This window comes from Rutidosis leptorrhynchoides, chromosome 3, assembly GCF_046630445.1.
Source record: "Rutidosis leptorrhynchoides isolate AG116_Rl617_1_P2 chromosome 3, CSIRO_AGI_Rlap_v1, whole genome shotgun sequence".
Classification (NCBI taxonomy): Eukaryota; Viridiplantae; Streptophyta; class Magnoliopsida; order Asterales; family Asteraceae; genus Rutidosis; species Rutidosis leptorrhynchoides.
The window spans coordinates 173,558,006-173,630,094 of record NC_092335.1 but is presented as its reverse complement, the minus strand read 5'-3'; the positions used below and the strand labels follow the sequence as shown (position 1 = coordinate 173,630,094).

At 32.8% G+C, this 72,089-nt stretch overlaps 2 protein-coding genes and 1 non-coding gene across 3 annotated transcripts; all 3 read right to left on the bottom strand.

The window, feature by feature from the left end:
- Positions 1–33,264: 33,264 nt before the first annotated feature.
- LOC139897018 (SNF1-related protein kinase regulatory subunit beta-3-like) lies at positions 33,265–35,359 on the bottom strand. The gene is made up of 3 exons (XM_071879660.1): positions 35,210–35,359; positions 33,858–33,951; positions 33,265–33,766 (listed from the first exon to the last, which is right to left on the bottom strand). Exons 2-3 carry the CDS (start codon positions 33,882–33,884, stop codon positions 33,440–33,442), a joined length of 354 nt encoding a protein of 117 aa, XP_071735761.1. The 5' UTR covers positions 33,885–33,951; positions 35,210–35,359; the 3' UTR covers positions 33,265–33,439.
- A 4,215-nt stretch (positions 35,360–39,574) lies between these two features.
- Positions 39,575–39,664, bottom strand: LOC139903659 (small nucleolar RNA Z159/U59). The gene has a single exon (XR_011778467.1). It is a non-coding gene; the product is annotated as a small nucleolar RNA Z159/U59 (small nucleolar RNA).
- Positions 39,665–42,901: 3,237 nt separating this feature from the next.
- Positions 42,902–45,970, bottom strand: LOC139897017 (vacuolar iron transporter). The gene is made up of 4 exons (XM_071879659.1): positions 45,635–45,970; positions 45,277–45,362; positions 45,053–45,167; positions 42,902–43,335 (listed from the first exon to the last, which is right to left on the bottom strand). The coding sequence occupies exons 1-4, from the start codon at positions 45,859–45,861 to the stop codon at positions 43,035–43,037; spliced, it is 729 nt and encodes a 242-aa protein (XP_071735760.1). The 5' UTR covers positions 45,862–45,970; the 3' UTR covers positions 42,902–43,034.
- Positions 45,971–72,089: the final 26,119 nt, after the last annotated feature.

Genomic DNA, 72,089 nt, shown 5'->3' with positions numbered 1-72,089 from the left:
ATGAAATACCCAAAGGATCGGAGAAGCATCTTAATATTCGGGAAGACGGAACCCGTTATAGGGCTGAAAGAATTTGGGTACCAAAATTTGGAGATATGAGAGAAATGGTACTTATAGAAGCTCATAAAACCAGATACTCAATACATCCTGGAACGGGGAAGATGTACAAGGATCTTAAGACACAGTTTTGGTGGCCAGGTATGAAATCCGATATTGCTAAATATGTAGGAGAATGTTTGACGTGTTCTAAGGTCAAAGCTGAACATCAGAAACCATCAGGTCTACTACAACAACCTGAAATCCCAGAATGGAAATGGGAAAACATTACCATGGATTTCATTACTAAATTGCCAAGGACTGCAAGTGGTTATGATACTATTTGGGTAATAGTTGATCGTCTCACCAAGTCAGCACACTTCCTGCCAATAAGAGAAGATGACAAGATGGAGAAGTTAGCACGACTGTATTTGAAGGAAGTCGTCTCCAAACATGGAATACCAATCTCAATTATCTCTGATAGGGATGGCAGATTTATTTCAAGATTCTGGCAGACATTACAGCAAGCATTGGGAACTCGTCTAGACATGAGTACTGCATATCATCCACAAACTGATGGGCAGAGTGAAAGGATGATACAAACGCTTGAAGACATGCTACGAGCTTGTGTTATTGATTTCGGAAACAGTTGGGATCGACATCTACCGTTAGCAGAATTTTCCTACAACAACAGCTACCATTCAAGCATTGAGATGGCGTCGTTTGAAGCACTTTATGGTAGAAAGCGTAGGTCTCCGATTTGTTGGAGTGAAGTGGGGGATAGACAGATTACGGGTTCGGAGATAATACAAGAAACTACCGAGAAGATCATCCAAATTCAACAACGGTTGAAAACCGCCCAAAGTCGACAAAAGAGCTACGCTGACATTAAAAGAAAAGATATAGAATTTGAAATTGGAGAGATGGTCATGCTTAAAGTTGCACCTTGGAAAGGCGTTGTTCGATTTGGTAAACGAGGGAAATTAAATCCAAGGTATATTGGACCATTCAAGATTATTGATCGTGTCGGACTAGTAGCTTACCGACTTGAATTACCTCAACAACTCGCGGCTGTACATAACACTTTCCACGTCTCGAATTTGAAGAAATGTTTTGCTAAAGAAGATCTCACTATTCCATTAGATGAAATCCAAATCAATGAAAAACTTCAATTCATTGAAGAACCCGTCGAAATAATGGATCGTGAGGTTAAGAGACTTAAACAAAACAAGATACCGATTGTTAAGGTTCAATGAAATGCTCGTAGAGGACCCGAGTTCACCTGGGAGCATGAAGATCAGATGAAGAAGAAATACCCGCATTTATTTCCAGAAGATACGTCAACACCTCCAACTGTTTAAAATTTCGGGACGAAATTTATTTAACGGGTAGGTACTGTAGTGACCCGAACTTTTCCATGTTTATATATATATTAAATGAAATTTTTATTTACATGATTAAGTGTTTCCAACATGTTAAGCAATCAAACTTGTTAAGACTTGATTAATTGAAATAGGTTTCATATAGACAATTGACCACCCAAGTTGACCGATGATTCACGAACGTTAAAACTTGTAAAAACTATACGATGACATATATATGGTTATATATATAGTTAACATGATACTATGATAAGTAAACATATCATTAAGTATATTAACAATGAACTACATATGTAAAAACAAGACTACTAACTTAATGATTTTGAAACGAGACATATATGTAACGATTATCGTTGTAACGACATTTAATGTATATATATCATATTAAGAGATATTTATACATCATAATATCATGATAATATAATAATTTAAAATCTCATTTGATATTATAAACATTGGGTTAACAACACTTAACGAGATCGTTAACCTAAAGGTTTCAAAACAACACTTACATGTAACGACTAACGATGACTTAACGACTCAGTTAAAATGTATATGCATGTAGTGTTTTAATATGTATTCATACACTTTTGAAAGACTTCAAGACACTTATCAAAATACTTCTACTTAACAAAAATTCTTACAATTACATCCTCTTTCAGTTTCATCTACAATTCTACTCGTATGCACCCGTATTCGTACTCGTACAATACACAGCTTTTAGATGTATGTACTATTGGTATATACACTCCAATGATCAGCTCTTAGCAGCCCATGTGAGTCACCTAACACATGTGGGAACCATCATTTGGCAACTAGCATGAAATATCTCATAAAATTACAAAAATATGAGTAATCATTCATGACTTATTTACATGAAAACAAAATAACATATCCTTTATATCTAATCCATACACCAACGACCAAAAACACCTACAAACACTTTCATTCTTCAATTTTCTTCATCTAATTGATCTCTCTCAAGTTCTATCTTCAAGTTCTAAGTGTTCTTCATAAATTCCAAATAAAATCAAGAATACTTCCAAGATTGCAAGTTTACTTCCAAGTTTTCTAAATCCATTCCAAGTAATCATCCAAGATCAAGAAACCTTTGTTACTTACAGTAGGTTATCTTTCTAATACAAGGTAATAATCATATTCAAACTTTAATTCAATTTCTATAACTATAACAATCTTATTTCGAGTGGAAATCTTACTTGAAATTGTTTTCGTGTCATGATTCTGCTTCAAGAACTTTCAAGCCATCCAAGGATCCTTTGAAGCTAGATCAATTTTTCTCATTTCTAGTAGGTTTATCCAAGAAACTTGAGGTAGTAATGATGTTCATAACATCATTCGATTCATACATATAAAGCTATCTTATTCGAAGGTTTAAACTTGTAATCACTAGAACATAGTTTAGTTAATTCTAAACTTGTTCGCAAATAAAAGTTAATCCTTCTAACTTGACTTTTAAAATCAACTAAACACATGTTCTATATCTATATGATATGCTAACTTAATGATTTAAAACCTGAAAACACGAAAAACACCGTAAAACCGAATTTACGCCGTCGTAGTAACACCGCGGGCTGTTTTGGGTTAGTTAATTAAAAACTATGATAAACTTTGATTTAAAATTTGTTATTCTGGGAAAATGATTTTTATTATGAACATGAAACTATATCCAAAAATTATGGTTAAACTCAAAGTGGAAGTATGTTTTCTAAAATGGTCATCTAGACGTCGTTCTTTCGACTGAAATGACTACCTTTACAAAAATGACTTGTAACTTATTTTCCGACTATAAACCTATACTTTTTCTATTTAGATTCATAAAATAGAGTTCAATATGAAACCATAGCAATTTGATTAACTCAAAACGGATTTAAAATGAAGAAGTTATGGGTAAAACAAGATTGGATAATTTTTCTCATTTTAGCTACGTGAAAATTGGTAACAAATCTATTCCAACCATAACTTAATCAACTTGTATTGTATATTATGTAATCTTGAGATACCATAGACACGTATACAATGTTTCGACCTATCATGTCGACACATCTATATATATTTCGGAACAACCATAGACACTCTTATGTGAATGTTGGAGTTAGCTATACAGGGTTGAGGTTGATTCCAAAATATATATAGTTTGAGTTGTGATCAATACTGAGATACGTATACACTGGGTCGTGGATTGATTCAAGATAATATTTATCGATTTATTTCTGTACATCTAACTGTGAACAACTAGTTGTAGGTTACTAACGAGGACAGCTGACTTAATAAACTTAAAACATCAAAATATATTAAAAGTGTTGTAAATATATTTTGAACATACTTTGATATATATGTATATATTGTTATAGGTTCGTGAATCAACCAGTGGCCAAGTCTTACTTCCCGACGAAGTAAAAATCTGTGAAAGTGAGTTATAGTCCCACTTTTAAAATCTAATATTTTTGGGATGAGAATACATGCAGGTTTTATAAATGATTTACAAAATAGACACAAGTACGTGAAACTACATTCTATGGTTAAATTATCGAAATCGAATATGCCCCTTTTTATTAAGTCTGGTAATCTAAGAATTAGGGAACAGACATCCTAATTGAGGCGAATCCTAAAGATAGATCTATTGGGCCTAACAAACCCCATCCAAAGTACCGGATGCTTTAGTACTTCGAAATTTATATCATATCCGAAGGGTGTCCCGGAATGATGAGGATATTCTTATATATGCATCTTGTTAATGTCGGTTACCAGGTGTTCACCATATGAATGATTTTTATCTCTATGTATGGGATGTGTATTGAAATATGAAATCTTGTGGTCTATTGTTACGATTTGATATATATAGGTTAAACCTATAACTCACCAACATTTTTGTTGACGTTTAAAGCATGTTTATTCTCAGGTGAATACTAAGAGCTTCCGCTGTTGCATACTAAAATAAGGACAAGATTTGGAGTCCATGTTTGTATGATATTGTGTAAAAATTGCATTCAAGAAACTGATTTCGATGTAACATATTTGTATTGTAAACCATTATGTAATGGTCGTGTGTAAACAGGATATTTTAGATTATCATTATTTGATAATCTACGTAAAGCTTTTTAAACCTTTATTTATGAAATAAAGGTTATGGTTTGTTTAAAAAATGAATGCAGTCTTTGAAAAACGTCTCATATAGAGGTCAAAACCTCGCAACGAAATCAATTAATATGGAACGTTTTTAATCAATAAGAACGGGACATTTCAGAGTGGATCCGACAGCCTGACTGTGCCTATGTTGAAGTTGTTCTACTCTTTCATAAGAGTAGAAGTTCCTGACTATGCAGAACTAATATGGGATTTGGTTCAAGCTCAAGTTGATAAGCCAAGGGGTTCATACATCCCTTGCGAAAGGTTTTTCTGTATCTTTATCCATGATGCTATAATTGCTTGCAGAAATGCAAATATATTTGTACCAGGTACACATGGATTACAGATGAAACGATTTGGGGAGCTGAAGATGAATACCCCGATGATATCTGATAATCAATTCACTGCGCCAATTCTAAATTGGCTAGTGAGGCTAGCTGAACCCCAAGACGCTCGTATGCATTCTTATTTTGAGGCTGTAGGAATACCTCTTCCGAACCCAGTACAACAAGAACAAGTTGAACCCGCCGCGGTTCCAGCCCCAGAGGTTGTAGAGGAACCTGTAGTACAACCACCTGGACCAGCTAATCCTCCACTTAGGGTGAACCTTAAATGATCTAGGGCAGCACACCAAGCTCAACCCGTGAGGATCAGGGAACCTAGTCCAACTAGGATTGAACCAACCCTTTCCACAACACCCGAAGTGAGCAGTGACACCGACACTTCAGCAACAGCATCTGAATCGTCTCTCGAACATTCTCCTAAGAGAACTCGATATATCCCTGATGAGATGATTCAGACTCCGCCAACCCAACGAGTAACTAGATCTAGGACTTCGACACCTATCGTCCGTCAAACAGTTACTACAACTGTTGGTGATACGGACCAAGACCTAGAACCAATTAGGTCACCCTCACCCATTTTCGTATCACATCTAATAATAACAGTAAGCCCTACGCTAAATGAAGCGCAAGCTTTGGTAGGCAAGAGATTTAAACGCACGGATGGTACAAAGACCACTAAACCCATCCAATCTAAACAGGACTTAAGAATAAATCCTACAAAGCAAGGTGTTTCGGCATCTAAGGAAGTAAAGTCTTCCTCTGCAGTAAAGTCTGCGTTGACTCAATCGATTGAGGAAACTCAATCATTGAAGTCCAGAACAGTCGAAGGGGAGCCGAAAAATCTTGAAAAGGCACCCTGCGTATCGGCTGGAAATCCTCCTGTGCCTCAACGTACAACAGGGTCTGGAGGTCCGGCTTATCTTAATGAGGGAGATCTGCCGCGTCCCATGGAAATGAGTCAACATAACAATCCTTCGGGATATTTATCAGACTTCCAGCAGACTGATCCCTTGGTTTATGAAAGTGATCCATTGGATCAAACCACTTCTCTTCTAGATTCTGAAACTCAGAGTTTGGAGGAAGAGTCTTTAACTGAAAGAGATTTGCCACCTCATGGTATATCAATGATTTCAGGAGTCGGAGATAGCAAAATCTCTGCGAGAGCTAAACCGATGGGTAGTTTTGCTACTCTGTCAGAGTCCCATGAGACTAAAGTCATGGAGGCAGATGCTTCGAAAGAAACTTCACCGGTGACAACTCCGGTTGTTACCCAACCTCCATCAGAAGGGGATATCACGAATCTGACTAGTAGTATGTACAGACCTACATATAAGAATAATACCGCACAATCATCCTTACCTACACTCATGGCAACTCAAACACTTCCATCGACATCGCCTTCATTCGATACTGCTGATGCTGCTATTGGTCATGGTTGCACCGTTGTTTCACCAACTTTGTCACCTTCTCGAATTTCAAATAGATATGGATTACAGTATCTCTCTGACAATGAGGTGGAGGAGCTCTATCTTGCTGAGTTTGCTAAACGGACTGATCTTGATGAAGTTCGCGAGACTATGATGATTTATCTTGAGCAAGCAAGGATAGTGTATCCTTTCTCTCCATGCAAGTCACCTGGACCAATTCACATGCCTGATCATGATAATTTCGATCCCGACAATCTTCATGAGGGGGAGAATAGACAAAGTGGTCATCGGTCCAGTGGTTATGAAGCTGGTACATCTAGTCAACAAAAGGATAAAGATGTTGTTGATATATCTGATTCCGGTAGTGATGAAATTGAGGAAATCCAGTGTGAAAGTTTTCTAGATGAATCAAAAAGTCAGAGAGAGGGTGACTCAGGGATGTTAATGATTATGGATACAGCTGATCAATCAGAGAATAAGTCATCTCAAGAGAACAATCAAAATTTTGACAACATTGAAGATATTTTGAAGGGGTCATCGAGTGTCGCCAATGAATTCAATAATCATCAATTTGTTAACTTGACATCTCCAACTGATGAATTTAGAATACACTTCGAAAAGGAGATTTTCTCTAATGGTAAAGAAGATACTTCGACTCCTCCTGATTTGAATGTTCCATTTCAAACTACAGAGATTGTTCTTGAGCGTGATGCTGATTACCAACTAAGTGAGGATGAAGAGAAAACGATTCTTCGTTCACCATTCATTGAACAACAAAGGTATAGAATCTATGGTGATTCTGATCTTGTCCTTTCTGCATCAATGAGTGTTCTGGGTGCATGGAAATATCATAAGAAGCCAGAATATCTCAAAGCTTATCTGAGTGTTCGCAATAAATTCAAATTGAAGAATGAAGAGAAACTCAAATTCAGCAGAATTCAGAGATCAAAAGCATAAATAAGATTTTGATGATTAATAAGGATGAAGTGAAGATGCCATTGTTTCAAGTTACAAGAATGGATGATGAGGATTATCAGTTTTCAGGAGCGGATTTTGATAAACTGAAGATGGACGACATTATTTTCATTTACAATTATTTGATTAACTTGAATGAATCTGCAACAACTTATCATGCTACTGCAATGAAGGCAGTCTACAGGTTTATTCTTGATTCGATGAGATGGATGTATGTTCATGATTTTCAAATGGGATTGGAATTTGGACACAAAAAGCTCAGAATCAAACCGCCAAATCAAGTGATTGAAGAGCTAAGATACATGTCCTTACTTGAAGTGAGCGACTGTCCATATGGGTTTGTATTTGTTAATTCTCACTATATAAAGATCTTCATCAGAGTCTCAGATTTCAGAAGATACTCAGACGGAACGTTGATGTATGCTTTCAAATACATGAGATGGAGACTGATCAATAACTGCTATTCAACTGAAGATAATGAGATTGTCAAGTACATTCTCACAAGATTGAAAAGTCGTCTCAAAACAAGAGTGAATATACGAAGATATGAGAATCTCAAGGGATTCAAATCTAAAGTTCACTTCAGAGGAACAAAGTTCCTTTAGATGTTTTCAATAGGATTATATTGTAAAGTTCACATTTAACACTAAGGGAGAGATTGTTAGGACCCCGAAGTTGTATAGTGTTAATGTGAATTAAGCTTAAATGAAAGTTCCTTAGAAGAGGGCTATATAAGGAACCTAAGTAGTCCTAATTAGATAGCCATTGTATTGTAACTGAGTTCTAGAAGCTGTGGAATGTAATTTTACCGATTCTCTCTCATACCGAGTCTTCTTCCTACATACCGAATCTCACTCTATCTTATCATTTCTTTCAATCTCATCATGATCTGACCTATCAATAACATAGGTTTAATTTTGAGTAAGTTTGTTAGACCACAAGATTTAAATAAAGTCGATATATCATGTATATCAAAAGTATGCCATGAGCGTATAATATCAAAACTAAACAATTTTACCCCGTAACAATACATATGTAATTGTCGAGATCATTATTGATAGTGCTCCAAATGAACATATATTTTGTAGCAATATCCTCCTAATATGTAAATTATTTAGTTGTAATTATTCTATTTTAAGTTGTAATCGTTTATATTAAATAAGTGCGAAGACAAAAGGCGAAAACGACGATTTGAAGACAAAAACGTCCAAAAAGCTCAAATGTATAAGATACAATCCAAGTGGTTCAACTTATTGATAAGAAACGTATAAAAATGACAAAAGTACAAGTTGCGGAACGCAAAGTACAAGATATTAAATTATACGAAAAGGCGTTCGAAAATCCGGAACCTGTACCCGAGCCAACTATCAACGCCCGACGCGATGGACCAAAAATTACAAGTCTACTATGCACAAGAATATAATATAATATATAAATAATTATATTAATTATTTATATTTTATATTTATATATAAATTATATCGACAAGCAAGGTTCCAAAATTGTGTGAGCTGGATTTTCAAACTCCGCGACTCGCGGAGTTTGCAGGCTTAAAATGCCGCAACTCGCGGAGCTGCAAAAATCAGAAATGCCTATAAAAGGCCATGCATTCTGCCGAGTTTAAAAATATAAATAATAATAATAATACTCCGTAATATATAATAAATATATATATATATATATATATATATATATATATATATATATATATATATATATATATAGTATAGGTTAGTTTTATATTAGATTAGTTTGGGTTATGTAAAAGTTATTTTTACGAGTTTTAAAGTCGGAGCTCTGTCCGTGTACCACTACGCGATAAATAATCAATGTAAGCTATGTTATCCTTTTTAAATTAATGTCTCGTACTTAAGTTATTATTATGCTTATTTAAGACGAAGTAATCATGATGTTAGGGCTAAAATACTAAAATTGGGTAATTGGGCTTTGTACCATAATTGGGGTTTCGACAAAAGGACGATACTTGTGGAAATTAGACTATGGGCTATTAATGGGCTTTATATTTGTTTAACTAAATGATAGTTTGTTAATTTTAATATAAAGATTTACAATTGGACGTCCCTATAAATAACCATATACACTCGATCGGACACGATGGGCGGGGAATTTATATGTACGAACAATAGTTCATTTAACCGGACACAGGAATGGATTAATAGTCTATGGAATTATTAAAACAGGGGTGAAATTATGTACAAGGACACTTGGCATAATTGATAACAAAGTATTAAAACCTTGGGTTACACACAGTCGATATCCTGGTGTAATTATTAAACAAAGTATTAAAACCTTGTTACAGTTTAAGTCGCCAATTAATTGGAATATTTGACTTCGGGTATAAGGATAATTTGACGAGGATACTCGCACTTTATATTTATGACTGATGGACTGTTATGGACAAAAACCAGACGGACATATTAAATAATCCAGGACAAAGGACAATTAACCCATGGGCATAAAACTAAAATCAACACGTCAAACATCATGATTACGGAAGTTTAAATAAGCATAATTATTTTATTTTATATTTCATCGCACCTTTAATTATTCGTCATTTATATTTTTTGTTATTTATTTTATTTTGTTAATTAAATTTACTTTACGCTTCGCTTAAAATATAAAATCGACAAACCGGTCATTAAACGGTAAACCCCCCCTTTTATATATTATTATATATATATATTTATATATTTTTGTACAAATGTAATTATATAAAAAATATAGTGTAACCGTCTCCCAGTGGAACGAACCGGACTTACTAAAAACTATACTACTCTACGATTAGGTACACTGCCTATAGTGTTGTAGCAAGGTTTAGGTATATCCATTTTGTAAATAAATAATTAAAACTTGTGTAATATTTCGTCGTATTTCGTATTTAAATTAATACTATTTCGTACACCCCTTCGCTTTAACATCAAGTTTTTGGCGCCGCTGCCAGGGAAATCGGCGAAACGCTATATTTTTAATTTATTTTTGTATAAATATATTTATATATATATTTAGAAAAACAATATAAAATTTAAAAAAAAAAACGTTTTTCAACCTCCGCGACTCGCGGAGATTTTCTGGAACGGGACATCGCGACTCGCGGAGCCACCCTGTCAGGCCACAAAGAAACCCTAAAAAGCATTAATTACGGGGTATTATTAATTATTATTATTATTTAACCCTAATTACTTTATTATTATTATTATTATTTAGTTTAAGTCTTTAAATTAATTAGTTATAATTAATTAAATTTAGTTTTAATATATAAAAAATTAATACTTTTATAAAATATAAAAATAATATTTTTTTATAAAAATAAGTAATTTTATCACTTTTTATAATTTGTATCCTTTTATTTAGTGTAATCGTAATATTTTGTATATTTTTCGTTCGCAATTAGTTTTAAAATTAGTTTTTCCGTAGTTATTTTATATGTATAGATTCTTAGGCTTTGCCGTAAAATCCCTTAAGTGTTTTTTCTTTTGATTAAGATTTAGGCGCTTTGGAATTTTGCGACGCCGTTTTTCGCTTTAGTTTTAAATAGATTTTAGTGCCTTTAAGTAATTGCCGTTTTCTGAATAAAATTGCATTTACCTTTAGACCTTTAGGCGCAACTTTTTAGATATAATTTTTAGACTTTTAAGTTTCGACGTTTTTCTTTCTTATTTTTATTTTTCGACGCGTATTCTTTTTCTTTCTTATTTCTCGACGATCTAGTTTTTAGAACTTAGAATTTTCTCTATTTCTTCTCTATAATTTCTTTAAAATTTCAACGAAAAATTATTTTAAGCGGTTAAATTGATAGACATCCAAATTTTCTGCTTCGTAGTAATAGTTGGATTTGTTAGTGGCTGAGTTGTGAGCTTCCGATTTAAAGGGTTCTGGCTCCCTGCTGCATCTATTGGCTATTCGAAACATGGGCAAAAGCAGAAAAGTCTATTTATTTGATAACTTATATAATTTTTATTTTTTTATAACTAATAGGATAATTAAGTAAATGCACCACATTGTAGCTAAAATTTGGTAATAAGCGCATTATGGAAAATCTCGAGAATATTTTGGAAACTCTTTATGACATCCGAAATCAATTTAATCAATACTCTCAAACGGGTGTTGATGACAATTCGTTCAGTCAATCTTGGATCACGAATGACGAAACAATAACTGGTTGTGAAATCTGTGGAGATTATCATTCAACATAGGAATGTTATTATTACGTTCCTATGGAAAATTATGCACCCATGGAACCTGAATGGAATGATTATGAGGAATACAATTCTAATTGGGATTATTACCAAGAATATATACAAACTCAACAACCAGTAGACGAGGAAAATTATGTGCCCGAAAATTCTTTAGATTATATGAAAATCAAACTCGAAGAACTTGATGCTCAAAATGAACAAATGAGAGAGTTTGTAAATCGGCAAGCTGAAACTCTATCAGATTACACACCTGTTGATCTGAGGAGTCGTGTGCAAGAAAATCTCATATCATCGAATTTTGATGAATTCGAGAGCTCCGAAATCACCAACTATCCCGATGATACTTTTTATTCAGCTTTACCAATTTCACAACATATCGACACATTAGCCTCTACCGACGAAATCATCGACCAATCAATGAATGAAGAAGAAGTAAGGGTGAAAAATTGGTACTCTTGGAAAAACGATAACGTTGAAAATTTTACCCCCGAGACCAAAATAGTGGGACCGATAAGTACCGTTAATGAAGAAGAATCTACTTCGATCCCGAAATTCACTATTCCACAACTTTCCAACCCAATATTCTCAATAGACGAGTCATCTACCAAAGATGAACTACGATCTGTAATAGATAATGACACCTCGGATTTCACCCAATTGGGTAATAGAGGTGAAACCTTTAATCCCGAGAATAAAAGGAAGGAAATGTTAGGAATTGTCCACCCTATAATATATATGTCGGTGTATATCGATCCATTTGACCAAGAACCAGAAAAGAGACATATCCATTTACTAAAAGCTACACTTAAAAAAGAATTAAGTAGTGACGATCGGGTGGTTCTAAACTTTAAACCCATTTATATATTTTATACCACCCGAGATGTAAATAACTGGCTCACTATTCTAATTCGTGGAACTTATTCTACCGACTTCACATGTCGTCAGCTAAGTGTGGGGAAGTCTAACCCCACTTAACGTTAAATTAGGAGTTCGGGTTAGTGCATAACTCGTTAATAAAAATGCATGATTAGGGTAAAAGACGCTTTTTCAAATATTAGTAAACAGTTCAGAAAAGCAGCCGTTTTTGAAGAAAAAAAACATGTGTGATAAAACAAGAAGGAATGAACGATGAGGCGCGCCATCTATCATTCGACGAGCTTTGTAATTACAAACTGGGTATTTTCAATCACTTTTCTACACTAATCACCCTCATGAATTTATAATTAGAGTCTGATTTCATGCAAATGAGGGCATTGCATGATCTCAAGTGTGGGGAAGGGTTATAAATTCTCTCGGGTTTATACTTGGTTTATTTGCCAAATTTTATGAAAATTTCAAAATTTTCAACTAAATGAATTTAAAATCATGTTTATACATATTTATGAACGATGAAAACTAGGTGTTAATACCGAAATTATCGTTACCTCGAAAAGGACATAAATTGAGAAACAACTAAAACGCTTGAATTTATTTATTTAAGATATAAAAAGACGCATGAAAAAAGCAAAGTGTGGGGAGAATGTACCAAGTTATTCAATTAAAAACTATTTATCACATATTTCTGTAAAGTTATTGCAGGTGCTTTTTGGACTAAATTAACTGTCTTACCCGATTTACTGTAAAGAGAGATGGATCTACAAGATGAATCAATTCCATCATTAAAAGAAAGTAAAGTCTTCCGAAAAAGACACGCGCTTCTTGATTTAGGTCAAGAAGTTGTCGTCCAGACCAGCTGTAGGTTGACGAAAAATCTAGAAAAGTCATCTCTAAAATCAGCAGGAAATCCACGGACCTCAACATCAAATAGGGTCGTCAAGTGGTCAGATTTATCCTAACCATGAGAAGGATTTATCTCGTACAATGGGGAGGTGAAATGTCCCGTTCTTATTGATTAAAAACGTTCCATATTAATTGATTTCGTTGCGAGGTTTTGACCTCTATATGAGACGTTTTTCAAAGACTGCATTCATTTTAAAACAAACCATAACCTTTATTTCATCAATAAAGGTTTAAAAAGCTTTACGTAGATTATCAAATAATGATAATCTAAAATATCATGTTTACACACGACCATTACATAATGGTTTACAATACAAATATGTTACAACAAAATAAGTTTCTTGAATGCAGTTTTTACACAATATCATACAAGCATGGACTCCAAATCTCGTCCTTATTTAAGTATGCGACTGCGGAAGCTCTTAATAATCACCTGAGAATAAACATGCTTAAAACGTCAACAAAAATGTTGGTGAGTTATAGGTTTAACCTATATATATCAAATCATAATAATAGACCACAAGATTTCATATTTCAGTACACATCCCATACATAGAGATAAAAATCATTCATATGGTGAACACCTGGTAACCGACATTAACAAGATGCATATATAAGAATATCCCCATCATTCCGGGACACCCTTCGGATATGATATAAATTTCGAAGTACTAAAGCATCCGGTACTTTGGATGGGGTTTGTTAGGCCCAATAGATCTATCTTTAGGATTCGCGTCAATTAGGGTGTCTGTTCCCTAATTCTTAGATTACCAGACTTAATAAAAAGGGGCATATTCGATTTCGATAATTCAACCATAGAATGTAGTTTCACGTACTTGTGTCTATTTTGTAAATCATTTATAAAACCTGCATGTATTCTCATCCCAAAAATATTAGATTTTAAAAGTGGGACTATAACTCACTTTCACAGATTTTTACTTCGTCGAGAAGTAAGACTTGGCCACTGGTTGATTCACGAATCTATAACAATATATACATATATATCAAAGTATGTTCAAAATATATTTACAACACTTTTAATATATTTTGATGTTTTAAGTTTATTAAGTCAGCTGTCCTCGTTAGTAACCTACAACTAGTTGTCCACAGTTAGATGTACAGAAATAAATCGATAAATATTATCTTGAATCAATCCACGACCCAGTGTATACGTATCTCAGTATTGATCACAACTCAAACTATATATATTTTGGAATCAACCTCAACCCTGTATAGCTAACTCCAACATTCACATATAGAGTGTCTATGGTTGTTCCGAAATATATATAGATGTGTCGACATGATAGGTCGAAACATTGTATACGTGTCTATGGTATCTCAAGATTACATAATATACAATACAAGTTGATTAAGTTATGGTTGGAATAGATTTGTTACCAATTTTCACGTAGCTAAAATGAGAAAAATTATCCAATCTTGTTTTACCCATAACTTCTTCATTTTAAATCCGTTTTGAGTGAATCAAATTGCTATGGTTTCATATTGAACTCTATTTTATGAATCTAAACAGAAAAATTATAGTTTTATAGACGGAAAAATAAGTTACAAGTCATTTTTGTAAAGGTAGTCATTTCAGTCGAAAGAACGACGTCTAGATGACCATTTTAGAAAACATACTTCCACTTTGAGTTTAACCATAATTTTTGGATATAGTTTCATGTTCATAATAAAAATCATTTTCTCAGAATAACAATTTTTAAATCAAAGTTTATCATAGTTTTTAATTAACTAACCCAAAACAGCCCGCGGTGTTACTACGACGGCGTAAATCCGGTTTTACGGTGTTTTTCGTGTTTCCAGGTTTTAAATCATTAAGTTAGCATATCATATAGATATAGAACATGTGTTTAGTTGATTTTAAAAGTCAAGTTAGAAGGATTAACTTTTATTTGCGAATAAGTTTAGAATTAACTAAACTATGTTCTAGCGATTACAAGTTTAAACCTTCGAATAAGATAGCTTTATATGTATGAATTGAATGATGCTATGAACATCATTACTACCTTAAGTTCCTTGGATAAACCTACTGGAAAAGAAAAAAATGGATCTAGCTTCAACGGATCCTTGGATGGCTCGAAGTTCTTGAAGCAGAATCATGACACGAAAACAAGTTCAAGTAAGATCATCACTTGAAATAAGATTGTTATAGTTATAGAAATTGAACCAAAGTTTGAATATGATTATTACCTTGTATTAGAATGATAACCTAATGTAAGAAACAAAGATTTCTTGAGGTTGGATGATCACCTTACAAGATTGGAAGTGAGCTAGCAAACTTGAAAGTATTCTTGATTTTATGAAACTAGAACTTTTGGAATTTATGAAGAACACTTAGAACTTGAAGATAGAACTTGAAAGAGATCAATTAGATGAAGAAAATTGAAGAATGAAAGTGTTTGTAGGTGTTTTTGGTCGTTGGTGTATGGATTAGATATAAAGGATATGAAATTTTGTTTTCATGTAAATAAGTCATGAATGATTACTCATATTTTTGTAATTTTATGAGATATTTCATGCTAGTTACCAAATGATGGTTCCCACATGTGTTAGGTGACTCACATGGGCTGCTAAGAGCTGATCATTGGAGTGTATATAACAATAGTACATACATCTAAAAGCTGTGTATTGTATGAGTACGAATACGGGTGCATACGAGTAGAATTGTTGATGAAACTGAATGAGGATGTAATTATAAGCATTTTTGTTAAGTAGAAGTATTTTGATAAGTGTCTTGAAGTCTTTCAAAAGTGTATGAATACATATTAAAACACTACATGTATATACATTTTAACTGAGTCGTTAAGTCATCGTTAGTCGTTACATGTAAATGTTGTTTTGAAACCTTTAGGTTAACGATCTTGTTAAATGTTGTTAACCCAATGTTTATAATATCAAAAGAGATTTTAAATTATTATATTATCATGATATTATGATGTACGAATATCTCTTAATATGATATATATACATTAAATGTCGTTACAACGATAATCGTTACATATATGTCTCGTTTCAAAATCAATAAGTTAGTAGTCTTGTTTTTACATATGTAGTTCATTGTTAATATACTTAATGATATGTTTACTTATCATAATATCATGTTAACTATATATATAACCATATATATGTCATCATATAGTTTTTACAAGTTTTAACGTTCGTGAATCACCGGTCAACTTGGGTGGTCAATTATCTATATGAAACCTATTTCAATTAATCAAGTCTTAACAAGTTTGATTGCTTAACATGTTGGAAACATTTAATCATGTAAATATCAATCTCAATTAATATATATAAACATGGAAAAGTTCGGGTCACTACAGTACCTACCCGTTAAATAAATTTCGTCCCGAAATTTTAAGCTGTTGAAGGTGTTGACGAATCTTCTGGAAATAGATGCGGGTACTTCTTCTTCATCTGATCTTCATGCTCCCAGGTGAACTCGGGTCCTCTACGAGCATTCCATCGAACCTTAACAATTGGTATCTTGTTTTGCTTAAGTCTTTTAACCTCACGATCCATTATTTCGACGGGTTCTTCGATGAATTGAAGTTTTTCGTTGATTTGGATTTCATCTAATGGAATAGTGAGATCTTCTTTAGCAAAACATTTCTTCAAATTCGAGACGTGGAAAGTGTTATGTACAGCCGCGAGTTGTTGAGGTAACTCAAGTCGGTAAGCTACTGGTCCGACACGATCAATAATCTTGAATGGTCCAATATACCTTGGAGTTAATTTCCCTCGTTTACCAAATCGAACAACGCCTTTCCAAGGTGCAACTTTAAGCATGACCATCTCTCCAATTTCAAATTCTATATCTTTTCTTTTAATGTCAGCGTAGCTCTTTTGTCGACTTTGGGCAGTTTTCAACCGTTGTTGAATTTGGATGATCTTCTCGGTAGTTTCTTGTATAATCTCCGGACACGTAATCTGTCTATCCCCCACTTCACTCCAACAAATCGGAGACCTGCACTTTCTACCATAAAGTGCTTCAAACGGCGCCATCTCAATGCTTGAATGGTAGCTGTTGTTGTAGGAAAATTCTGCTAACGGTAGATGTCGATCCCAACTGTTTCCGAAATCAATAACACATGCTCGTAGAATGTCTTCAAGCGTTTGTATCGTCCTTTCGCTCTGCCCATCAGTTTGTGGATGATAGGCAGTACTCATGTCTAGACGAGTTCCTAATGCTTGCTGTAATGTCTGCCAGAATCTTGAAATAAATCTGCCATCCCTATCAGAGATAATAGAGATTGGTATTCCATGTCTGGAGATGACTTCCTTCAAATACAGTCGTGCTAACTTCTCCATCTTGTCATCTTCTCTTATTGGCAGGAAGTGTGCTGATTTGGTGAGACGATCAACTATTACCCAAATAGTATCAAAACCACTTGCAGTCCTTGGCAATTTAGTGATGAAATCCATGGTAATGTTTTCCCATTTCCATTCTGGGATTTCGGGTTGTTGAAGTAGACCTGATGGTTTCTGATGCTCAGCTTTGACCTTAGAACACGTCAAACATTCTCCTACATATTTAGCAACATCGGCTTTCATACCCGGCCACCAAAAATGTTTCTTGAGATCCTTGTACATCTTCCCTGTTCCAGGATGTATTGAGTATCTGGTTTTATGAGCTTCTCTAAGTACCATTTCTCTCATATCTCCAAATTTTGGTACCCAAATCCTTTCAGCCCTATACCGGGTTCCGTCTTCCGGAATATTAAGATGCTTCTCCGATCCTTTGGGTATTTCATCCTTTAAATTTCCCTCTTTTAAAACTCCTTGTTGCGCCTCCTTTATTTGAGTAGTAAGGTTATTATGAATCATTATATTCATAGATTTTACTCGAATAGGTTCTCTGTCCTTCCTACTCAAGGCATCGGCTACCACATTTGCCTTCCTCGGGTGGTAACGAATCTCAAAGTCGTAATCATTCAATAATTCAATCCACCTACGCTGCCTCATATTCAGTTGTTTCTGATTAAATATGTGTTGAAGACTTTTGTGGTCGGTATATATAATACTTTTGACCCCATATAAGTAGTGCCTCCAAGTCTTTAATGCAAAAACAACCGCGCCTAATTCCAAATCATGCGTCGTATAATTTTGTTCGTGAATCTTCAAATGTCTAGACGCATAAGCAATCACCTTCATTCGTTGCATTAATACACAACCGAGACCTTGCTTTGATGCGTCACAATAAATCACAAAATCATCATTCCCTTCAGGCAATGACAATATAGGTGCCGTAGTTAGCTTTTTCTTCAATAACTGAAACGCTTTCTCTTGTTCATCATTCCATTCAAATTTCTCCCCTTTATGCGTTATTGCAGTCAAGGGTTTTGCTATTCTGGAAAAGTCTTGGATGAACCTTCTGTAGTAACCAGCTAGTCCTAAAAACTGGCGTATGTGTTTCAGAGTTTTCGAGGTTTCCCACTTTTCAACAGTTTCTATCTTTACCGGATCTACCTTAATACCTTCTTTGTTCACTATGTGACTGAGGAATTGAACTTCTTCCAACCAAAATGCACACTTTGAAAACTTAGCGTACAATTTTTCCTTCCTCAATACTTCTAACACCTTTCTCAAATGTTCACCGTGTTCTTGGTCATTCTTTGAGTAAATAAGTATGTCATCAATGAAAACAATGACAAACTTGTCAAGGTATGGTCCACACACTCGGTTCATAAGGTCCATGAACACAGCTGGTGCATTAGTTAAACCAAACGGCATGACCATAAACTCGTAATGACCGTAACGTGTTCTGAAAGCAGTCTTTGGAATATCATCTTCTTTCACCCGCATTTGATGATACCCGGAACGTAAGTCAATCTTTGAATAAACAGACGAGCCTTGTAGTTGATCAAATAAGTCATCGATTCTCGGTAGTGGGTAGCGATTCTTGATGGTAAGTTTGTTCAACTCTCGGTAGTCGATACACAACCTGAATGTACCATCTTTCTTCTTGACAAACAAAACAGGAGCTCCCCACGGTGATGTGCTTGGTCGAATGAAACCACGCTCTAAAAGTTCTTGTAATTGGCTTTGCAGTTCTTTCATCTCGCTGGGTGCGAGTCTGTAAGGAGCACGAGCTATTGGTGCAGCTCCTTATACAAGATCTATTTGAAATTCAACGGATCGATGTGGGGGTAATCCCGGTAATTCTTTCGGAAATACATCGGGAAATTCTTTTGCGACGGGAACATCATTGATGCTCTTTTCTTCAGTTTGTACTTTCTCGACGTGTGCTAGAACAGCATAGCAACCTTTTCTTATTAGTTTTTGTGCCTTCAAATTACTAATAATATGTAGCTTCGTGTTGCCCTTTTCTCCGTACACCATTAAGGGTTTTCCTTTTTCTCGTATAATGCGAATTGCATTTTTGTAACAAACGATCTCTGCTTTCACTTCTTTCAACCAGTCCATACCGATTATCACATCAAAACTCCCTAACTCTACTGGTATCAAATCAATCTTAAATGTTTCGCTAACCAGTTTAATTTCTCGATTCCGACATATATTATCTGCTGAAATTAATTTACCATTTGCTAATTCGAGTAAAAATTTACTATCCAAAGGCGTCAATGGACAACTTAATTTAGCACAAAAATCTCTACTCATATAGCTTCTATCCGCACCCGAATCAAATAAAACGTAAGCAGATTTATTGTCAATAAGAAACGTACCCGTAACAAGCTCCGGATCTTCCTGTGCCTCTGCCGCATTAATATTGAAAACTCTTCCGTGGCCTTGTCCATTCGTGTTCTCCTGGTTCGGGCAATTTCTAATAATGTGGCCTGGTTTTCCACATTTATAACAAACTACATTGGCGTAACTTGCTCCGACACTACTTGCTCCGCCATTACTCGTTCCGACACCATTTGTTTCTTTCGTTCTATTAATCCCTGGTCCGTAAACCTCACACTTCACCGCGCTATGACCATTTCTTTTACACTTGTTGCAAAATTTGGTGCAGAACCCCGAGTGATACTTTTCACACCTTTGGCATATCTGCTTCTGATTGTTGTTGTTGTTGCGGTTATTATTGTTGTTGGGATGATTGTTGTAGTTGCTGTTGTTGTTGTTGTTGTTGTTGTTGTTGGGCCGCTTGTTGTAGTTGCGATTGATGTTGCGATTGTTGGGATAATTGTTGCGATTATTGTTGTAATTGCTGTTGTTGTTGTATTGGTGATTCTTATCACCGTTTTCCTCCCACTTTCTTTTGACTTGCTTCACATTGGCCTCTTCAGCAGTCTGTTCTTTAATTCTTTCTTCAATCTGGTTCACTAGTTTGTGAGCCATTCTACATGCCTGTTGTATGGAGGCGGGCTCGTGTGAACTTATATCTTCTTGGATTCTTTCCGGTAATCCTTTCACAAACGCGTCGATCTTCTCTTCCTCATCTTCGAACGCTCCCGGACACAATAGGCATAATTCTGTGAATCGTCTTTCGTACGTGGTAATATCAAATCCTTGGGTTCGTAACCCTCTAAGTTCTGTCTTGAGCTTATTGACCTCAGTTCTGGGACGGTACTTCTCGTTCATTAAGTGTTTGAATGCTGACCACGGTAGTGCGTAAGCATCATCTTGTCCCACTTGCTCTAGATAGGTATTCCACCATGTTAATGCAGAACCTGTGAAGGTATGCGTAGCGTACTTCACTTTGTCCTCTTCAGTACACTTACTTATGGCAAACACCGATTCGACCTTCTCGGTCCACCGTTTCAATCCGATCGGTCCTTCGGTTCCATCAAATTCCAAAGGTTTGCAGGCAGTGAATTCTTTGTAGGTGCATCCTACACGATTTCCTGTACTGCTAGATCCAAGATTATTGTTGGTATGTAGTGCAGCCTGTACTGCGGCTATGTTTGAAGCTAGAAAAGTACGGAATTCCTCTTCATTCATATTCACGGTGTGTCGAGTAGTCGGTGCCATTTCCTTCAAAATAGTCAAATGGAACAAGTTAATCATACAGAATATTAAGAGTAGTTAATAGTATTTCGTAGCATAATATGAACTCATTTATAAAAGCTTTTTCTTCATATTAGCATTTTATAAGTTTAAATTCGGGTAGTACCTACCCGTTAAGTTCATACTTAGTAGCTAATATACAATTCAACTACTACAATTCTATATGAAAAACTGATTATAATAATATTTCGCGTTCAAACTTTTACACAATATTTTACAAACTTACAATACCGCTTATTTTACATATAGCATGAAATATAGCACACAATAAATTTGATACAAGATGGTTGTGAAGATAATTCTAGCTAGTACACAAGTCGTTCAGCAAAGGCAATAAAGACACGTAATTCATACGTCCAGAAACAAGTCATGCATTCTGGTTTTACTAGGATTACTTCCCATCCTTGGTCTTGTGGAACATAACCGTTATGGCCGTTGATAAGACAGCGTGTTGTAACGTCGTCAAAGGGACGAGGGTTATGTAATGTCCAACAGTCCCGTAACAATCTAAAAACCTCATTTCTTACCCCAATTACCGACTCCGTCACTTGTAGGAACGTTTTGTTTAATAGTTGTAGCCCGATGTTCTTGTTCTCACTTTGGTGAGAAGTGAACATTACTAATCCGTAAGCATAACATGCTTCTTTATGTTGCATGTTAGCTGCTTTTTCTAAATCACGAAGTCCAATATTCGGATATATTGAGTCAAAATAATTTCTTAACCCATTGCGTAAAATAGCATTTGGGTTCCCCGCAATATATGCGTCAAAGTAAACACATCGTAACTTATGGATTTCCCAATGTGATATCCCCCATCTTTCGAACGAAAGCCTTTTATAAACCAAGGCATTCTTGGAACGTTCTTCGAATGTCTTACAAACTGATCTCGCCTTAAATAGTTGTGCCGAAGAATTCTGACCGACTCTAGACAAGATTTCATCAATCATGTCTCCGGGTAGGTCTCTTAAAATATTGGGTTGTCTATCCATTTTGTGTTTTTATACTGTAAAATAGACAAGAGTTAGATTCAAAAAAATACTTATTAATACAAGCAATTTTTACATATATCATAAAGCATAAGTACACTATATTACATATATTACACCACACGAATACAACTATCTTATTCTGACTCGCTTGTTTCTTCTTCTTCGGTTTTGGTTCGTTTTGCCAAGTTTCTAGGGATATATGATGTTCCCCTAATACGAGCCGTCGTTATCCACATTGGTTTAGAAAAACCTGGTGGTTTAGAGGTTCCCGGGTCATTGTTACAACTTAAGGACTTCGGGGGTTGACGATACATATAAAGTTCATCGAGGTTGGAATTAGATTTCTCTATTTTTATGCCCTTTCCCTTATTATTTTCTTTTGCCTTTTTAAATTCAGTTGGGGTAATTTCTATAACATCATCGGAATTCTCGTCAGAATCCGATTCATCGGAGAATTGGTAATCCTTCCAATATTTTGCTTCCTTAGCGGAAACACCATTGACCATAATTAACATTGGTCGGTTGGTTGAGGATTTTCTTTTACTTAACCGTTTTATTATTTCCCCCACCGGTTCTATTTCTTCATCCGGTTCCGATTCTTCTTCCGGTTCCGATTCTTCTTCTGGTTCCGACTCTTCTTCCGGTTCCTCTTCGGGAACTTGTGAATCAGTCCACGAATCATTCCAATTTACATTTGACTCTTCATTATTATTAGGTGAGTCAATGGGACTTGTTCTAGAGGTAGACATCTATCACATAATATCAAACGCGTTAAGAGATTAATATATCACATAATATTCACATGTTAAAAATATATAGTTTCCAACAAAATTTGTTAAGCAATCATTTTTCAAGTAAACACGGTCGAAGTCCAGACTCACTAATGCATCCTAACAAACTCGATAAGACACACTAATGCAAAATTCTGGTTCTCTAAGACCAACGCTCGGATACCAACTGTGAATACAGTGGGGACAACCACCGTCCCACCCAGTGCCTTCCCAGCTAACCGCCTGGTGACCACTGAGTGTACCTCAGATACTGATTTTAGGGCCTGCCTCTCGGCTACTGCCAACCCCCGTAAGGGATCGCAAGGAGTAAGAGCCAATGCATTGTCACAGGTAACACTACGAGAACCTCCTTTACGACTAACCCGCCACACATGGACGGCGTTATACCAGCTCTGATACCAACTGAAATGTCCCGTTCTTATTGATTAAAAACGTTCCATATTAATTGATTTCGTTGCGAGGTTTTGACCTCTATATGAGACGTTTTTCAAAGACTGCATTCATTTTAAAACAGACCATAACCTTTATTTCATCAATAAAGGTTTAAAAAGCTTTACGTAGATTATCAAATAATGATAATCTAAAATATCCTGTTTACACACGACCATTACATAATGGTTTACAATACAAATATGTTACAACAAAATAAGTTTCTTGAATGCAGTTTTTACACAATATCATACAAGCATGGACTCCAAATCTCGTCCTTATTTAAGTATGCGACAGCGGAAGCTCTTAATAATCACCTGAGAATAAACATGCTTAAAACGTCAACAAAAATGTTGGTGAGTTATAGGTTTAACCTATATATATCAAATCATAATAATAGACCACAAGATTTCATATTTCAATACACATCCCATACATAGAGATAAAAATCATTTATATGGTGAACACCTGGTAACCGACATTAACAAGATGCATATATAAGAATATCCCCATCATTCCGGGACACCCTTCGGATATGATATAAATTTCGAAGTACTAAAGCATCCGGTACTTTGGATGGGGTTTCTTAGGCCCAATAGATCTATCTTTAGGATTCGCGTCAATTAGGGTGTCTGTTCCCTAATTCTTAGATTACCAGACTTAATAAAAAGGGGCATATTCGATTTCCATAATTCAACCATAGAATGTAGTTTCACGTACTTGTGTCTATTTTGTAAATCATTTATAAAACCTGCATGTATTCTCATCCCAAAAATATTAGATTTTAAAAGTGGGACTATAACTCACTTTCACAGATTTTTACTTCATCGAGAAGTAAGACTTGGCCACTGATTGATTCACGAACCTATAACAATATATACATATATATCAAAGTATGTTCAAAATATATTTACAACACTTTTAATATATTTTGATGTTTTAAGTTTATTAAGTCAGCTGTCCTCGTTAGTAACCTACAACTAGTTGTCCACAGTTAGATGCACAGAAATAAATCGATAAATATTATCTTGAATCAATCCACGACCCAGTGTATACGTATCTCAGTATTGATCACAACTCAAACTATATATATTTTGGAATCAACCTCAACCCTGTATAGCTAACTCCAACATTCACATATAGAGTGTCTATGGTTGTTCCGAAATATATATAGATGTGTCGACATGATAGGTCGAAATATTGTATACATGTCTATGGTATCTCAAGATTACATAATATACAATACAAGTTGATTAAGTTATGGTTGGAATAGATTTGTTACCAATTTTCACGTAGCTAAAATGAGAAAAATTATCCAATCTTGTTTTACCCATAACTTCTTCATTTTAAATCCGTTTTGAGTGAATCAAATTGCTATGGTTTCATATTGAACTCTATTTTATGAATCTAAACAGAAAACGTATAGGTTTATAGTCGAAAAAATAAGTTACAAGTCATTTTTGTAAAGGTAGTCATTTCAGTCGAAAGAACGACGTCTAGATGACCATTTTAGAAAACATACTTCCACTATGAGTTTAACCATAATTTTTGGATATAGTTTCATGTTCATAATAAAAATCATTTTCCAGGATAACAACTTTTAAATCAAAGTTTATCATAGTTTTTAATTAACTAACCCAAAACAGCCCGCGGTGTTACTACAACGGCGTAAATCCGGTTTTACGGTATTTTTCGTGTTTCCAGGTTTTAAATCATTAAGTTAGCATATCATATAGATATAGAACATGTGTTTAGTTGATTTTAAAAGTCAAGTTAGAAGGATTAACTTTTGTTTGCGAATAAGTTTAGAATTAACTAAACTATGTTCTAGTGATTACAAGTTTAAACCTTCGAATAAGATAGCTTTATATGTATGAATTGAATGATGCTATGAACATCATTACTACCTTAAGTTCCTTGGATAAACCTACTGGAAAAGAGAAAAATGGATCTAGCTTCAACGGATCCTTGGATGGCTCGAAGTTCTTGAAGCAGAATCATGACACGAAAACAAGTTCAAGTAAGATCATCACTTGAAATAAGATTGTTATAGTTATAGAAATTGAACCAAAGTTTGAATATGATTATTACCTTGTATTAGAATGATAACCTGCTGTAAGAAACAAAGATTTCTTGAGGTTGGATGATCACCTTACAAGATTGGAAGTGAGCTAGCAAACTTGAAAGTATTCTTGATTTTATGAAACTAGAACTTTTGGAATTTATGAAGAACACTTAGAACTTGAAGATAGAACTTGAGAGAGATCAATTAGATGAAGAAAATTGAAGAATGAAAGTGTTTGTAGGTGTTTTTGGTCGTTGGTGTATGGATTAGATATAAAGGATATGAAATTTTGTTTTCATGTAAATAAGTCATGAATGATTACTCATATTTTTGTAATTTTATGAGATATTTCATGCTAGTTGCCAAATGATGGTTCCCACATGTGTTAGGTGACTCACATGGGCTACTAAGAGCTGATCATTAGAGTGTATATACCAATAGTACATACATCTAAAAGCTGTGTATTGTACGAGTACGAATACGGGTGCATACGAGTAGAATTGTTGATGAAACTGAACGAGGATGTAATTATAAGCATTTTTGTTAAGTAGAAGTATTTTGATAAGTGTCTTGAAGTCTTTCAAAAGTGTATGAATACATATTAAAGCACTACATGTATATACATTTTAACTGAGTCGTTAAGTCATCGTTAGTCGTTACATGTAAATGTTGTTTTGAAACCTTTAGGTTAACGATCTTGTTAAATGTTGTTAACCCAATGTTTATAATATCAAAAGAGATTTTAAATTATTATATTATCATGATATTATGATGTACGAATATCTCTTAATATGATATATATACATTAAATGTCGTTACAACGATAATCGTTACATATATGTCTCGTTTCAAAATCATTAAGTTAGTAGTCTTGTTTTTACATATGTAGTTCATTGTTAATATACTTAATGATATGTTTACTTATCATAATATCATGTTAACTATATATATAACCATATATATGTCATCATATAGTTTTTACAAGTTTTAACGTTCGTGAATCACCGGTCAACTTGGGTGGTCAATTGTCTATATGAAACCTATTTCAATTAATCAAGTCTTAACAAGTTTGATTGCTTAACATGTTGGAAACATTTAATCATGTAAATATCAATCTCAATTAATATATATAAACATGGAAAAGTTCGGGTCACTACAGGAGGCACCGTGCAAATTAGCTTGATAAGACTAATGAATCAGATCCCCAGAAAGGATAATCTCCTTAAAGATTAAAAATCAGCTTTTAAGCCTGATATTACTCAATCCTTGAGATTGACCTTAAAGATTGAGAATTACAAACTCATGGAATTCAATGATATCTAAACTCGAGCTTGAACGAGAAAATATTTTGATCAAAATTAAAACCGATTTGTTTTCTGAAAACCTATTTGTTTTCTGAAAACCTATTTTCAATGCGTTCATTACCATTGAACGTAAAATCCTATGAATTCACCTGGAATTCATTAGGTCACCTGAACCAAATCAGGTGTCAACCGTAAGAACGGTGGTTGCATAGCATGGTCAAAGACAGGACCTTGTGCCAGACCGAAAAATTATAAGGGTGAGCTTTACTATTGCTCCTACCAAGGATAGTAATTGCATCCGATACGTTATAGACCATAATTAAAAGAATGTCAGGGGACATTGCCTTAACAGTTGCTTGTTCAACGCTTTCCTTTACAACCGGACGGTAGTTTACCGAAAGGTAATATACGGGATAAGTAAACTGGACGTGTTGCTTTCCTAATACAAGGTTAGCAAGTGGGTAACACAAAACCATAAGTTTTGAGCTAAAATTTTCAAATCTGAAACCCACAAAACCCACAAAAAAAAAATCATTTTGCAAACACCGGTGAAGGGTTATTCCAGAAAACTAATCTAGGGTAAAAGCTAGATTGAATTTTCAAAAGATCAAATATTTTCATAAAGATCCAATTTCCTTAAGGATCTACATTTTCATAGTCATGTGGGACTGTAAACCGCCTTTCAAATGTGAACTTTACTTTGGAAACCGAAAGTAAATCGGCTATTTGATTGCAAGTGTCATTGACCTAAAATCGAGGCAACTGTGGATGACACACCCACCTTTAACCATGGTTCTATCGTTACTATCATTATTTATACTGCCATATCAAAATCACTGATGTACAAAGTGTGAAGAATAAAGAAGTGATTCGTGTGATGTATTATATTATTTCAAGGTATGTATTGCTTGAGGACAAGCAACGTTCAAGTGTGGGGATATTTGATAGTGCTCCAAATGAACATATATTTTGTAGCAATATCCTCCCAATATGTAAATTATTTAGTTGTAATTGTTCTATTTTAAGTTGTAATCGTTTATATAAAATAAGTGCGAAGACAAAAGGCGAAAACGACGATTTGAAGACAAAAACGTCCAAAAAGCTCAAATGTATAAGATACAATCCAAGTGGTTCAACTTATTGATAAGAAACGTATAAAAATGACAAAAGTACAAGTTGCGGAACGTAAAGTACAAGACATTAAATTATACGAAAAGGCGTTCGAAAATCCGGAACCGGTACCCGAGCCAACTATCAACGCCCGACGCGATGGACCAAAAATTACAAGTCTACTATGCACAAGAATATAATATAATATATAAATAATTATATTAATTATTTATATTTTATATTTATATATAAATTATGTCGACAAGCAAGGTTCCAAAATTGTGTGAGCTGGATTTTCAAACTCCGCGACTCGCGGAGTTTGCAGGCTTAAAATGCCGCAACTCGCGGAGCTGCAAAAATCAGAAATGCCTATAAAAGGCCATGCATTCTGCCGAGTTTAAAAATATAAATAATAATAATAATAATAATACTCCGTAATATATAATAAATATATATATATATATATATATATATATATATATATATATATATATATATAGTATAGGTTAGTTTTATATTAGATTAGTTTGGGTTATGTAAAAGTTATTTTTACGAGTTTTAAAGTCGGAGCTCTGTCCGTGTACCACTACGCGATAAATAATCAATGTAAGCTATGTTCTCCTTTTTAAATTAATGTCTCGTACTTAAGTTATTATTATGCTTATTTAAGACGAAGTAATCATGATGTTAGGGCTAAAATACTAAAATTGGGTAATTGGGCTTTGTACCATAATTGGGGTTTGGACAAAAGGACGATACTTGTGGAAATTAGACTATGGGCTATTAATGGGCTTTATATTTGTTTAACTAAATGATAGTTTGTTAATTTTAATATAAAGATTTACAATTGGACGTCCCTATAAATAATCATATACACTCGATCGGACACGATGGGCGGGGAATTTATATGTACGAACAATAGTTCATTTAACCGGACACGGAAATGGATTAATAGTCTATGGAATTATTAAAACAGGGGTGAAATTATGTACAAGGACACTTGGCATAATTGATAACAAAGTATTAAAACCTTGGGTTACACACAGTCGATATCTTGGTGTAATTATTAAACAAAGTATTAAAACCTTGTTACAGTTTAAGTCCCCAATTAATTGGAATATTTGACTTCGGGTATAAGGATAATTTGACGAGGATACTCGCACTTTATATTTATGACTGATGGACTGTTATGGACAAAAACCAGACGGACATATTAAATAATCCAGGACAAAGGACAATTAACCCATGGGCATAAAACTAAAATCAACACGTCAAACATCATGATTACGGAAGTTTAAATAAGCATAATTATTTTATTTTATATTTCATCACACCTTTAATTATTTGTCATTTATATTTTTTTTTTTATTTTGTTAATTAAATTTACTTTAAGCTTCGCTTAAAATATAAAATCGACAAACCGGTCATTAAACGGTAAACCCCCCCTTTTATATATATTTTATATATATATATATATATATATATATATATATATATATATATATATATATATATATATATATATATATATATATATATATATATATATATATATATATATTTATATTTATATATTTATATATTTTTGTACAAATGTAATTATATAAAAAATATAGTGTAACCGTCTCCCTGTGGAACGAACCGGACTTACTAAAAACTATACTACTATAAGATTAAGTACACTGCCTATAGTGTTGTAGCAAGGTTTAGGTATATCCATTTTGTAAATAAATAATTAAAACTTGTGTAATATTTCGTCGTATTTCGTATTTAAATTAATACTATTTCGTACACCCCTTCGCTTTAACATCAATTATTATACCACCAATTGACCTGAGGTCAACAGTGCGGGACATTACTCTCAATAGCTCTATCTATAATAATTCCGTTTGCCACTTTAATTCATCTAGCAATTAATGATATTACAAAGCAGGGATTTGTATGTTTCAAGTGAACATAATAAAATACTCATGTTGGTCGCATAATAAGTTTGTACTTGTGTCTAGCATGTCAAAGCATTTAAAATAAAGTATGTGTCTCACCCCAATGTAAAAACATAAAAATGTAAAAACGGGGCTATGAAATTCACCTTAAATAGCAGTTGAAGTATTCCACACAAGAAGGAAAGTAAAGAAAGTAAGTGATCTGGATATCAACCTAGAGGTATAACGTTTGATTAGTTAATGTCTAACTTGACATAAAGTATGTTTATTAATATAGCAACTATATTGACGGTGACGATTTTCGAGAAAAGTTTCTATTTTTGGAAACCTACTATTTATGGAAAGCTTCCACTTATAGTAAGCTTCTAGTTTAAGAATGTTCAGGTTATAATTCTTAACAAAGATGTTGTACAATATCGCCCAAACTTCGTCGCTAACATGCAAGTCACTCGAATGATCTATTGTTACCGAGCGGTCCAGGATCTCTTGACCAGAATCTAAGTCTTGACATTCGAGATCCACAAGCGTCCCATAATGGTAACAAGGATCACCCTAGGCCAAAAGTAGCGGTGATGCTTGTAGTCTTTGTACGTTATCTTTAATTATAAGCTTCACGTTAGGTGCGTATATACATATATATTCATTAATTCGATTTTAATTATAATTCCTATATATTAATTCATAAAAATACTTTTATAATTTTTAGTAACATATATTACTAATTATAACATGTTATTTATTTTAATTTTAATTGCATATAATTTATAACATTATTTACATGTTTCAGTAAAAAAAATAAACCGAAGTAAATAATAAAAAGTAAAAAGTAAAAAGTAAAAAGTAAAAAAGTAAAAAGTAAGAAAAAAATACTTACTAGTAGTAATTTTTCAAAGAGACAATGAGAGAAATTTTGGTGTAAGTTTAAATGAAAAATGAGGGGTATTTATACTTAAAAAAATTAGGTAAAAAGAATAAAATAATTAAAAGAAAAAGAAATATTTTAATTTTTAATGGGATTTTAAAATTCAAAAGTATTAAATGTTAGGTCATGGGATAATGCACAAAATAAAATAATAAAAGTAGTTTTCCATTATAATTTTTAATTAAAAAGTAATTTATTTATTTGTTTATTTTTTTTTTAAATTCGTTTATTTTAAGGATTTATATATATATATATATATATATATATATATATATATATATATATATATATATATATATATATATATATATATATATATATATATATATATATATATATATATATATATATATATTAAATAAACAAATTGATTTAGTACATTTTTCCAAGAATATTTGTCAATATTTTTTTTTTTTTATTTAATTAATAAATACGGATTTTGTATAAAAATAATAAATAATTCGGTATTTTGTATTTTTAATAATAATTATGATTTTAATTATTAAACTATAGTTTTAGTAAGTTTGTAAATATTATTACATTTATATATAATTGGATTTATTATATAGTTAAATATATAATATATTAACTAAATAATAAAAGTGATACATAGTTTATATACTTAGTTAAATTATGTCAAATTATATAAATTAATAATATATTATTTATTTAAGCGTACGTTGTTGACTAAAAATTACTATTCGGTCAATATTTAATTGTATATAACAACCCTTAATACATATAATCAGGCAGATAACCCTAGGGTTAATTCAGTAAATTTAGAAGTCGAAAAGTCAGGGTTGTTATAATGTCATTGTTCTAAACGATTTCCGTTGCGACGTTCGTTTCGGTGTTTTGGTGACTACTTCGTCTCGACCCCGTCTTGCCGTCTTATAAGTCGGTTGACGGTCAAAAATCAGGTCAAAGACGGATATTATCAAGAATGTGCGTTGGTGTTGGTGTAGAAAATGATTCGCTTCATATTTTTATAATTAAATTAACACATGAGTTATTGATAAAAAGCTCTAAATAAATTATAAGTAAAAGATATAAATATATACTCTAATAAAGGTTATAAAAAAAACTGAAACAATTATTTGAGTTAAAATGACTGAAAGCGTGTTTTTCAGTAAAATAAAATTAGAAAAACTTTAGTTTTCTTGTTTTTTTTAATTTATCATATTTTTTACCTTTAATATATGTGTAAATGTGGATCCTAAAATAATTAAGTGAAAAACGTGAAAACTATTCAGGTTGAATATATATAAAAAAGAAAAATAAATGAAATATAGAAAATAAATTGGGTTGGGTCGAGGCATAACAAAACGGGTGCATTCGTCGGTAAACTGCAAAATATTTTAATATATTATATTTATAATGATTATGATTATGTATGACAATAAAATGATAAATAGGTAAAATACGACCCGTAACCGAGAATTATGGTAAGAAAAAAATATTTTACATATACGATTGATATTTTTTGTTACGAAAAATAATAATTGTTAAAAATGGTGTAACGTAACTTTTACATATACGGTATGTTTCATTGTCCAATATTCATTTTTTGGGTTGTATCGAATTGATTAAGTCGTTCTAATTCTATAGTATAGTATTCCTTTTTTCTGGTGTAACGAATTGGTTATTATAAATAGTTAGCATAACTCGTTGTCGCGTGAGAATAAAAAAAATATAGTTACCAAATTGTAAAAATGATAAATAAAAACGTAGACACCCCAAAAAAAAAAAAAAAAATAGAAGTTACAGTCAAGTCTTCATTAACGAATCCTTAGACTCGGTCGTTTAAAACCATCTGTCAGAGGTTGTAACAATCCAAACGATCCAACTACATCAGGACCCTTTCGAGATTGGGTTAGTGTTCAGTGTACCGCTCTGTGGGTACAAGATCGAAAAGGAGTCGACTCGACATCAACACCTTCGTGGTGAACTGGAGTGATCCAATATGTGGTTCCACACGTTCCACCACTTCTGCGTTCATTTCCAATACATATAGTGAAACACCATGAGCAGCAACATGTAATATGTAGTAACATAGATATTACCATCTCTTGTATAATAAATATATATAGCAAGACACTTAAGTGCCTTTTGTTTTCTGAACTTTATTTGTCTGAAACCTTGCGAATGTAGAGAAGATGTGACATGAATATCTCTGTGTGTATGCTAAATAACAAAGATTGTTTGTTTTAATGTCTGTAAAATAACTTAATCTAATCCACCAATTTAAGAAACATTTTTCAAAGTATGTGAGAGTTTGCAGAAAGAATAATACATTATTTTATCTTATGTTTTCAGAAAAATAAACATTTTGTAGTAAAAATATTTGCAAGCGCGCAAACATAAAAGATAATAAATCTGCGATAACAAAATCTGCAGACTGAAAAACATGACACCTTAGAAACAAGAAACTTAAGCAATCATGAATTTACATAAGTACAAAGAGATGTTACAGATATGTAAAATATTCATAAGATTTATGAACATCAGTTAACAATTTCAGTTCACACAAATGAAAACATAGGCCCCTGTGTTCAACAACCAATTTTTGCAATCACACATAAAGGTAAGATCAAGTGCTGCTACTACCCCTTCTTTGAACTGGTTTATACAGTACAACATTCACATATTTGCCCCGAAACCGATGTGAAAACCCAAGTGCCACTACTGATCGTGGAGCCTCTCGATTTTCAATGTACAAATGGTTCAAGACCACATGTTGTGGGTCCGGTAGAGACGTAGACGGACCACCATTGGTAGGGTAACTTAGTACAGTGTGTTGCAGATGTTGGGGAACTATAGGCGGGTCCCGCCCGTCATCTTCGCTTGCAGTGTAGACGTTGTTATAACTTGCATCAGGTGATTTTGGGACTTCAAAACCAGCTACCACGGGTGTTTCCTGCACAATTATATAATTGTATACTGTTACAAATAACTTTCAGTTTTCATTATTTAACCAATCGAAACAAGAAATTGGAATATACATATACCTGATCTTGACCACGAGGAGTGTTCATTTTAAAGAAAAAATGTAGATTAAACTACAATTCCAATCATTAAAAGAGTCCCAATGAATAGCTTAACCTGAAAATGCACACATTAGACACAACCGAGGGTAAAATAGTCATATTTAAAAACTGAGTTTCGGCCAGAAAGGCCGATTTGTGCTGAAAAACACCTAACTGCTACAAATCTCATGTAAGTATGGCCGATTTATGCTGAAAAACACCTAGCTGCTACAAAAAGCTCATGTAAGTACCTCTTCTAAAGTTCGCAAAATGGCGGCCTAACTAAAACATTACCACTAAAACTTTATAAATTTCCACACCAATAACTATGATGATGTTGACATGTTTTACGTCTAATCTCAACTTTCGGTACAACAATTAGCATAAAGTGATATTTTTTTGTAAACAGAACAAGATTTTAATGAATACACTTCGTCATATTCTCCACCATTATGCCACAGTAGACACAAAAAAATTTGATTTATTAGGTATAACTTTCATACGGCATAAAATTTAAAAATAGTATATCTTAGAAGCCTATTTTATAAACATCAAGTTAATTATCTAATCGGGTGCTATTATTCAGTAAAGCTCAATTATCCATTTTACTCATTATAAAATAACAAAGTAACCAACATTGTTAGTTAAGCTACAGCTGCAGATATGTAGCTATCAGATGCATATCTCATATATCATCTAATAACTGATTACCTGCCATTTGTTTCATACGGCACTTCACATACAATCTATCATTTCCGATATACAGGATATCCTTACGGATAACATTTACGCATCGAGAATATTGCTAGTGTTTGCAAGTTTGTATTAACATTTAACACAGGGTTCAAAAGCCTGTTTAGATGTGCCTATTTGATAATGATACGAAACACAACCATCAACCAAATACATTTGATTTTTCCGCTATGATAAAATTCTGCTCTTTTTCCGTTTTTACATAATTGAACCACACTCACTTTTTATGTCAAAAGCAAAACAGATAATACAATATTATAAACTAACACTCCTGAATATGAAAATTAAAACTAAATATATAGCTGTTTTTTTAGTATAAATTGACATAACAAAAATGGAGCCAAACATCAAACAAATAGATTACGAATCACGAAAAAAATAGTTTGAACCAGTAATTCAATCCATATCTGCCTCTACTCCGATCAAAAATCATCAAATTAGAAAAGTTTAACATGATGTACAAAATCTAATAAATTTTAAGAAAAATTATTCATTGCTAATATGAAATTGAGATCGAATTGAAACAGTAGGTGAAACACATAAATTACGGAAAATGAAACAGGGTTGAGATAGTGAAGAACCTGTTGGGGCAGTTAATGATAGATTATGATTCAGGTGTATTTTTAATATCCAAGAGCTTTAATTACGAAATCAAGGAATTTGTCGATGAATTTATGGAACCCTAGAAATCGAAATAAGATAAAAGGGGGGAAATAAGAGAACGGGAGACAGAAGGAACAGAGGGAGAGCAGATTGGGGCGAGGCTTTTAGTGGACCAACTCTTAGCCCAAATTAAATATGGGCGTTTACTGGCAAATGTTTGATAGGCCCATCTGTTTTCAAGTGAAGAAGATATGTATATGTATTTACGTTGGTCGTTGGATGACAAAATTTCACCACAAAAGGATTTCGGAGTGATATCAAATATCACGCAAAATTTACTAAGCCGACCCAACCGATCCGGGTCTCGACCCAACCCGTTTGACCCATTTTAATTCTGACTCATTTCGACCCATGACCTGTTTCGATCCAAACCCATTTAATCTTTGACCCAACCCGAACCATCTCGACCCTTTTGCCAAGTATACCTAGAATTGTGTTTTTATTTTATTTTTTATTTTTTATAAGAAAAGGTCTTTTGAAAAATTATAAAGGAGAACTTAAGTCACTAACCATTACAAAAATAATCACAATCACAATCAACACACCCTGTTAACAACAAGTAAACAACAAGCAAAGACAAAGTAACGTAATTTGGATCCACTTGTTAAAATTAGTAATGTAAAATCACAGTTTGGTCCCGAGGTTCGCGGTTGCGAAACAACCTTGCAGGTTGTGAGCGGCAAAAAATGAAACAAGGGGCCAGAACCTTTTTGCGGTTGCGAGACAACCGCTCGCAGGATGGGAGGCTTTGTCTAGTTATTTTTTATTTATTTTTTTGCTGTTATTTTGTTTCGTATATTTTTAGGTTTATTGAGTCTTTAGTCAATAGGTAGTTTCCATTTTCCAAGTTTAATTTCTCGTTTAATGCTTCTTTATTAGTGTCTACAGTATTAATAAAGTAGGGTACTAGTGCTTACTTTACTGGAAGTAATGGTTAGTGGTAGGCTGTAACCTCCATTGGTAACTTGTCAAATACATACACTTCAAGGTTTCTGCAATTTATTTCACAACACTTTTCATTATAGCACTTTGCTTTTGTCACATGGTATTAGAGCCTTGTTTAGGCGATTTAGCTTCTTGATTTTAGAGGCCCATTCCTAGCCACCATTGCTTTCGAAGAGTCTGTCTTTACTTTATCAGCTTCTCTAAGATATCAATCACTAAATTAAACAAAGTAGCAAAAATCATAAGAGAAGAAAAGTTCACAGAAGGTTGAGAAGTAGTACGCCCGGTTCACCAGTAGGGCCAAATCATAGTCAAAAGAAGAGTTTGATCCTGACTCAGAAGGAAGCTAGCTATATGCTTAACACATGGAGATGGTAGCAACAATTATAAAGAAAGTTGAAGAAAAGTTTTGTTCTTGCTAGCAACAATGGAAATGGTAGAAGCATGCAGTATGGAATGGAGAAACTTGTAAGGAGCACGTACAAGCACTGTTGCAAAACACCCCGTCTCGAGCCGTCTCGACGCCCGTCTCGACGGTTTGGTGACTAGTCCGTCCCGTCTCGTAGAAAACCGTCTAATATGACAGTCAACGATCAAAATTCGGGTTAAAGTTGAAAAAAATCGAGTCAAAGTCGGTCAATATTCAGAAAAGGGAGAAAATCGATAAAATCGGTAAAATATATCGTATTTTAGTTTGAATTTTTTGTATTAAATTAACGATGATAGCAATTATCGGTATAAATTAATTAATTAAAGTTTTTAGCTTTAAAATATGTATACATATAAGCATTTTTATACTTATATATTTAAAAGTCAACTTTGGTCAACGTCCGTCTCGACCCCCGTCTCGACCCCGTCTCGAACTTCTCGACCTTTTTAGGACCCGACCGTCTCGACCCCGTCTCACGTATTTTGCAACCTTGCGTACAAGTATTGGAGTATGTGTATAGACTATGGAGGCATATTTTCAAGGTCAGTATTTACGTTTGCACGGACAGATGCAATAACTCCTATAAATGTTCCGGAGCAAGCTGATTCACAAAGGAAGTGGAAGATCGAATGTGGGAAAGCTCTCTTTTGTTGGGAACTTCAATGAAGAAATAGTATATTGGTCATTTTCGTGATGTAAGTTTGCCAAAGAAGGTGTGAGATTCTTGAGAAACTTTTTACCAAAAAGAAAACCGCAATGTTGCAAATCTTAAAGAATGAGTTAGCAATCTCAAGACAAAAAGGTATGGCAATTTTCGAATACTTTTTGAGGGTTAGAAGTATTTGTGTTGAAACTTCAGAAATTGATGACAACAAGAGGATAGTGAATTTCGGTTGCGTCAGTACTTGATTTGTGGATTAAAGGAGTATGTCTCATTTACTTAACCTTCGATTAAAGAATTTAAAGAATTAGAGGATCTTCTCTCTAATCCAGAAGCATAGGCTAAGCAAATGGCCAAGAGTTTTGAGTTCAATGCGGCGATGTTCTCGAAAGGGAAGAATTATAAGAAAATGTTTATATTCAACAAAGACAAGAAGGAATTTTCATTGAGGAGTTAAGTGAGGATGAAAGTGAAAACAAGGGAAACAAAATTTTCACATGTTTCAAGAGTGGAAAGGTCGGGCATATCAAGAAATTATGTCCATCAAAGGTCACGAAATGCTTGTACAAGGGATGAAATGTTGATGGAAATTAGGAGCATCTATTGAATTTGGTGATTTGGTTGAAAATTTGAAGGTAAAGCCTCTTTAAAATTTCAAAATCAAGCAATAGTGATGCTCATGAAGGAGTTTGAAATATAGAAATGGGTGTACAACTAAAAGTTTGAAAATCAACAAAAAAGAATAGGTGGCTGTGGGATCATTAAGTTGTCAAAATGCATTAGGAATTATTGATCAGGATTTGCATTTAAGGAGAGTTAGCAATGCAAAATTCGGAGTCTAAACCAGAAGAGGTTCACCATTGCAAAGCAGCAACAAATGAAACAAGTAGATCTGTTTTGTATCATTCAACAAATGAAACTAGCAATGTGAATGAAACAAAACATTTATGGGTAAAAGGATCTAATATACACAAATTCATAAATAAAAAAGAACAGTATTAGCAACATACGATCATGCAACTTAACCAAGAATATACTTATTTCTATGGCTATGCATATTTCTTTTTAAAAAAATACGTTGATAGTTAATATTTTTACATTCAAAGCGATTAAACATATAAAAGAATATACTCGGTATTTGATTACAAAAATATAACAATAATTGTTATTATTTCATTCATTATACTAGTACAAAGGTTACAAATACATACACAGAATGAGGAATCAGTTAATAAAGATATGACAAAGCTTTAAAGATTTATAATCAATTGAATAACCACGAACATGTTACAAATAAACACAAATTGATTCAACGAATAAACAAAAAATAAGTCATTATCTACTTTCCACGGTCATGCAATAACACAGATAGCTATAGCTTGCTGCTGAATAGCTTAAGCATATACTCCATAACCTGCAAAATAAATCTGTAACTGCAAACACTAGAGATGTATAATAAACACTGTTGCAAAACACCCCGTCTCGAGCCGTCTCGACGCCCGTCTCGATGGTTTTGTGACTAGCATTACCCGTCTCGAAGAAAACCGTCTAATATGACAGTCAACGGTCAGAATTCAAGTCAAAGTTGAAAAAATCGAGTCAAAGTCAGTCAAAAAGGCAAAAAATCGGTAAAGTCGGTGAAATATATCGTACTTTAGTTTAAATTTTTGTATTAAATTAACGATGATAGCAATTTTGGGTACAAATTAATCAATTAAAGTTTTTAGCTTTAGAATATATATATATATATATATATATATATATATATATATATATATATATATATATATATGCATTTATATACTTATATATTTAAAAATCAACTTTGGTCAACGTCGATCTCGACCCCGTATCGAACATCTCTACCTTTTTAGGACCCGACCGTCCCCGTACCCCTCGTCTTTTGCAACTTTGATAATAAGTATGCAGTATTAGCTATAAGAAAAAATTAAATATTATTTAAATCAAGATAAAAGATGTTCTTCTCATGGCCGATCCCAAATGGTAATGGCAGAGATTCTGCTACCCAAGGCGATAGGATATGACAAGTCCCTTTTACACATTCCTCTACGGGAACCTTTACAGGCTCAACCGTTACAGAACATCAAAGGGATTAATTTTCGACGATTTTTATTATTTTTTGAGATTTGCGAATACTTAATTAAATTCGCCTCAATTTAAATTAATCGTCGAATTAATAAAAATTAAACTAACTCCGAATTAACAGAGTATAAATAGAAGTATAAGGCTTCTTCAGTTCAGGTCTCCAATTGTTTCCACATGGATGTTTAATCCTCAGAAGAACGAAAGTTATTAGTTTTGATCATCATAAGAAGCACATACGAATTCAGATAAGCCTAAATTCAGAATCAATTAAGGAAAATCATATTCAGAAACTAACAGAAAATTTTTATAAAACATTAATAGAAAAAAACATGACGAATCATGCGAACGTAATTTTATACAAAATTGAAACGAGATGAATGATAAAGTATCAAATTATACATAATAACGAAAAACGAAGATGGAAAATATGAAGATCACAACATGATTCGAGGACTGCCTCAGAGTGAAAAGCAATTTATAAGAAGCAAACCCTAATTTAGGGAGTGATTGATTTAGGGTTTTGGATGGGCTTTTAACCTTGTTGGACTGGGCTTGAATATGAGATAGGGCCTAAAGTTGAACTATAATAAACATGCTCTCTAGATAATACTACGCCTTTACACCACATACTAGCATTGAGTCAGCATATATAACGAAGATAACATATACTTCGTATTTAAGTAATTCAAAAGTTTTATCGACAAATATTACTTAAAACCAGATACATATTCATTTATAATTTTTTTTTCACAAAGATCATTAATTAATTCAATGAGGCCGTATAAGTTAATAACCTTTTCTTTAACAGCTGCTATAAGTTGATAACTTTATAGCCGGTATATATGCCTGAATGGTTAAAGTACGGAGTATTTTGGATGGTGATTTTTCGACTTCAAAAAAAAAAAAAAAAAGTAACACTAATAGCCGGTATTCAAATGATCAGTGAGTTATCATTCAGTTATAAAAAAGCTAAAAGTACTTGACCAGTTTATACTTATAATTGCTATTGTTGTTTTTTTTTTTTTTTTGAAAGGCAGCATGGATTATATTAAAACAAGAAAAAGCCTACAACAGGCATTTGAGAACATGCCATCAAACAAATACAAATAGGCTAAAGCCCAAATCGACAGAAAGAAAAATAAAAAGCAGCAGAGTAAACGAAATTGGCTGGACGTTGCAGGAAATCAACCATGATCATCGAGCAGGTTTGGTTTTAAAATCCATTGATTCCAGTCGAGCACAATTTTCTTCGAACGCGAGGCGATCCATTCAAACGACTTTATTTGGATTTCGTTTAGGGCCATTGGAACATTTCCTTTTTTCTTCCGAAAAGGCGTGTGGTTTCTATTACGCCGAATGAAATAGCCACACGCCCATTCGATAGCTTGCCATACTTTTGAAGACTCAGTCGAATTAATTTTTCCAATAAACATCTCGTCCAAATTCGTGTAGATATTTCGACCCATATTACACCACCGAAACACCCGTCCAAATTGCTATTGTTGTTAATATAATATAAAAAAGTAACACTAATTAGATCAATTTTGATCGATTTGACCAACTTTAGACCGTTTTAACGGAATTTTTGACTGTTGACCGGCGTTGACCCGACCTTTCCCGCCTTTGACTTGACCTTTAATCATTGACCGAGTTATTAGACGCTTAGACGGGGTCAAGATGGGCAAGTCACCAAAACGCCGCAATGGCCGCCACAATGCTCGTCGAACGGAGGTAATGGACGTCGTTTGTAGCGATGGTATTGAGGTGACGTTTTACTCATGAGGTTGTGGGTTAAGTCCAGGGTATAAATATGCGATATGCTCATGGCCAATTTATAAGTTTGTAGTTGGATATGTGAGTTCATTTCATTTCTAATCTAAGAAAAATTGATTTTTCTCAATCACGAAAGAACTTTATAAGAAGTCAGACATTCTAGTAGTTCATGTTTAATCTACATAGCTCTTACAAGTTTGTCGTGTTTTTGGCTAGTAAAGGTGATGATACCACTAAATTATTGATCGAGTGGTAAAAAGCCTCAATTGATTATGAGCCCGCATCGTTAAAAAAATATGTGCAATTTCAAATTCATCATATTTACATATTAACTAATAGACAAAAGTTATTAACAGTACCAAGGGTATTTTCGACTTTTCACCTTTTTTTTTAACCTTTAACTAAATTACATATTAACTAACAGACAAAAGTTATGAATAGTACCAAGGGCATTTTCGACTTTTCATCTTTTTTTTAACTTTAACTAAATTTCATTTTACCAACAAAGGCCCCTGCATTTTTTTGAAAAATTCAAATCGACCCCCCAAACAGGAGGGTAAAGTGTCAAATAAACATTTTCATAAAAAAATCTTAAATAAACTCCACCCAAATATTCAACGCGTCATATCTTCTCGCTCGCAACGAGTTAAATTTTTCCGACACCATCGTTAAACTCAAAATAATTTTAGGAACACAATGTCACTAGCTATACGCAAAACGGACGCTTTTTAAAAAACGCTAAATATTTGGGGTACTTTTCATACACGTTGATTTTGCGTTAAATTTTTAAAAATCGACAATTCCATAGCGAAACGCGGAGATGCACATATATTGTTAATTTAAAATAACATTTAAATCTCTCACGGGTTATACCTTTTAGTTCGACTCGAGTTGCGCTTCAACGACATCATCGTTAGCCACAAAATAATTTTACTAAACGCAATAAAATACATTAAAAATCGAACCCCCGGCGCGAAACGAGGGTTCAATTACTAGTATAACTAATAGATCTTATTAGTTATGAATAGTACTATATAATATTTCATTTTTCACACACCCAACTCTCTAACTTTCAATAAAATACAAATCGAACCCCCCATTTTATAGTACTATTTAATATTTCATTTTTTACACACCTAACCCCCTAACTTTCATTAAAATTCAAATCGACCCCCCATTTTATACCTATATTCTAAAATATTATTTATCCCATCACCAACACTAAAAATATTGAATAATAACACTCACCACGCTACTACTGTGCTAATATTATTATTTTTTTGTCTCAAACGATAAAAAAGCAACTTTCATAAAAGGAACAACCCTTTAATGCTACCAAAAGATGTCGAAAAATATTTTTTTATACAAAATAGATCAACTAACTTTAAAAAAAAAAAAACCCCCGAACGCTAAAAGAAACAACTTTCACAAAGGAACAACACTTCAATGTTAGATGTCGAATTTTTTATTTTCTTTTTTAACAAAATAGATCAACACTTTTTTTTTAACTCGCATTCAAAACGGAGCCCCCAGCGCGAAGCGAGTGCTCCCCAACTAGTTAAAGCAAATAGTTTCTATTAAACAAAGTTGCATACCTGGGCCCGAACTATTAAATGAAGTACACAAATTTGTTGGATTTATCAATTTAAATGAGAGATATATTATTAGTCTATCCAAATCGAATAGTTTCTAGTAGACAAATGAGTACGAATTATAGTCCATCATATTAAAGCAAATTTGAATCACGTACAGATGCAAGGAAACCCAATTCGAAGTCATATTAGAAAATAAGACAAAATAACATAGTGACTACTTGCTAATACTACTATTACAAGCCTTGCACCGCCTTAGCCATGCCAAAAGCTGCTGCCGATGCTATGGCTCCAATTAACGCTGTTTGCAGGGCGCTCCAAATTGGTTTGTTACCAGTGAAGTAACCTTTAGCGAACCCAAAAACGAGAAGTGCTAAGATGGTCACAATAACAGATGCAACTACAGCTTTTTGGGCCACTGGGATGAACATGTAAGGAAATAGGGGGACCAATCCACCAAGTACATAGGCAATTGCGATTGTTAGTGCGCTGTGTAGTGCTCTTCTTGGATCTGGCTTTTCAAGTCCAAGTTCAAATCTGGATAACAAATGAAAGGTATATAAAGAGAATATTTAGAGGTCACAAATGAACAAACATCCAACAATTATTTCCCTTAGTGGTTGACCTTTTGGTTTTGTCATACTCAGTCTGGGACCTTTTGCATACCAATTATATGGTGTAATAAGAATATTTTAAGTTGCAAAATGAACAAATTTGAAAGAAATAAATGAATCAAGTACAAATGTGTTTTTCAACATGTCATAATCAATACACTTCTTTCCTTTATGTAAACAATAATGCAATATTTTTTATTGGACAAACTGCAAGAAAACGGAACGAATTTGGGTCTGATTTGTAGAAAGGCTGAAACTTTGAGAAAGTTTTGATTTAGCTAAAGAGTCTACGTAGGGATAAAAGTCAACATGGTCAATATTTGAAAGTTATACGTTTGCCATTTTTCTAATAACAGTCCCAAGGGTTATCAAGGGCTGTCTTTGAGATAATTAGGATACGTTTAAATTGCTTGTACATTGAAAATAGTTAACCATTTCCTGAAAATAGCTTCATACAACCGCCTTAATGGAGTATTATTTTATGTATATTTTTTTTTATCTTAATTCCTAATGATAGTTTTGAGGCTGTCATTAAAAAACTTCAATAATTATTAATGTATAAAGTTTGACCTTTACGTGGGTGATAAATAGTGGGCATTATTCTTGAAAAATCATTAGTTCGCATTAAAAAGTCAATTAAAAAAAGTTCAAAATCAGTAAAGCTTTGTCCATTTGTAGCAATTTACATTAAAAAAAAAAATGTTACAGTGTCTATTAGACAATTTACTATGAAATGCATCTCATGTTACAAAGTTAATTTATGCATATGGTAGGCAGATATAAAGTATCTATTATTGGAAGTTTGTGCAGTATGCCAGTCACCCACCACGGCCTAAAAGTTTACTATTAAAGATTAAAAAAACACAGTACAAGACAACATGAATAGAAGCCTTAGATCTGCTTTTACAATATTCCTATAATTATTCTTTTGGCCAAAAACATATCATGATAATGATCTTTTGGATTAAGTAAACTTAAAATACTGTTAACTCCATATAAATCGTAGCAAACGTGCTACAAAGTCCAAGTTTTACGCACAAAATAGCACGTTATTACCAATACTTAATACTAAACACTAAGCAGCATAGTTACTCCAGGATTCTCTATAATTCTTTATAATCAAATGGCAGATTGCTAATGGTTTGCAAGATACCACATACACATTAAATTTTTCTATTATAAGATCAAGCCAAACATTCTATATCAAGACATATAAAAAGACAAGTCCAAGCATATTAATATATTATCAATATCTAAAATAATATTGATTACTTAAGAAAACAACTAAAGTTTCCTAACAGTGTCATATTAAGATTCCACTTGTCTGCAATCAGGGTTTTATGAGTGCCTAAAAGTGACAAATACTTAGTTTAAAAATCTACTTTTAACCAAGAATTTGGCCCGATAATAACAGAGTTCTAAATCTAACTTATACTAAGTATAAGATATTGATATGTGCTTAAAACACATTTATTTACAAATGCATAATTTTATACTCCCTCCGTCGCTATTAAAGTATGTCCACATTTCCATCTTTGTAATATTTTTTACTGTGTGCATCTTTATTGCAGACAATTAAATTGAGACGAACATTTAAATTGGGATGAAGGGAGTAAAATAATACTAGTAACAGAACTTACTTCATCATGAAATCAAGCCATGCTTTCGGGTTCTTCCTCAATGCATTTACCACAGGTCCATACTCATGTGGCTCCACCCCATAGTCTGCAAGTATCTCCGCCACCTCAGCCGCCTCTACATTTATTATACAAAATCCGCATTAACTCCCATACTCAATGTATATACATCTAATTAGTATAATTACATAGATTTAGTCTAAATTCAAACAAATTTAAAAATGCACCTGTGTCAGGTATGGTATCAATCTCCTCTTGTTCTCTCTTTAACTCCCTAGCATAGTGATCTGCCTCACTTTTTGCAGCCAAATACCTATTGAACACATAATCAAAATAATAAGAGTCCATAATTTTGACTTTTAGTCAAACCGGCTCCTTGACAAATTTAAAATCAGTAATAATTTTATAGTAATCTGCAAGTATTAGATTCAACATTTATTTCGCATCATTAACAGAATTATAAAATTTGTGAGTTAGACCTAAAACGTCAACTTCCATAACCTAAGAACTCAGACATGCAATTTCATTTATTAACTAAATTTGGTCATGAAGCTAACGAATTAAACCTAATAAATGAATATTTACCCGCCGAGGCCCATGGAAATAGCACCGGCAGCAACTTCGGCGATACCGGCGGTGAGAATGATGGAAGACGAAGCATTAGCACCAGATAGACCGGCGGCGAGAGCGAATGGAACAGTGAGGCCGTCGGAAACTCCGATGATGATGTCACGGACGATTTCACCGGCGGTGAAATGGTTCTCTTTGTGGCGGTTTAGTAAATACTTATCGGATTCACCAACGCTGCCCATTAGTATGGTTTGATTTTGTACCAATTAAGAGATAGTGGAATTTACGAGTGAATATACAGGTGTTATATATGCTGGAATATATAAAGCAAGTGCGAACTATGCGCGAGGGTGACGTGGCGATGTAAATGAGGAGTTGATGGTTGTGCTTTTTTCTGCTAGCGGTCCACAGAACTGGAAGTGTACAATGAGTAAACTGAGAAATTTCAGAAACACCCCTTAGGGTTTTTACAAATGTCTCAAAACTCCTTGTTAGTTCTAGGATATAAATTATATCTCCGATATATCAAAACCGAACTAAATTCATACAAATATCGGTACCGGAAGCTGAACCAATATTTATTCGGTTTCAGTTCCTTGTTTTTAAATATTAAGGTTTTGATACTTTGTGTAGAGTATTGGTTCGGTCACATATAAGTAAATCAAACTGGTATACCGAAAATTTGGTTATCAAAAGATCTTACATGTCAACCTTGTGTTTTAGTGTTTTAGTTCATATGGCAGTAATCTGCTTCTCTTAGTGAGAGGTCAGAAGTTCGATGTAACGTCCTCCCAATAGGGTCTGGAAGGAACGTCACTATTATCAAAACATACCAACATATTATAATAAACGAGAACAATACTAAATGATGAATTTAACTTTAATGAGTACGCAGCGGAAAATGAAATGTCGTTACAATGACAGGAATAACAATATCGTAAATGTTCACATGCAGAAGTAATAAATGCGATATCTCTTGATCCTATGTCCAAGTAGCATCACATAAGCAGTAAGTATAAGAGCTTGAATCATACAGCACCTGAGACAAAACATGCTAAAGTGTCAACCAAAAAGGTTGAGTGAAGTTCATAGGTTTAACAAAAAGTTTGTCGTTGTTTTAGACCACAAGATTTAGTTTGTAAAGTTGATCTCCCGCAGGATCAAAAAGTTATGCCAATTCGTGATATTTAGACTAAACGTTCAAGTTTGCCCCATAACAAGTTGTGTCTGTCCTTGTCGGTTTAATTTCATTATTAAGTAATACAATGACTTGGTCAAATGTATCGGGGACGTTACTCCCGATAGGCCTACCCCCAATAATTAAGCATGCCGCAGTAATTAAAAATATCACTGTAGGGACTTAGTCGGAAATAGCCAGGTATAGCATAGTTTAACAGTTTGGTACTTGTGTCTAAAGTGTAAAAAGTAAAAACAGCATGTGTCTCACCCCAAGTAAAAGTAAGTAAGTTTGCTAGCAATTAAAGAGGGGCTACGAATTCACCTTAGTAAGTAGAGAGAGAGAGTTATTCCTCGGAATAAAGAGTTGAACGAGTGAGCAGGAAAGTCAACCTATTGACATTTAAGAGTAGTTAAGTGTTTTGCCCATGTTTAAGTTTAAGTATGTGTTTAAGTATAGTTTGTTTTACTAAGTTTCTATTCCTAGTAAGTTACTATTTTTATAAAGTTTCCATTTTTAGAAAGTTTCTTATTTTACTAAGTTTCTATGACTAGAGAGTTTCTACTTTTATCAGTGTTTTCCATTTTAGGATACTTGCCGTATTAGATAAGCTTCCAATCACCCCTTTCCCTTCGAATGGCTAATTTAGATCTAGGGGCTTGAGCCATAGGACCCTTTAAATCGGAAATCTAAACCCTCTGCCTAGAATCTCATAGAAACCATTCGTCAAGAAAGTTCGAAGATCTATACATCTCTAATACATATCCCAAAATGTTTTTATGTTACAATATAAGTAGTAGGTTATAGGTGCTAGTAATAGTAATAGTGTATACATGTTATTTATTTTATTTTTAATTGCATATAATTTATAACATTATTTACATATTTCGGTAAAAATAATAACCGAAGTAAAAAGTAAAAAGTAAAAAGTAAAAAAAATAAAAAGTAAGAAAAGAATACTTACTAGTAGTAATTCTTCAAAGAAAGAATGAGAGAAATTTTGGTGTGAGTTTGAATGAGAAATGAGGGGTATTTATACTTGAAAAAATTAGGTAAAAAGAATAAAATAATTAAAAGAAAAAAAATTATTTAATTCTTAATGGGATTTTAAAATTAAAAAGTATTAAATGTTAGGTCATGGGATAATGCACAAAATAAAATAATAAAAGTAGTTTTTTCGTTACAATTTTTAATTAAAAATTAATTAATTAATTTATTTATTTTAAGGATTTTTTTTATGTAAATAAACAAATTTATTTAATGTTTTTCCAAGAATATTTGTCAATAATATTTTATTTTATTTTTTTTATTTTTTTATTTAATTAATAAATACAAATTTTGCATAAAAATAATAAATAATTAGGCATTTTGTATTTTTAATAATAATTATGATTTTAATTATTAAACTATAGCTTTAGTAAGTTTGTAAATATTATTACATTTATATATAATTGGATTTATTATATAGTTAAATATATAATACATTAACTAAATAATAAAAGTGATACAAAGTTTATATACTTAGTTAAATTATTTCAAATTATATAAATTAATAATATATTATTTATTTAAGCGTACATTGTTGACTAAAAATTACTATTCGGTCAATATTTAATTGTATATAACAACCCTTAATACATATAGTCAGACATATAACCCTAGGGTTAATTTAGAAATTTAGAAGTCGAAAAGTGAGAGTTGTTACAGTACCTCCCCGTTAATAAAAACTTCGTCCCGAAGTTTTAGGTAGACTTCTCGGATGCATCAGCGGTTGAGAAGAGATGGGGATATTTCTGTTTCATTTGGCCTTCACGTTCCCAGGTATACTCGGGGCCACGTCGTGAATTCCAACAGATCTTAACAATAGGTATGGTGCTTTGTTTTAAGCGTTTAGCAGATCGGTCCATGACTTCTACGGGTTCTTCTATGAAGTGTATTTTATCATCAATGCGAATGGCATCTAAAGGAATAACGAGAGTGTCATCAGCGAGACAGTTTTTAAGATTCGAGACATGAAATACGTCGTGTACGCTGCTAAGTTCAGCAGGTAATTCTAATCGATAAGCCACGGGTCCGATCCTTTCAGTAATTTTGAAGGGTCCAACAAAACGCGGACTTAGTTTGCTTCGTTTACCAAAATGAACGACGCCTTTCCAAGGGGATACTTTCAACATGACTTTGTCACCAACTTGGAATTTCAAATCTTTCCGACCTTTATTAGCATAGCTCTTCTGTCGGCTGCGGGCAGCTTCTATTCGTTTCTTAATCTGAACTATCTTTTCGGTTGTCTCGTGTATGATTTCAGGACCAGTTAACTGTCTGTCCTCTAATTCATCCCAGCACAGTGGGGATCTACATTTTTGTCCGTATAAGGCCTCAAAAGGTGCAGTCTTAATACTTGAGTGGTAACTATTATTGTAAGAGAATTCAACCAAAGGCAAATGTCTATCCCAGCCTTTGCCGAAGTCGATAACACAAGCGCGAAGCATATCTTCCAATGTTTGAATGGTTCGTTTACTTTGACCATCGGTTTGTGGATGATAAGCTGTACTCATGTCGAGTTGAGTTCCAAGAGCAGATTGTAAGGATTTCCAGAATCTGGAAGTGAATCTACTGTCGCGATCGGATATGATTGATATAGGAACACCATGACGAGAGACAATTTCTTTGATATACAGTTGTGACAATCTCTCCATCTTGTCGGTCTCCTTGATCGGTAAAAAATGAGCAGATTTAACAAGACGATCTACTATGACCCATATAGTATCATTGCCACTAGAAGTCTTGGGCAATTTAGTAATATAGTCCATAGCGATACATTCCCACTTCCACTGCGGAATATCGGGTTGTGTCAACAGATCAGAAGGCTTTTGATGTTCAGCCTTGACTTTCAAACAAGTGAGACACTTACTAACATAAGTAGCAATGTCGGCTTTCATATTAGTCCACCAGTAGAATTCCTTCATATCGTGGTACATCTTACTGGAACCCGGATGAATAGAATACCTAGTGTTATGCGCTTCATCCAAGACTAGTTCACGGAGATTACCGAAGCGAGGAACCCAAATTCTGTTGCCAAAGTACCGTGTACCATTAGCTTTCACTTGGAGTTGGTTCTCGAAACCGATAGGTCCTTCACCTTCGATAAGTGTTGGTTTAATAGCTTCCAGTTGAGCTTCGCAGATTCGTGATATAAGATTTGATTTGATTTTCAGGTTTAAGGCACGAACACGTTTAACATCGTCTTTTCGACTGAGAGCATCGGCAACTACGTTTGCCTTGCCAGGATGATATTCCATCTTACAGTCATAATCGTTCAATAACTCAAGCCATCGGCTTTGCCTCATATTCAGCTGTTTTTGATCAAAGATGTGTCGAAGACTTTTATGATCAGTGTACACCGTAAACTGGGTACCATATAGATAATGTCTCCATATCTTTAATGCAAATACCACGGCACCTAACTCAAGGTCGTGTGTGGTATAGTTCTCCTCGTGTTTCTTCAACTGTCTAGATGCGTAGGCAATAACCTTTTCACGTTGCATTAAAACACAACCAAAGCCCTGCTTTGAGGCATCGCAGTAAACAACAAAATCGTCAGTACCTTCAGGTAAAGATAGAATCGGAGCTGTGGTCAACTTCTCTTTCAGAATCTTGAAAGAAGATTCCTGTTCTTCGGACCACTCAAACTTCTTCCCTTTTTGAGTTAGCTTCGTAAGAGGTTTGGCAAGAAGGGAAAAATCCTTTATGAATCTTCGATAATAACCGGCAAGTCCCAAAAATTGACGAATATGCTTCGCAGTCTTTGGTATCTCCCAGTTCTGGATAGCGGTAATCTTAGCTGGATCGACATGTATTCCATTACTATCAACAACGTGTCCGAGGAATTGTACGGTTTTGAGCCAAAACTCGCACTTAGAAAACTTAGCGTAGAGTTGTTCCTTTCGTAAGAGTTCAAGAATCACGCGCAGATGTTACTCATGTTCCTTCTCACTCTTGGAGTAGATCAAAATGTCATCAATGAAAACAATGACAAATTTATCGAGATAAGGTTTGCAGACACGGTTCATGAGATCCATGAAAACGGTAGGAGCATTGGTCAAACCAAAAGGCATGACACAGAATTCATAGTGCCCATAACGAGTGCGAAAAGCAGTCTTAGGAATATCAGATTCCTTGACTCTAAGTTGGTGATATCCGGACCTCAAATCAATCTTTGAATAAACAATTGACCCTTGAAGTTGGTCGAATAGATCATCAATACGTGGCAACGGATAACGGTTCTTGATAGTAAGCTTGTTAAGTTCGCGGTAATCAATGCACATCCTTAACGTACCATCCTTCTTTTTAACAAATAGAATAGGAGCTCCCCATGGGGACGAGCTTGGACGAATGAAACCTTTATCCAATAGTTCTTGGAGCTGGTTGGAAAGTTCCTTCATTTCGGAAGGTGCTAAACGGTATGGTGCTTTAGCAATAGGAGCAGCACCGGGAGCTAAATCAATTTGAAATTCAACTTTTCGAGGAGGTGGAAGACCTGGAAGATCTTCGGGAAACACATCGGGAAAGTCTTTAACCACTGGTACATCTTCAATACACTTCTCTTTCGATTCGATCATCTTAACGTGGGCTAGAATAGCTGGATAACCTTTCATAAGATGTTTGCGGGTTTTAATACAGGAGATAATATTGAGATTGGAACCACTCTTTTCACCTTGGATGATAAGAGTCTCTCCATTTCCCAATGGAAGATGAACAGTTTTATCGTAACACATGATAGCAGCATGTGATGGATGTAACCAATCCATTCCGACTACAACGTCAAAACTTCCTAGTTCGACCGGCAAAAGGTCTATCTTAAATTCCTTATCGGCTAAGATTAAGTTGCAGTTTTTATAGATTTTATCGACTTGCATGATTTTTCCATTGGCTACTTCTACTAGTCGTTTAGTTTCTGAGGGTTGAGGCTTTTCAGTGAATAAAGTGCAAAATTCACTAGACATGTAACTTCTGTCGGCTTGAAAAGAGTCATTTTGTACGCTTGATGAAAATTAGACATTCTAACATTAGGAAAGAGACTTTGATTAGCATTTTAAGCCAAGATTATCAAAGCAAGGTTGTTAAGATTATAAGGTAATCCTAAGTGCTTTAAGTCTAAGGCAGGAAAGGTTATAGTTTCCTAGATTGCTAAGGCACCCTAGCTAACACATAAGGCACACACAAAAATGCAATCCTGGTTCTCTATAACATCCTGGTTATGCTCTGATACCAATCTGTAACGTCCTCCCAATAGGGTCTGGAAGGAACGTCACTATTATCAAAACATACCAACATATTATAATAAACGAGAACAATACTAAATGATGAATTTAACTTTAATGAGTACGCAGCGGAAAATGAAATGTCGTTACAATGACAGGAATAACAATATCGTAAATGTTCACATGCAGAAGTAATAAATGCGATATCTCTTGATCCTATGTCCAAGTAGCATCACATAAGCAGTAAGTATAAGAGCTTGAATCATACAGCACCTGAGACAAAACATGCTAAAGTGTCAACCAAAAAGGTTGAGTGAAGTTCATAGGTTTAACAAAAAGTTTGTCGTTGTTTTAGACCACAAGATTTAGTTTGTAAAGTTGATCTCCCGCAGGATCAAAAAGTTATGCCAATTCGTGATATTTAGACTAAACGTTCAAGTTTGCCCCATGACAAGTTGTGTCTGTCCTTGTCGGTTTAATTTCATTATTAAGTAATACAATGACTTGGTCAAATGTATCGGGGACGTTACTCCCGATAGGCCTACCCCCAATAATTAAGCATGCCGCAGCAATTAAAAATATCACTGTAGGGACTTAGTCAGAAATAGCCGGGTATAGCATAGTTTAACAGTTTGGTACTTGTGTCTAAAGTGTAAAAAGTAAAAACAGCATGTGTCTCACCCCAAGTAAAAGTAAGTAAGTTTGCTAGCAATTAAAGAGGGACTATGAATTCACCTTAGTAAGTAGAGAGAGAGTTATTCCTCGGAATAAAGAGTTGAACGAGTGAGCAGGAAAGTCAACCTATTGACATTTAAGAGTAGTTAAGTGTTTTGCCCATGTTTAAGTTTAAGTATGTGTTTAAGTATAGTTTGTTTTACTAAGTTTCTATTCCTAGTAAGTTACTATTTTTATAAAGTTTCCATTTTTAGAAAGTTTCTTATTTTACTAAGTTTCTATGACTAGAGAGTTTCTACTTTTATCAGTGTTTTCCATTTTAGGATACTTGCCGTATTAGATAAGCTTCCAATCACCCCTTTCCCTTCGAATGGCTAATTTAGATCTAGGGGCTTGAGCCATAGGACCCTTTAAATCGGAAATCTAAACCCTCTGCCTAGAATCTCATAGAAACCATTCGTCAAGAAAGTTCGAAGATCTATACATCTCTAATACATATCCCAAAATGTTTTTATGTTACAATATAAGTAGTAGGTTATAGGTGCTAGTAATAGTAATAGTGTATACATGTTATTTATTTTATTTTTAATTGCATATAATTTATAACATTATTTACATATTTCGGTAAAAATAATAACCGAAGTAAAAAGTAAAAAGTAAAAAGTAAAAAAAATAAAAAGTAAGAAAAGAATACTTACTAGTAGTAATTCTTCAAAGAGAGAATGAGAGAAATTTTGGTGTGAGTTTGAATGAGAAATGAGGGGTATTTATACTTGAAAAAATTAGGTAAAAAGAATAAAATAATTAAAAGAAAAAGAATTATTTAATTCTTAATGGGATTTTAAAATTAAAAAGTATTAAATGTTAGGTCATGGGATAATGCACAAAATAAAATAATAAAAGTAGTTTTTTCATTACAATTTTTAATTAAAAATTAATTAATTTATTTATTTATTTATTTATTTTAAGGATTTTTTTATGTAAATAAACAAATTTATTTAATGTTTTTCCAAGAATATTTGTCAATAATATTTTATTTTATTTTTTTTATTTTTTTATTTAATTAATAAATATAAATTTTGCATAAAAATAATAAATAATTAGGCATTTTGTATTTTTAATAATAATTATGATTTTAATTATTAAACTATAGCTTTAGTAAGTTTGTAAATATTATTACATTTATATATAATTGGATTTATTATATAGTTAAATATATAATACATTAACTAAATAATAAAAGTGATACAAAGTTTATATACTTAGTTAAATTATTTCAAATTATATAAATTAATAATATATTATTTATTTAAGCGTACATTGTTGACTAAAAATTACTATTCGGTCAATATTTAATTGTATATAACAACCCTTAATACATATAGTCAGACATATAACCCTAGGGTTAATTCAGAAATTTAGAAGTCGAAAAGTGAGGGTTGTTACATTCGACACCCGTGGAGTAAAGCATTGCACACAAGGTTGCCTCTTTACCCTTGGATTGCACTCAAGGGTACCTTTCGCACATCGTGTGTAACGTCCTCCATATAGGGTCTAGAAGGAACGTCACTAATATCAAATAAACCAACATATTATAATACGAGAAGAATTCTATATGATAAAAGTAATCTTTATTGAGTACGCATCGGAACATGAAATATCGTTACAAACTTACAATGATGGAAATTATGATAAAGTAAATGTTTCAAATGCAGGAATAGTAAATGTGATATCTCTTGATCCTAAGTCCAAGTAGCATCACATAAACAGTAAGTAAATAAGCTTGATCAGTCAGCACCTGAGACAAAACATGCTAAAGTGTCAACCAAAAAGGTTGAGTGAAGTTCATAGGTTTAACAAAAGTAGTTATCGTTGTTTTTAGACCACAAGATTATTTGTAAAGTTGATCTCCCGCAGGATCAAAAAGTAGATCTCTGATAATGCTAAAAACGAACATATAATTCATAGCATTATCCCTCAAGAAAGACAAGCTTTTAGTTGCAATTGTTCTATTTACAAGTGATATTCGTTTAAATAATAAAAGGTGAAGACAAAAGACAAATTCGACTATTTGAAGACGCAAACGACCAAAAAGCTAAAAAGTACAAAGTACAATCAAAGTGGTTCAAATTATTGATGAGAAATGTCTCGAAATTACAAGAGTACAAGATGCAAAACACAAAATACAAGATATTAAATTATACGCAAGGACGTTCGAAAATTCGGAACCGGGACCAGAGTCAACTATCAACGCTCGACGCAACGGACTAAAAATTACAAGTCAACTATGCACATGAATATAATATATTATATAATTAATTCTTAAAATTATTTATATATTATATTATTTAATAAAATCGTCGGCAAGAAGCAAACAAACACATGTGAGCTGATCCAGCTGGCCATGCGATCGCATGGCCAGGATGCCCATATTTCATACGATCGCATGGCCCCAAATTGCTGGCCACATCTATAAATTTCGCAGTTTTTGGTCGAATGTAATACATCTTTTTCTCTTCTCTATCTCTCAACGTAATATATATATATATATAATTTTAATTTTAATTTTAATAATAATAAGGATATGTTAGCGAATGTTGTAAGAGTGTAAGTCGAAATTCTGTCCGTGTAACGCTACGCTATTATTAATCATTGTAAGTTATGTTCAGCCTTTTTAAATTAATGTCTCGTAGCTAAGTTATTATTATGCTTATTTAAATTGAAGTAATCGTGATGTTGGGCTAAATATTAAAGACGGGGTAATTGGGCTTTGTACCATAATTGGGGTTTGAACAAAAGAACGACACTTGTGAAAATTGGACTATGAGCTATTAATGGGCTTTATATTTGTTTAATTGAATGATAGTTCGTTAATTTAATATAAAGATTTACAATTGGACGTACCTATAAATAACCACATACACTCGATCAGACACGATGGACGGGATATTTATAAGTACTAATAATCGTTCATTTAACCGGACACGAGAATGGATTAATGGTCAATGGACTTATTAAAACAGGGGTGAATTACATACAAGGAAAATTGGTGTAATTATAGTTTAAGTCCCCAATTAGTTGGAATATTTGACTTCGGATATAAGGATAATTTGACGAGGACACTCGCACTTTATATTTATGACTGATGGACTGTTATGGACAAAAACCAGATGGACATATTGAATAATCCAGGACAACGGACAATTAACCCATGGTAATAAACTAAAATCAACACGTCAAACATCATGATTATAGAAGTTTAAATAAGCATAATTCTTTTATTTCATATTTTATCGCACTTTTATTTACTGTCATTTTATTTAATTGCACTTTTAATTATCGTACTTTTTAATTATCGCAAATTTTATTTTATCGTCATTTATTTATCGCACTTTTAATTATCGCACTTCAATTATTGTTATTTACTTTACGCATTAAATTAAGTTTTATTTTTAATATTTTACATTAGGTTTTAACTGCGACTTAAGTTTTAAAATCGACAAACCGGTCATTAAAAGGTAAACAACCCCTTTTTATAATAATAATACTACTTATATATATACTTATATATTTACAAATATAGTTTTAAAAAATATAGCGTTAAACTTGGCTAGCTCCCTGTGGAACGAACCGGACTTACTAAAAACTACACTACTGTACGATTAGGTACACTGCCTATAAGTGTTGTAGCAAGGTTTAGGTATATCCACTCTATAAATAAATAAATAACTTGTATAAAATTGTATCGTATTTAATAGTATTTCGCAGTAAAAAGATAACTATTTCGTATACACCTCTACGCACATCAAGTATTTTTGGCGCCGCTGCCGGGGACCCGAAACCGAAATGCTATAAAAAAAGATTTTTAATTTACTTTTGTAAAAATACGTTTTAGATATTAAAAATACAAAAATATAAAAAAATAATATATATATATTTTTAAGAGTTGTTCAAAATATATAAAATTATAAAGTATTTTTATTTTAGTTTTTAAATATAAGTTTTATTTAAGTTATATAAATATTTTATATAAATATAAAAACAAAAAAAAATTTTAAAAGTATTCTGGCCTGGTACTGTAGCAGCCCATAATCTGGCCCGGTTTCCTACTTCATGCGACCGCATGAATTTTTAACTATATATCCATGCGATCGCATGGCTTGATTTGACAGGCCTGGTACCTTAGCCGACCAGTTTAAGGTTTATATTAATAATTATTATTATTATTAACCCTGATTAGATTTAGTTATTTCATTAATTTTTAATTTTAGTTTTCTTAATTAATTTATATCATTAAGTTTAATTAGCTTTATTAATATAAATTAATATTTTTATAAAATAAATAATATAAAAATAATATTTTTATAAAAATTGTATTTTTAGAACTTTATTTTTATTTTTGTATCTTTTTAATTAGTTTAATTCATAAGTTGTATATTTTTCGCTCGTAACTAGTTTTAAGATATATTATTTGCCGTAGTTATTTTTATTTCTAGATTTTTTAGGCCTTGCCGTAAAATTCCTTAAGTGCTTTTTCTTTAAACTAAGATTTAGGTGCTTTAGAATTTTGCGACACCGTTTTAAGATTTTAATACCTTTTTAAGTTATTGCCGTTTTGGATATAGAATTCCTTTTAAGCTTTAATAGTTTTAGACGCAACTTTTAATTCTTAGTTTTTTTTAGACTTTTAAGTTTCGATGCGCTACGTTCTTTTTATTATTTTTCGACCTTTTATTTTTCGACGTTTTTCGACGTGCTCTTTTTCTTTTTTATTTCTCGACGCTCTAGTTTTTAGGACATATAATGTTTTTTTCTTCTCTAAAATTTCAAAAAGAAAAATTATTTTAAGTGGTTAAATTGATAGACATCCTAAATTCTCTGGTTCGTAGTAATAGTTGGATTTGTTAGTGGCGAGTTGTGGGCTTCCGATTTAAAGGGTCCTGGCTACCTGCTGCATCTATTGGCTATTCGAAACGTGGGCAAAATTAGAAAAGTCTATTAATTTGATAACTTATATAATTTTTATCTTTTATAACTAATAGGATATTCAGTGAATGCACCGAGCAAAACGTTCACCACCTTTTATACGTTCACCACCTGTAACTCGATCAAGACATCTAGCCAATATTGTCGCCGTTGATTTTTCTTTAGAATCATCATCCAGTCAACCAAGTACTCCAAATCAAATTTCCGATAATCCATTTTTTGAACCCGACCTCACAATTGAGAATCCGGAGGATATTCAGGGATAATTCAGAGATCCTGAACCACTAATCTTTCCTCCGGAACCACCAATCATTCAAACAGAGATTGTCGAGGAACAAACCATTAAATCAGAATCCTCTAGTTATTCAGATTCAACAAATTCAATCATGAAAATCTGGAACCTCTAAGTATGGAAGACCGAATGAGAGCTAAACGCACTGGCCAAGGTCACACAATTACTCAACCAGACATTAATGCGCCATATTATGAAATCAAAGGACAAATCCTACACATGGTAACTAATCAATGCCAATTTAGTGGTGCGCCGAAGGAAGATCCAAACGAATATCTTCGTACCTTTAATAGGATTTGTACTTTATTCAAAATAAGAGAAGTGGAGGATGAACAGATATATCTCATGTTATTTCCCTGAACTTTAAAGGGAGAAGCCAAAGATTGGTTAGAATTGTTACCTGAAGGGGCGATTGATATATGGAATGTCTTAGTTGAAAATTTTCGTAAACAATTCTTTCCGGCATCTAAAGCCGTGAGACTTCAAGGAGAAATTGTTACGTTCACGCAAAAGCCAAATGAAACTCTATATGAGGCGTGGACAAGATTTGAAAAGTAATTGAGAGGATGTCCGCAACATGGTTTAGACACTTATCAAATAGTACAAATATTCTACCAAGGATGCGACATCACTACAAGAAAAGACATCGACATAGCAGTTGGTGGTTCCATTATGAAGAAAACAGCAACTGAAGCTTACAAAATTATTGATAACACTGCTTCCCACTCACATGAGTGGCACAAAGAAAAAGATATCGTTAGATCATCTAAAGCAGCTAGAGCCGAATCTAGCCATGACTTTGATTCCATTTCTGCAAAGATAGATGCTGTCGAGAGACGAATGGAAAAGATGACTAAAGATATTCACTCAATACGAATTAGTTGTGAGCAGTGTGGAGGACCACATTTGACAAAAGATTGTCTCAGTATTGAACAAACAATGGAACAAAGAGAGAATGTTTCATACATGAACCAAAGGCCTGGAAATAATTATCAGAATAATTATCAACCGCCAAAGCCAATCTACAATCAAAATCAGAATTATAACCGAAATGTTCCATACAACAACCAACAGGGTCCTAGCAATCAACAAGTATCTAACAATACTTACAATCAGCAAAGACCTATTCTTTAATATAAACTACCACAAATCGATGATAAAAAGCCAAATTTTGAAGATATGATGTCGAAGCTAGTTGAATCTCAAACTCAGTTTTTCACATCTCAAAAACAAACCAATGAACAAAATGCTCAAGCATTTAGAAATCAACAAGCTTCTATTCAAAATTTAGAACAAGAAGTAAGTAACCTAGCAAGGTTGATAGGTGAAAGAAAACCGGAAAGTCTACCTAGTGATACAAATGCTAATCCCCGGAATGAAACAGCTAAAGCCATTACCACAAGAAGTGGTATTACACTTAAACCACCTGAAATACCTGTAATTTCTGATGACGCTATTCCTACTCCACAAGAACCACAATCTGAGCAAGATAAGGAAACAGAACCGGTAGTTGAAAATGTTAATGAAGATAACACAGTTAAGGCTAAACCTTATGTTAAACCATACCAACCACCACTTCCTTATCCGAGTAAAATGAGAAAAGAAAGACTTGAAGCCGAGCAATCTAAATTCTTGGATATGTTTAAACTAATAAATGTTAATCTTCTTTTCATTGATGTGATCTCAGGAATGTCAAGATATGCTAAATTCTTAAAAGATCTAATCACACATAGAAAGAAAATGGAAGAACTCTCGGTTGTTACTATGAATGCTAATTGTTCTGAAGTGCTGTTAAATAAGATACCAGAAAAATTATCAGATCCAGGAAGTTTCACAATTCTATGTTTTCTGGGTAGTCTTAGTTTAATAGAAGCATTGGCAGACTTAGGTGCTAGTATAAACTTAATGTCGTATTCACTATACAATAAACTAGATCTTGGAGAATTGAAACCAATACGAATAAGCATACAACTAACCGATCGATCAGTAAAATATCCTAGAGGAATAACGGAGAACATGCTAGTTAAAGTAGGTACTTTAGTATTTCCATTAGATTTTGTTATTCTGGACATGAAAGAAGATTCTCGAGTTCCTCTCATATTAAGAAGACCATTCTTAAACACAGCTAAAGCAATAATAGACGTGTTTGGTAAGAAACTGACCCTAAGTATAGAGGACGAGAGTGTTACCTTTTCTGTGGATAGAGCCATGCAACAACCGCAATCTGCAGATGATACATGTTATTATATTTAAACTATAGATTCACATGCAGAATTGTTAGAAGAATTTCCAGAATTACAAGGAACAGGAGAATGTTCTTTAGGAGAAGGAACTGAACCAATTGATGAAACTGAAATGTTAGCCGCACTCATGGCTAATGGATATGAACCAACAACAGAAGAAATTTAAATGCTAAAAGAAGAAGACAGATATCGATAAAAATCATCGATAGAAGAACCACCGACATTAGAGTTAAAGCCACTTCCAAACTATTTGGAATACGCTTATTTACATGGTGAATCTGAATTACCTGTAATAATATCGTCTTCTCTTACTGAAAATGAAAAATCTCAACTCATTTCTGTGCTGAAAGCTCACAAACCAGCTATTGCATGGAAGATTCATGACATTAAAGGCATAAGTCCTTCGTATTGCACACATAAAATCCTTATGGAAGAAGGTCATAAAACATATGTGCAACGCCAACGAAGACTAAATCCTAATATGCAAGATGTTGTTAAAAAAGAAATAATTAAACTGTTAGATGCAGGTTAATTTATTCAATTTCTGATAGTCCATGGGTAAGCCCAGTTCAATGCGTACCTAAAAGGGTGGCATGACTGTCATCACAAATGAAAAAAATGAGCTTATTCCTACTAGGAATGTAACATGATGGCGTGTTTGTATTGATTATAGAAAATTAAATGACGCTACCAGAAAAGATCACTTTTCCTTACCTTTCATTGATCAAATGTTGGAAAGATTAGCCGGAAATAGTTACTATTGTTTTCTTGACGATTTTTCCGGATACTTTCAAATTCCAATAGCACCTGAGGACAAAGAGAAAACCACGTTCACGTGCCCTTATGGTACTTTTGCTTACAAACGCATTCCATTTGGACTTTTCAACGCCTCTGCAACCTTTCAAAGGTGCATGATGGCGATTTTTCACGACATGATAGAAAAATGCATGGAAGTTTTCATGGATGACTTCTCAGTCTTCGGTGATACTTTTGAAACATGTCTAGTTAATCTTGAACGAATGCTAATTAGATGCGAACAATCAAATCTAGTTCTTAATTGGGAAAAATGTCATTTCATGGTTAAAGAAGGCATCGTTCTTGGTCATAAAATTTCAAAGGAAGGAATTGAAGTAGATAGAGCTAAAGTAGATATAATTGCTAAACTTTCACATCCCACCAATGTTAGAGGAGTTAGGAGTTTTCTAGGGCATGCCGGTTTTTACCGACGTTTCATAAAAGACTTTTCTAAAATTGCCACTCCTATGAATAAAATCCTAGAAAAGGATGCTCCATTCATCTTTTCAGATGAATGCATCAAATCTTTTAATATTCTTAAAGAAAAACTCACTAATGCGCCGATCATGATAACTCCAAATTGGAATCTACCATTTGAACTCATGTGCGATGCAAGTGATTTTGCAATGAGAGCCGTTTTAGGACAAAGGATTGAAAAACGATTTCAACCTATTTATTATGCTAGTAAGACGTTACAAGGAGCACAAACGAATTACACAACTACTAAAAAAGAACTCCTTGCTATTGTATTTGCTTTTGACAAATTTCGTTCATATCTCGTTCTAGCTAAAACGGTGGTCTATACCGACCATTCTGCTCTTAGATACTTATTTTCGAAACAAGATGCTAAACCACGATTAATTTGTTGGATCTTACTCTTACAAGAGTTTGATATTGAAATTCGAGATAAAAAGGGAGCAGAAAATCTCGCCGCAGATCATCTTTCTCGTCTTGAAAATCCTGAATTAGAAGTTCTAAATGAATCGGCCATACAAGATAACTTTTCTGATGAATATCTATTTAAGATAGATTATAATGAAATTACATAGTTTGCAGACTATGCAAACTACTTAGTATGTGGATTCCTTGAAAAAGGGTTGTCGTACCAAAAGCGAAAGAAATTCTTTAGTGATATAAAACACTATTTTTGGGAAGATCCACATTTGTTTAAAAGTTGTCCCGATGGAATAATACGCCGATGCATATTCGGAGATGAAGCTAATCAAATCTTAAACCATTGCCACACAGGACCAACAGGAGGGCATTATGGGCCTCAACTCACAGCAAGAAAAGTTTATGATGCTGGATTCTATTGGCCTACAATTTTCAAAGACGCACATCTTCTTTGCAAATCCTGTGATGCATGTCAAAGGGCCGGAAAAATAAGTCAACGTGATGAAATGCCACAAAATGTCATTCAAGTATGTGAAGTATTTGACGTTTGGGGTATTGACTTTATGGGTCCATTTCCAAAATCTCATAATAATCTCTACATTCTCGTTGCCATTGATTATGTATCTAAATGGGCGGAAGCACAAGCTCTCCCAACTAACGATGCACGAGTTGTAGTCAACTTCTTAAAACGTCTTTTTGCTAGGTTTGGAACACCGAAAGCTTTAATAAGTGATCGGGGTACTCATTTTTGTAATAATCAACTTGAGAAAGTTCTTAAAAGATATGGAGTAACTCATAAAATCTCAACCGCTTATCATCCACAAATAAGTGGATAAGTTGAAAATACCAGCTGAGCATTAAAACATATTTTAGAGAAAACCGTAGGATCAAATCCGAAGGAATGGTCCATGAAATTAGAGGATGCACTCTGGACTTTTAGAACAGCCTACAAAACTCCAATTAGAACCACACCTTTTAGACTCGTTTACGGAAAAGCATGTCACCTTCCAGTAGAAATTGAGCACAAAGCATTTTGGGCTCTGAAGACATGTAATCTTAATTTACATGAAGCTGGACGTCTACGGTTAAGTCAATTAAACGAATTAGAAGAAGTAAGACATGAAGCATACGAAAATTCGTTAATATATAAAGAAAGAACGAAGAAATGGCATGATAAAAGAATCAGGAGTTCAAAAGAATTTAAAGAAGGAGACATAGTTCTTCTTTTCAATTCACGATTCAAGCTATTTCCTGAAAAATTGAAATCAAGATGGTCTGGACCATTCATAGTCAAAAGAGTTTTCCCATACGGAAAGTAGAATTAATAAATTCAAATGGGATTGAATTTAAAGTTAATGGTCACAGAGTTAAACATTACATATATAATCTAATGGAAGTTGAAGATGAATTTAATCACAATTTCGACACCACAACTAACTAAGTGTGGGAAGGTTCGAATCTTTTTAGGGTAATATATTTTTCTGTTAGAGTTAGATATTCTATTTTTGTGTAGTTTTCGAGAATGGAATCCGAATGGTCTTTCCCTAGCAGACCCTAAAGAACTAGTCTTCTCCCCCCATTCTGAATTTTTATTTTTTTTTAGGTTTTTACGAGATGAAGAATTCCTTTGATCTGAATCATGGTCTAATGCTACACGCTTTGATTACTAAACGTAATAATGACACACTCCCGAGTGACCTAGTGTCAGTAATAAGAGGCAAAATGGACGGAGTAAGAAAAGAACTCAGAAAAGATCATCATAAGTTACATTTTGGTAAAGGAAAATCAAAATCCGCAACAAAAAGAAGAGCACGACACCTTGAAAGATGTTATAAATGCGGAAAATGGTCACAAGAAGGTAAATGTTCTAATAATCAAACATATTCAAATACCGAATTTGTTACTCTATGCAGAGAAGGACCGTTCATATGTTTAGAAGAAAAGATATTGAAGCATCGAGGTTACGCTTACGTAGCTATGGAGAACCAAATCACATGACTCTCCTATGAGTCAGCTAAAGCAGGTCTCTGAGAATTCTTTCTCACAGGTAAGTATGTACAGTTTTTATTTTTATTATTGCTTTTAACCTTTTGATAATAAACGCTAAATCGTTCGCTATAAAGTATTAAATTGGTATTCAATAAAATTAGGTATGCGTAACCGAAATTATTGATATCATACAAAAATTTATTACATCACTGCGAAATTTACCTTTTATTCTTAAGGTATAAATATCTTTAATCAATCAAACCAAAATATTTCAGAAATTTGTCAGCAGTAAAACTAGGTTATGGAACTGAAATTACTTTATCGAAAAGAGGGGCGTATATTTTTGATAATATTTGATTGATTAAAGTGGGATAAAAGACCAAAAAGATTTTTAATTTGTTTTTAAAATTAATATTAAATTATTATTGTAAAATTTTTAAAATCAATATATTTAATTTTGTAAATATTTGAAAAATTAATATTTTTAATATAAGTTTGTATGTATAAAAACAAAAATATAATATAAATTTGATGTGAATTTTTAATTTTAATAATATGAATTTTTAATTTTATGCATTTTAAATTTAAGTTTGGTGTGAATTTAAAAACAAAAATGTACTTTATTTCGTTAAGTTAAAAATGTGATTTCTAAAAATTCGTCGTGAGTTGAAAACTAGGTCGTTGAACCGAAATTGCTTTACCCAAGGGAGGGACGAGAACTTTTATTATAATTATTTTTAATCTTATTGAATTAAAGTATGCCAAAAACATTAAAAAAACCCAAAAATCTTTGCTTTTAGAACAACGCTTAAAACGTGACAAATTTTTAAAATTTTGTCGAGGGACGGACTAGGACAACAATCCGAAACGCCCTCATCCTAAAAAGAAATAAAATTTTAATTTTTAATTAATTATATTTTTTAAAAAGTGTAAGGTTTTTATATAAAAAAAGGTCAGACTGTAGAAACCCGTCCTAATCCATCCGGACGAAGTCCATATCGATTATAAACGATTCACGACAGTTGATTACATCGCGAGGTACTTGACCTCTATGTGATACATTTTACAAACATTGCATTCGTTTTTGAAAAGACAATCTTTCATTACATCTAAGATTGACGACATGCATACCATTTCATAATATATCTTACTATAATTGAATTAATAATAATCTTGATGAACTCAACGACTCGAATGCAACGTCTTTTGAAATATGTCATGAATGATTTCAATTAATATCTTTAAGATGAGCAAAAGCACAGCGGAAGTTTTCTTTCATACCTGAGAATAAACATGCTTTAAAGTGTCAACCAAAAGGTTGGTGAGTTCATTAGTTTATCATAAACAAACATTTCATAATTTTAATAGACCACAAGATTTCATATTTCCAATTCTCATAAATAAACGTCCCATGCATAGAGACAAAAATATCATTCATATGGATTGAACACCCGGTAACCGACATTAACAATATGCATATAAAAATATCCCCTATCATTCCGGGACACCCTTCGGATATGATATAAATTTTGAAGTACTAAAGCATCCGGTACTTTGGATGGGGTTTGTTAGGCCCAATAGATCTATCTTTAGGATTCGCGTCAATTAGGGTGTCTGTTCCCTAATTCTTAGATTACCAGACTTAATAAAAAGGGGCATATTCGATTTTGATCATTCACCCATAGAATGTAGTTTGAATTTCTTGTGTCTATTTCGTAAAACAGTTATAAAAGTTGCGCATGTATTCTCAGCCCAAAAATATAAAGGGTAAAAAGGCAAATGAAACTCACCATACTGTATTTTGTAGTAAAAATACATATAACATCGTTGAACAAGTGCAAGGTTGGCCTTGGATTCACGAACCTAAATTTATTATATATATTTATATGTTGGTCAATATTTGTCTAATAAATTAGGTTAAGTCATAGTGTACCACAATCCTAATGCTCGAGACTAATATGCAAAAGTTAACAAAAGTCAATTTGACTCAAAAAGGATTTCCAAAATGTATACATGATTATTATATAGTTTAAATATCGTCGTTTTATATTTTAAATATTTTTAAAAGATTTATTAGAGTAAAATATAATTCATTTATTAATAAATAAAACTTTATATAAAAATATACTTTTATATATCTTAGATAATAAAATTTATAAAGTTCATTGAATATCATAAAATGTTATGATAGGTTTTATTAAGGTAATTATATTATTTGTATTACATTTTTATTTGATAAACAACATCGATAATAATAATAAGTAAAAGTTGTATTATTTTGTATTAATAATTATTATTATTTTACAAAAAATAATAAAAATATTTATATTTACGAAAATGGTATTATAACAATATGAAAATTCTTATTAATAATGAAATTTTATATTAACAATGATATTCCTATTAAAAATAATAATTTTTGTAAAGATGATATTTTTAATATTAATAATAATACTTTTAATAATAATAGTGATAAAAATGATAATTTTATCTAAATCAATATCTTTAAATTTCATCATGATACTCATACTCATTATTTTCTAGTCAATTTGTTATTAGCTTTTAAATCGTCTTTTATATCGCGTTCATTTTAATGATAATAATATCATAATAATTAAGTGCTACTAATATTAATTTTAATTATAATAATACTAATTACAATAAATATTATGATAAGGATAATACTAATAATTAGTTTAATGATAATAATAATACTACTTATAATGATGCTAATAATAATAATAATAATAATAATAATAATAATAATAATAATAATAATAATAATAATTAGATAAAAATTAAAACGACGATAATAACGACGATAATAATCATTTTTACAAAAAAAATCAATTGGCTATAACTTCTAATCCGTCCATCGAAACCATTTGATATCTAAAGGAAAAGTTCTTAATTTTTCGTTATCTTTCCAACAACATGCATATCTTATACCTTATCTCAATCGCATATGTAATTAATTTAGGATTCAACATATCCTATTGTGATGACCCGGAAATTTCTGACCAAATTTAAACTTAATCTTTGTATGATTAACATTTTCGACACGATAAGCAAAGTCTGTAAAACTGAATCTCAAAATTTTTGAACTACTTTTATATATTTAAATACCCTTCGGTTATTTTCGACGATTCGAGAACAATTATATGTAAATAGATACATATATACTATAACATGAAAAGGTAACAATGTATTAATTGTTTGATACCGTACATTAAACTTATTGGTTTAAATATCTATTTGAATGTATATGATAAGTTGAAATATTTATTATTAAAATTTATTTATAAATAACTTCCAATGTGTATTTAAAAACTGATTTATGTATATTAAAAAGATATATACATATATATAATAAACGATAGTAACATTCGTTTATTGATTCAATTGATATTTAGATAAGTTAACTAAAGCGTTTAAGATGAACCAGTTAAACACTAATTTGTTACAGTGTTTTCAAATTGCCACATTACTCAAAATGCTACAGTGTTTTCGAAAATCACTATTTGCTACAGTGAATTGCTACAGTAAAATTTGACTTTGCTACAGTAACTTTGCTACAGTAAAACGCTATTATAAAAATGTATTTTAACAAATAGCGAGACGATGATTTATAGAAGTAAATGACCAAAACACTCGAAAGTTTAAGATACACTTTGAGTGATATAATTAAGGGATAATTTAAGGCTATTGATAAGGCTAAAAAGGAACATATATTTCATAGCATTATCCCCCAAGAAAGACAGGATTTTAGTTGTAATTGTTCCACATTCAAGTAATATTCGTTTATATTTAATAAGTGCGAAGACAAAAGGCGAAAACGAAGAATTGAAAACGGAAAGGTCCAAAATGCTCAAATGTACAAGATACAATTAAAAAGGTTCAAATTATTGATGAAGAACGTCTAAAAAATGACAAGAGTACAAGTTGCGGAACGCAAAGTACACGATATAAAATAGTACGCAAGGACGTCTGAAAATCCGGAACCGGGACCCGAGTCAAGAAGAAACGCCCGATGCAACGGACCAAAAATATCTAGTCTACTATGCACAAGAATAAAATATAATATATAAATAATTATATTAATTATTTATATATTTATATTTATTTTATATTATGTCGACAAGCTAGGAGCCAAAACAATGTGAGCTGTCCCTGGTCCTCATGCGAGTCGCATGGCCAGAAGGCCATTTCCATGCGAGTCGCATGACTCCAGATTTCAGGCCACATCTATAAATTTCAGTGTTTTCGCTCGATTTAAATCACACACATACACAAATATATATATATACTCCGTAATATTATTTATTATTTATTATTATTATTATTATTATTATTATTATTATTAATAAGATTATTATTAATCTTATTATTTTTTTATTATTATTAGTGTTATTATTTTTGCGATACAAAAATAATAATGTACAAAAAATATTACGACGGAGTGCTGTCCAAGTAATTTTCAAAATGAGTTTTCGAGCAAGCTAGAGCTAAGGAAATTATGGGTTATTGCCAAGGAGGTTATGGGTAATGTTCGGGGGTATTTTTTTGTGAATCAAACCTCGTGTTTATCATCTCCGATGCGTCTACGTGCTTTCCTACAATATTGTATATCAATATTTAACTGTGAGTTTCATATGATCCCTTTTACTCAATATATTTTTAGGGCTGAGAATACATGCGACTGTTTATAAATACTGAAAATACTAGATTTATATGCGTGAGTTTCATAAGATCCCTTTTACTCTCTACATTTTTGGGCTGAGAATACATGCAAATGCTTTATTAACCGATATACAATATTTATATGTGTGAGTTTCATTTGCTCCCTTTTTAATTGCTTTTGCAATATATATTTTTGGGCTGAGAATACATGCACTTTATTTTAAACGAAATGGATACAAGTACATACTAAATTCTACACTGAGTTTGAACCGAAAATCCCTTAGCTTTGGTAACTAGTAACTACCAGTTATAAGAACTGGTGGGCGCGAGTAGTAGTATATGGATCCATAGGGCTTGATATCCCCGTCCGAGCTAGAGCGCTAGCCTTTTAATGGACGTATGCTATTTGAGAAGCGTACACGTTGGTTTGCGTGTATTATTAAGACGATTATACAAAGGGTACAAATAATATAAGCATTAAAGTTTAGTTACCAGGGTGCTCAATTTTGTAGAACCGATTGATAAACGTTTCGGATGAAACAACTGAAATCTTGTGATCCACCTTTTATGTAAAACCTATTGATAAACGTTTTAAATAAAACAACTGAACTTTTGTAATCCACATTGATATACGGATTATGTGTAATATTAAAACTATGAACTCACCAACCTTTGTGTTGACACTTGAAGCATGTTTATTCTCAGGATTCTAGAAGTCTTCTGCTGTTTGCTTATACGTGATACAAGATATGTGCTTGGAGTCATACATGCTATATACAAGAAACTTGCATTCACCAAACCATTACCATGTATCTACTTTTTGACTGTATTGTCAACAGATGTATTATTGTAAACCATTAAATGGTGATTGTCTATACGTAGAAATCATCAGATGTTAAAAACCTGGAATTTATATATTCATTTATGAAATACCTTTTCAAACGAATACAATGTTACAAAATGTATCACATAGAGGTCAAATACCTCGCAATGAAATCAATGAATGACGTGTTCGTCCATATGGATTTGGAGCGATCGTCACACCTATCTAAGGGCAATATCAAAAGTACAAGCATGCATAATCCTATATACTCGAGCACTAGTTAGGGATACACTATTAGTATGTAAAAATTAAATTATAAGTACTCACGTATCAATATTGAGATTCAATATTGCAGGAAAGGTACGTAGACGCCACGAAGATAATAAACACTAGATTGACTTCATGAGCATACCCATGATCCATACCCATAACCTCCATAGCTATAACCCATAATTTCCTTAGCCCTATCCTACTCGAAAAAACTCATTTTGAGATCACGCGGGCAGAGCCCCGTCGTAGTATTTTATGTATACATACTAATAATAATAATACCTAATACTCCTAGTAATAATAATAATAATAATAATAATAATAATAATAATAATAATAATAATAATAATTATAATAATAATAATATATATTATGTATGTGTATCGTGAGAGAGATAGAATGAGGAACAAGCAGAAGAAGTACGCGAGCTTTATAGATCATCCTGTCCAACCATCTCATGCAACCGCATGAGATGTGTGTGGAACAATCATGCGATCGCATGATGCTGTTTTACAGCTCATGATCTTTTGTTTCGTTCGGCCGACACCCCTTTTTACATATATGTTACCTATGTTATGTAAACTTATATATTAATTAATATATATTATATTTAATCTTTAGAATTAATTAAATATTATATTATATTTACGCTCATGGTAAAAATATAATTTTTACAAAAATGACACGGTCGTGGTCTCACGACTCATGTACCACTTTCAGTTTTTCGAGCGCACTTTCGTACGTTTAGAAAACTAGCCTTTTACGTTACGTGACGTGTACCTTTTACAAAAACTAGACTTACTCATCAATAAATTTTCTTTATAAAAATATAACTTATAAAATTGAGCGTTGTGGTCATTTACTTCCATAAATCAAAGTCTCGTTGTTTGTCAAAGTATATTTTAATAATATTAGTTTAAATCAAAACGTTTTACGACTAAATTAATATATATATATTTTCATTTTAAAATATAATCTTTGTTAATATCATGAGTAATGGAAAACTATTTATGTAATGATATAATATTTAATTGCATCTCAAAGTTCGTTTTCAATTTCGTTTAGAAAATAATATAACACGTATTGTTTATACTTTAAAACTTAATTTGGCGTAATCCATTTATGCGCCAACATTTATCAAATGTCCTAGATGACATATCTAAATATCAATCGAATCAAGTGTTACCTAATTTGAAACTATGTATGTATCTTCAATATTTGTAAACACGTTTTAAATACACGTTGTAAGTTATCTACAACTAATATTTCATCTCACATTATTCAATCACAAATATCTTAAATATTCGAGTTCTATTCTATCGTAAAGCGTTTTCGCACATTTGAAGAATAGATTAATCAAGTATTATGAAATTCAATTCTCCACTAACCTTTGTCTAATCCTCAATAATAACACTTTTGTTCTTACATGTAAGTCATTTTACTAAATTTCCGAATACTGTTAAAAAGTAGGGTTTCCTAATTTAAAGTGGACCTCATAACAGAGACTCGTAATCATAATTCAATGTATCTGATAATTCAATCATATGATATTTTCTTTTAATTTCGTCAATAACTATATTGAACAAATTACATTCATGTAAAGTATTAATCCTTCAATACTTTGATAACATTTCCAAGTTCATAAAATAGATCTCATAGCTTATATGCATCTCAACTAATCCATTTATATCTTAATTTAATAATCACACATATGTATATACTCATACATATCTTATTTACACATAATTGTTCGTGAATCGTCAGGCATGGTCAAAAGATAATTGATTACATGAATATAGTTTCAATACTTTTCGAGACTCAATATTACAGATTTTGCTTATCGTGTCTGAAATTACAGATTTTGTTTATCGTGTCTGAAACATATAAAGATTAAAGTTTAAATTTGATCGGAAATTTCCGGGTCATCACTGTACCTACCCGTTAAAAGAAATTTCGTCCCGAAATTTGATCGAGGTCGTCATGGCTATCTATAAGAATGTTTTCATGACGAATGTGAGTTAATAAATAGAGTTTTATCATCATTGAGTAATATAGATAAAACAATTTGATTACGCGAAGAGTATAAATGAAGCTATCGCAATAGAGTGAAATGAGTAACGTATATTCGTTTTAACCGATGACGTAATTATGATTGGTTTCCGAATTTTAAGGGATTTAAAGAAAATCTTCATAATAAGATTTGGTTCTTCGGCGATTTAGGAAATCAGGATCTTCTTTGATTAAATGCAATAATCTGTTCCGATTTCTCTGTCGGTTATTTCACTATAAATTTACCCCCTTCGTTTCCTTACAACTCACACCTTCTATTCTTTCTCCCTTGATTCATACTTTAAAACATCCGTTAATATGCACCATCCCATTCTG

Coding starts and splice junctions, on each gene's coding strand:
- LOC139897018 (XM_071879660.1), bottom strand. CDS start 33,884: ATGAACACTCCTCGTGGTCAAGATCAG. Junction 33,767..33,857: donor CTCCTCGTGGTCAAGATCAG/GTATATGTATAT, acceptor ATAATTGTGCAG/GAAACACCCGTGGTAGCTGG.
- LOC139897017 (XM_071879659.1), bottom strand. CDS start 45,861: ATGGGCAGCGTTGGTGAATCCGATAAGTATTTACTAAACCGCCACAAA. Junction 45,168..45,276: donor TGATACCATACCTGACACAG/GTGCATTTTTAA, acceptor TAATAAATGTAG/AGGCGGCTGAGGTGGCGGAG. Junction 43,336..45,052: donor TGGCTTGATTTCATGATGAA/GTAAGTTCTGTT, acceptor TTTGTTATCCAG/ATTTGAACTTGGACTTGAAA.